The sequence below is a fragment of the Sminthopsis crassicaudata genome, chromosome 1 (genome assembly GCF_048593235.1).
Source record: "Sminthopsis crassicaudata isolate SCR6 chromosome 1, ASM4859323v1, whole genome shotgun sequence".
Classification (NCBI taxonomy): domain Eukaryota; kingdom Metazoa; phylum Chordata; class Mammalia; order Dasyuromorphia; family Dasyuridae; genus Sminthopsis; species Sminthopsis crassicaudata.
Window position 1 is genome coordinate 298535116 of NC_133617.1, and position 72089 is coordinate 298607204.

Here is a 72089-nt window from a genome sequence, read left to right on the forward strand (position 1 = left end):
GAGGTAACAAAGAGTCAGACATGACTGAAAAATGAATGAATGATATCAAGGTCTGATTTGATAATAAGTTTATATTAGAAATCAAGACCCATTTTATAAGACTGAGGCCCAGAAAGGCAAAAAATGTCCTTAAGTCACAAAGGTAGTAAGAGAAAGGCTTCTGACTCCACATGTCACTCTTTTTACTCTATAAGCATTCTTTAATCTTCTCCAGGTAAAATATCCCTACTGTAAGCAAATGCTTACATCTCAGATGTCAGCAGTTGGCCAAAAATCAAGGCTTGATTTGTTGGTTTATTAATAATGTAAACTTCAGGGATGTGTTATTTGTGCAGATTAAACCTAAAAACATATGCATAAACATTCCTCATCAGAACCTGGTTGTTAAACTTTTTCAGTGCTCATTCCTTGCTCAATAAACATTGTTTGAGGTTATCAAGAGTGCAATAGGAGAAGTGTCAGGGAATGAAGTCATCACCAGACTGAAACCTAGTAATAATAGTAACAATGAGCATTTGTATAGTACTTGAAGATTTACTTAGGGCTTCACTTCCATAATTTTTCCAGTCTCTGTCAAAGGTCTTACTAAAATGAAATACAAGAACAAAACAAGAAATATGGTCTGTTCAGCTCAGGTATAGAGTGATATTATCTCTCTTGTCTTAGACATTATGTTTTTATTCAAGCTGTGCAAGATTGTGTGTTTGGCAGCGATTTCAGATTGTTGACTCATGTTGATGAATCCATTCATATTGATGTAGTTCACTAAAACCTCTATGTTCTTTGGACATAAGTAACTGTCTAGACAGACATCCTTATTCTCTACTAATAAAATTAATTTTTAAATAAGTTTTTATTGATGTATTCCAGGTTTTTTTTACATCATCATGTTTTCTCCTACTGTTCCTCCTCCCCATCCCAGAAAGTCATCCAAAATAGAATAATGATTTGAAAAGAAGAAAAAAACCAGCATAATTAATCATTACATTGAAAAAACTCCGAAAATATGTTGATGTATCACATTTAAGAGCTCTCATCTTTGCAAATAGGTGGGAATGTCTTCTTAGATCTTTGGAACCATGCTTGTTTTTGTAATTTTGCAACATTCACTTTTGACTTGTTTTGGTTGTTCTTTTCATATATAGTGTTGTGGTTACTGTTCACATTGTGTCCTTGGTTCTGCTTACTTCACTATGCAGCAGATCTTGAAAGTCTTTCTATGTTTTTCTATATTCAAAATATAATATTCATCATTTTTCCAGCACAAATCTGAATTGATATTTTGGATCTGATAGTTTTTTGCTATATAGTCTTTAGCAAATCTTAATCTCTCTGAATCTCAGTTTCCTCATCTGTAAAATAGATAATATTTGAACTACTTTCTAAAATCACTATGAGAACATACTTTATAAACCACTGAGTCTCACATAAATCTCAGCTGTTAGCACTATATTGTCTGCTTTGAGCAATAAACATATTTCTTTCTTATTTATATTTTGATACCTAATATAATCTATTCATCTTTTGACATCTTCATATGACATAGGCTCATGATCTTTTCTCTGGATATTCTTGAGGTTATCTATATTTTTTTCCTAAAATGTGAGACCCCAGAATTGAAAACAGTAGTTCTAATTCACTCTGACCAGGTTAGAGTACATTGGGAACAAAACTTCATTATTATTGGAAATTATGCTTCTCTTAATGTAGATTATATATCTTTTCCTCTCTTCTTCCCTCCTTCCTTCTCTCCTTCCTACCTTCCTTCCTTCCTTCCTTCCTTCCATTCATTTCTTTCTTCTTTCCTTTTTCCCTGCCTTTTCCTCCTTTCTTCTTTTTTTTTCTTCTTTCCTATTGTATTTTTCTTTCTTTTGGCTGCCATATTTCACTAACAATTCATATTGAGTTTGAACACAACTAAACCTGCCAGAATTTTTTCAAACAAACTAATTCTAAACATACCCTCCTCAATTTTTACTTGTAAAGATGATTTCTGAAACTCAAATATAACACTTTCCATTGATTTCTATGACAATTCCTATTATTAGGTTGAACTCAATCTTATAGTGACTGAACAGCATTTTTTTTTCTTTAGGAGTTTTTTTTTTTTTAATTTTATAATTATAAAAAATTTTTTTGACAGTATATATGCATGAGTAATTTTTTTATAACATTATCCCTTGTATTCATTTTTCCAAATTTTCCCCTCCCTCCCTCCACTCCCTCCCCTAGATGACAGGCAATCCCATACATTTTACATATGTTACAATATAACCCAGATACAATATATGTGTGTAAATACCCTTTTCTTTTTGCATGTTAAGTATTAGATTCCAAAGGTATAAGTAACCTGGGTAGATAGACAGTAGTGCTAACAATTTACATTCACTTCCCAGTGTTCCTTCTCTGGGTGTAGTTGTTTCTGTCCATCATTGATCAACTGGAAGTTAGTTGGATCTTCTTTATGTTGAAGATATTCACTTCCATCAGAATACATCTTCATACAACATTGAAGTGTACAGCCATCTTCTGGTTCTATTCATTTCACTCAACATAAGTTCATGTAAGTCTCTCCAAACCTTTCTGTTTTCCTCCTGTTGGTCATTTCTTACAGAGCAATAATATTCCATAACCTTCATATACCATAATTTACCCAACCATTCTCCATTTGATGGACATCCATTCATCTTCCAGTTTCCAGCCACTACAAAAAGAGCTGCCACAAACATTTTGGCACATACAGGTCCCTTTCCCCTTTTTAATATTTCTTTGGGATATAAGCCCAATAGCAGCAATGCTGGAACAAAGGGCATGCACAGTTTGATAACTTTTTGGGCATAGCTAAACAGCATTTTATACTATTGTATTACATTGTAAGTTTAGAACCCAAAGGTACTTTATAAGGCATCTTGTTCAGATCTTTTATTTTATTGGTAAGAAAACAAAATGAGAGAGTTTATGACTTGCCTAGCTTTATCCACATAAGTAGTGACAGAATCAGAATCTGAATTCTATTCTTCTGACTGTAGTCAGAGTTTTTCCCTTGTACCAGAAGTTTTTCTTTGAGCAGTATCTTTCCAGTCTGGTAACTGAAACTCTCTATCATACCTATATTTAGTTTTATGATTTCATTTATCCATTTCATTTTAGGATGTTATTTAACCATTTTATTCATTGTGTTGGGCACTCTATAGTATGCTTCCACAGCAATGTCACTCTATTTCTCTCATTTTTGTTCACACCTACAAACTATTCTATTACGCTTCTTTCCTTTGGTTTATATCAATTGGAAAAATGAACTGGACTTCCTCTCGTAATGAGTGCCACTGACTCTACTTAAGAGAATTTTAAAGAAAATCTACTACACTAGGGCCTTCATGTTATTTCATCAAGTTCTATTCTAAAAATAGAAATCCTTTATGCAATGTACTCATTAGTTTCTACTACTTCGTGATACTCTAGTAGCCTCATTTTAATACTGAGACCTAATATTTTGCTCAGACACTGTATAATATTTCGGTCCTCACTCACACATATTCTTTTGCCTATCAGTTTTTATCACTCATTTTAAATTTTTTTTTGTGGAAATTTTTTTATTTAAAGATGAAATGATGAAAATTGTAAGTAGAAGGAAGTTCATTGATGTTACATATTGGAATTTTGTGGCAGATAATACCTCCTTTCCAATCTTTTTCCTACCTTTCCAATCATTTTGTACCTGACTTACTCCCTACCACTATATTACACCTCTAAATCTGCAGTCCCATGATTATATTTAAATGGTTCTGTTTTTTAAAGAGCATCTACTCCTATTTTTTGTTTTATAGATGAAGAAACAAATTGAGAAAGATTGAGTTAAAATAAGTATGCTATGTGAGTCAGGATTTGACTAGAGGGAAAAATGATGTTTTTGGAGATTGTTATCTAATATTAGCTTATATATTAAATGCCTTATTATAAAATCTCATAGTCTTTACTGTGGCAATATTCTATAGTAAGAATGACATTGTATAACATGACTTAGATTTTTATTTTGAGACATTAAAAACTCCAAGATATAGTGGAGAGGAAAAATTATATTAATAAAGACTGAAGACAGGGCTATATTGTGAGGTGGAGTATATACCAGGAGAAGTCCATTTTTTAGAATCAAAGGGAACAAAGAAGGTCTTAATGGTCCTAATAATTTCTTTTTTAAATTCAAAATTATTTCAAGAGAATAATTTTATTTTTCCTGGAACTAATATCCTGACTTAGTATTGTTGGCTTTGTTTCTATATACCTAGATTGTCACTTTTAGACAGTATTTGCATAAACCCAGAAATTTAAATAGCATATGTGACTAAGGGACTTTTTTGTTAACTTTGACATTTTTCACTTAGTTATGCAATTATTGAGTGTTTATCATGTTCCAGGGATTTACAAAGAGGATATAAAAATGAATAATGTATAATTCCTGTCTTTTAGAAATTTCTCTTCTATATACAATTTTAAACAAATCCCAGTGTTAGAGCATTATTTCTTATGTAGCTTCTTTTCTGGATTCACTTTTTCAGTTTCTACTTGGACTAATAAGTTGGTTCCTCAGAGGCCAACTAATTACTGTTCTTCTCTCAAATTGAGGAGTAACCTGTGAATCTGGGGAGTTTATTATTGTCATTTATACACATATAACTTGTATGTTCCCCTGTATCAAGCAATCAGAATACATAAGTAAACCTTTTTTTAAAAATTATTTTTAAAGGGCTATTTACTGAGAAGGTATAGGAAAGACAGCTATTACAAAAGCATTCCTTCAATATTCAGTCCCTTCATTCTCCTCTTGTACTCACATATTCCCTAGGAGAATGGGCTCAAACTTATACAGCACATATGGCTAGAGGTTAAACTAACAACTCCAAATTAGTCAATTTTTTTTTTTCCTTTTATGGAGTCTTCATGAGATTCTTCTTAGGTTAAGAACCTCTGTTGGGTTCAAAAGTTGGTATCCTTGAAGAGTTCTAAAACTTCCTTCTCCCTGCTTCCAGTATGTCTAGTTTGACCTTATTGTGACTCTTAGTACCTGGTTGGATTTGGTTGAAAACATTATTTGTTACTGGTCCAATCTCTGAAGACATGGATGGTAAAGGTAATCGGGGAGTATAATACTCAGTCTGCTGCCAGAAGGCATTTTTGAGCTTGAAAGCTCCTGAAGCTGGATAACTACTGGACCTAATAATGATTCCACACTAATTTGTTCAGAGGTGTATCTACTCCTCTTCATCAAATAACAACTATTTTTTGTGTGTGACATTATTGGCTTTCATACAATAACCAAAACACTTCATTCTGCCAAAATTGATTATGCATTTATTTGTTCCTAGTTTATGCCTTTGCTTGATTAATTAATTTGAAAGGATGAGCCCTCTGTGTTTAATTGAGGTTGTGTAGATCCCTAACCTTATACTTTATAGCAAAAACAGTTTATGTCAGTCTTTGTACTAGCTATATGAATTCCAACATGTTTTTGTCTTTCCCTTAATCTCTACTTCCTTAAAACATTTAACAAAGAAATGAAATTTGGACAACTTTTTATTTTAAACTTAGGGGCTAAGGAAAATATCAGCGTATGAAATTTAATTCAAGGAATTCCAACCCTGGTAGAAGCAACTAAAGGTATAGTAGATAGAGCTCTGGGTCTTAAGTCAGGAAACCTTGAGTTTAAATCCTGTCTCTGATACTTAGCTATGTGACCCTGGAAACTATACTTAAAAAATAAACTATTTACTTTAGTTCCCCCAAACATAAAATGAAAAAATAGCATCTTCCTCTAAGGGTTATGAAGATAAAGTAAGGTAATATGTGAAAAACACCTAGCACATAGCAACCACTTAATAGTTATTCTTCCCAACCTGGGGTACACATATCTCTAGGGAAGAATAAGTCAACAGAGAATACAGGGAAAAACTAAATGATCCTTTTGAAATATTTCAAAAGTATAGTGGTGAAAGGATGTGGTATAGTATATCTGAAACTTGTAAAAAAGAGGATTGAAGGAATAATAGTTTAGAGATGAGACCTTTTTCATATTGAAGTAAAAAAAAAAAATCTGCAACAATAACTTAGGGAAAGGTGAGCAAAGAACTAATGTCCAATCCATGAAGTTGTAAAATTGTAAATGTATCCTTCTCACTAAATCCTGTTTGTAAGGCTTTAATTCTATTTGTAACAGCTCATCTCTGTGAGTAAGGATTCTCAGTTCTGTTCTCAAAGAAGTCCAAAAGAAGAAACAAAATAGCATCTAAACATGTTATGTGGGTATCTTTTCAAAAAGTATACCAAGAATAAAACTGCTAGTTGAATGAGACACAGAATTAAGACACTACTTTTTTTTTTTTTTTACTGTTCTGATAAACATTTAGCAGTATCATGGTGCTGAAATGTCGTGTACCTAAAAAAGCCTTCAAAATTTCTTTTTATATAAAAAAAGTAATCTCTATATTATGTGAATAGTCATGGTAAACTCTTGAATTTTGCTTTCCTAATAATAGGAAATGTCATAGGAATCAATGGAAAGTGTTATACTTGAATTCCAGAAATTATCTTTGCAAGTAACAATTGAGGAGGGTGTGTTTAGAATTAGTCTGTTTGAAAAAATTCTAGCAGGTTTAGTTGTGTTCAAACTCAATATGAATTGTTGGCAAGATATGGCAGCCAAAAGAAAGAAAAATATAGTAGGAAAGAGAAAGATCCATGTAAAGCCACAAGGTATGGGGGACCCAGGAAGGTAAAAAGTTCTTAACATCATTCACTGCCATAAACAGAATGATACTGTGAGACCCAATTTCACTCATTTCAACAGCTTCTGGGACTATCCATGGAGATTTTGAAGCAACTATATATTCAAAGGAGGTAGGTGCTCTTTTCTCACTTAGTTTCATGAGAAAACTGCAGGAGTATGTCTATGTATTTTAAAGATATTCTGAAGCTTTATTTCTACAAATGGATATTATTTTATCAGTAGGAGGTAGCTATGTTTAAAAACTTATTCTAATTAATATACAAACTTGGAAGTTGTTTTGTTCTGTACTAGCAACCAGATGTTTGAATAAGAAACATTGATATGAAAACATTTCAAATATAATGACAATGTTTTATTTAATGAGTCTTCATTAATTAATCTCTCTAAATTATTTCAGTCCAATAGCACATAGATATACAATTTCCAGTTGTTATTTTCTTTTTATGTTCTAAGAGTTCAGAGATTAGAATCAATATATAGAACCAAAACTGTGTAAGCACATTTACAAGTGAATAAATCCATATGCTCATCATTGGTTAGAAAACTCAGTGGTACATCCCAATCATACAGTCCATAATATCCAGGGGCCTATGAAACTATATTTATTAACTGTTCATAAAACTGCCCAGCCTGAGTAAATGCTTAAATAAAAATATGGTGAAGAGACAAAGTCTTTGTTGTATCTACAAGAGTAGACATTCCAAATTTCATAGTTCACTGTAAATATCCTGCATCCCAAATTCAAATTATGCCTTTCAAAAAATGCAAATTGCTCAATCTCAACACAGATCATTAATGCTGGAGGATTCCTTAAAGCTTATTTAGTCTAATTAGTCACATGGTACAGATGAGGAAACAGAAACTAGAGTTTAATTTCCCAGAGTTAAATAACTTTTCAAGGTCATACAGGAAAACAATAGTAAAATTTAGACCAGAACACAAATTGACTGACTCTCAGACCTGTGAGTTTTCTACTATGCCAAAATAGTTTTACATTTATCTAGCACTTTTACAAGGCTACCAGATACCGGATGCACTACCCCAGACAGACCACTTAGTAATTACCCACTTTTGAAACAAGCTTGACTCTGTGGAAGCAAGCCTACATTCATGATTTCTGTAAGACAAATATTTGGTCCTCAGGATGGGAACACAGGAACCAACTTTGGCCTTAATGAAATCCTAGACCTAGGCTTGTTTAAAAAGTGGTTGGTGACTGAGTAGTCTTTCTCACAAACATTAAGCAGTTTGTCCAGGGCAGTGTATGGGACAGGGGCTGAAGGGGCTTAGGCATTCTCTATACCATAACAAGCCCAGAACACTTTGGAAGCTAGAGTGACACAGGTGGTTCAGACTAGTGTGTAATTGGTACTTATCAACCTTGGGAGTCCTAGTAACAGATGCACTCAGCCTTTCTCCTTCCAGCTAAACTCCAGTCAGCCCTATAATAATTTTTTATGGGTGTGATGCATTGTTTTATTTGTTTTTTGTGTTAAATAAATATGATGAGATTTACTAAAAATAAAAATTTGGGGTGGGGCTAGAGTTATTCATAGGAAATCCTGTTGTCCTAACCCCTACAAATGTCAAACAACTGGATACAAGATACATATGAAGGAGACACCATGCAAGGTGATTATATAGAAGGCAGAAATAGGAAACACCTCTTTCAGAAGGTGGCCCTCTGAGCTGAATCTTGAAGGAAGCATGGAATTTCAACAGAGGAAATAGCCAGGGCAAAGGCATGGAAATAGGACATGGAGTATCATGTATGAAAACAAAAAGCAGATTTGGACCTGAGCTCCAAGATATGATCAATGTACAGTCAATCCTCAACTTTCATGGAAGTAGCATCCTAAAAAACTGGGAGAAAATTACAATTACTAATATTAATATGCTGAACCTATGGGAAATAGGTCATTAGGTTCCTGGCCACCAAAAACTATAATATTTCAATAGAGGTCACTGAAAATTCACTTTCTGCATATAATTCTTTATCACAAAATATTAATTCTGATAATATACCACTTTCCTAACAATAACCAGGAAATAATCCATAAAATACAGTACACAAAATAAAATTAGTAAAATACAAAACCATTTTTCTCAGTAATAATTCCCTAGAATTGTGTGACTTTTTTTTGTGCTAGCATACCCCTCAAATCCAACCCAAAATATTTATTTTAAACAGTTTTCACTTTTATAGTATGAAATCTACAGAACTATAAATACTGTACAGTAAATAAAATTCTCAAAACAAAAACATTTAAAATTGAATCTTCTCTTTCACTGTGCCCTCTCAAAACCAAGGGAAAGATTTCTGGGACTTAGTCAATACTGTTGGAAAATAGCACGACTGGCAAGATCTTGACCTCATCTCCTACACTCTCCTTCATGGTTGGTAAATGGCATTGGAGATAATGACGGATGTGCTAACTCTAAGTAATCTAACAACCACATTGTCTTCCTGTGATATTTGAGATCTTAAAGATCTCTTAAAGATCAGGAGCATATCAGAAATGAGTTAGGGTTTAATATTTAGACTGTGATAAATGATGGGATCAGTGACCTGAACATCTCTTGCCAGCTGGTCAATTAGGCTGACGGTGGCAGCAGACATTTCAGCACAAAGTTTATCTAAGTTTTATTTTCTCATTAAGTCACATCATTGACTTGGCATGCTTACACTATGCTTTGGGGGCATAATTGCATCAGAAAACTGGAGTTTTAAAGGCAATAAAATTATGCAATGAATTCACTGGGAGCTCTTTACAACATTGGGGGAACAAGATCAGTAAAGTGCATTTTTTATCTACTGTGCATATCTTTGAATATGTAGTTGCCAAAGTGCAAGTGAAAATGAAATTACTAATAAAATCACATGAATAAACATGAATCTGAGAATTGATTGTATAACAAAACTAAAATGATAGGAAGGGCTAACCTAAGAGAGAACTTCATAGGGCATACAGAGAGACATTGGAGTCTTTAAGGCAAGTATGTGTCCTTTAGTGTTTTTCCCCCTAGCTCATATTATGCTTTGCTGACCTCCCATAGCTTCAATAATTGTCAACAATTGTTTAATTGAATGGTGCAGAAAATGATTGATCTCCTTCTGCCTTGTCTGCCTGTTCTTGAAAGCCTACACCTCTCCTCTTAACCATCTGTTGCACTTAGCATTTAAAATTTGAGAAGTTTAAGAGACCAGAATTGTATAGTATTTAAAATAGTTTTTAGAATAGTACCAGCTCAGTGGAAAGAGTGCTAGAGGTTGTGTCTAAATTGAAGCTTTGCCATTTGCTACTTGGGTGACTTTGGACAAAACATTTCTCTATGGGTCTCAGTTTTCCCATTTTATAAAGTTTGGTAGATTGGACTGGATGCCTTATAAGGTCTCTTGATATTTTTGTAGCTGTTGTTATAGAGGACAAGCTCATGACAATGAGATTGCTACCTGCATTAAAGTGGCTATGTTCCCGTCATGATGAATCCTGATGAGATCAATGAAAAATTGTATGAAGAATTAAAGATCCTCATCATCAATGTGCTGAAAGAGGACAAGCCTATAATTATTACGGGTGACTTTAATGCTAGAGTAGACTTTGTGGATGTACCCTTGTAGCAAACACTGGCATTTTATAGACTATATCATTGTAAGGAGAAGAGACATATAGAATGTGAAAGTGATGAGGGTCATATGGGATATAGATTATTGAAATGATCATAGATTTATCCTCTTTAAGCCAAGTATTTTCATTCAAATAAAGCAGCAGCCTAAGGCTTAATGTCAACAGATTAGGTACTTTTCTGATCATGAAGAGTTTAATTGCTAACACACAGTTCAACAGTGGACAGAAAAGGAGTAGATAGCTTTAATAGATATGGTGGATAGCAATGCATTTACTCATCTGAATAAGAAAGCTTGCAAATATCAAGACTGGTTTGATGAAAATGATGGGAAAATACAGAAGCTGCTAAATGAAAAATGAAAACTTCACAGGATATAACAGAAGAATAGTTCATCCATCTCTAAAAAGACAGGGTTTAACTCCATCAAAAGTAAAGTGAAAGAGGAGCTTAGACAGGAAATTCTTGGCTCAGTAAGAAGACTAATGAAATTCAGTTTTATGCTGGTAGTAACAATCTAAAGCACTTTTATGATGTCCAGAAGGCTATTTATGGGCCAAAGACATATAATGTATATCAATTACTCAGTGTTGACAGAGCCACATTAATTAGTGATAAGGACATGAATCTGGAGAGATGGTCTTCTCCACAGTCTGTTATCAATCAATTTATTTCAGGTTGAAGTTAATTTCTCTCTAGCCAAATTTCCAACTAAAAAAGAGATTTTGAATACCATTTGGCTCCTCTTGTGTGGCAAAATGCCTGGTGTTAATTCTATTCCAAATGATGTTTACAAGTTGTTGTTGATGGTGGAGTCTATTGCTCATATGAAAGCTGACTGAAATTTTTAGTTATATGGCAAGAGGAGCTCAAGGGTATCTCTATTGTCCATCTCTATATCAGTAAAGGAAATAGGTTGTCCAATGACAATCATGGGGCTCGCTCTCTTGGTCAGAGCTGGCAAGATTCTTGCTAGAGTCCTCCTTAGATTGATCCTTCACGTGGAAGATGGTCCATCCCTCTGAGAGCAAATATGGCTTCATAAAGCCCATAGAACAATTGATAGGGTGTTTCTTCCCTCAACTCCAAGAAAAATGCCAGAAGCAGAACAGAGGTTTGTACACAATGTTCATTGATCTAGCCAACACCTTTCATACTATAAGTTATAAGGACTTATGGAAAATTTGGATGCCCAGAGAAGTTTGCCAGCATCCTATTTCTATTTCATGATGGCATGCTTGTTCATGTTCCGGATAATGGATGATGTGCTCAAGCTTTTCCAGTTGCCAGTGAAGTGAAACAGGGCTGTGTTCTTTTTATCATGATATTTTAAGCAATGTTGTCAGATGCCTTCACTCAGGATGAATGTGGCATCACAGTCAGCTACTACAATGACGGTAAATTATTTTACTTGAAAAGGCTACAAGCCAAGATTAAAGAAAGTTGGTGCATGAGTTTTTGTTTGCAGATCCTTGTGCACTCTGTGCAGCCTCTGAAGTGAGATGAAACAAAGTATATATTGATTTTGCTAACTTGGCAAGTAAATACAAGTAATTCACTAGCCAAGACCACACTATCCATCTGTTCAATCATTGAATACAATGGACAAATTTTAAATGTCATGGATAAATTCACTTACCTTGGCAGCATACTTCCCAGGGATATCTGGAGTCAGGAAGATCTGAGTTTAGACACTCACTAGCTGTGTGACCCTGGGCAAGTTGCTAAATACTGTTTGCCTCAGTTTCTTCCCCTATAAAATGATCTGAAGAAGGAAATGGAAGACTACTCCAATATCTTTGCCAACCAATCCCCAAATGAGGTCATGGAGAATTGGGACATGATTAAAAAGGACAGAACAATGAATGACAATAGCAGCTGCATGAGGACATTTGTGTGCTCACAGGATGGTAACGAGAAAAATACATTCTATAAACTAGTAGGTGCAATACAAATGTCAACTATTAATAATACTAACTTTGACAATGTTTTATCTCATTTTTAAATACATATCTCTTTTGATCTGTACAACAACTCTGTGAGGTAAGGGCTGCTATAAACTCCATTTTATAGATGAAGAAACTGAGACTTAAAGAAATTAGGTGATGTTCACAGGATTATGCATCAAGTAAATGTCTAAGGTGAGTTAGACATGTCTTTCTGGATCCAAATCCGATGCTTTATCCACTATACCAAACTGCCTTAAAATTAAAAGGAAAATTTAGAAATTATGTCCCTACCTCACTCTCTATTATCTACTCCATCTCTAACTCTTACTTCTCCCCTTCCTCAAGATTCATGGCTTTTCCCTTTCCAGATTTTTGACCAGGAAGCTGACAGATGAGTCCCTTTTAGTCCCAATAGCTAAGAATCATCTCTACAGTGAAGATGACTCCATTGTCTTATATACCTGTTGAAAGATCCAAACCAAGAGAACTCTATATAGGAAGAAGTATGGAGTAGATCTTGTCAGAGATGTATACTCATGCTGTAAATATTGCCATATGCATCTCCAACAAAAGAGATGACACCATCTGTTACCTGTCCTTGCAATACAATAAATATTTCTAATACTTTTCAGGACATAAGAGAATAGGGGCCTTATCTATGTCACTAGTTGATGAAAAATGTATCTACATGTTTAGATAAATCCATTTGACTCTGGAATCCTCAAGTCTTCAACTTTCAGGACCTACTATATTATCAGGGATGATATGTGCTTTTTTACCCAGAAAGAATCATTTTTGTTGTTGGGATAAATTCTGAGATTGTGAAACTTTATGACCTTAGAATTTTTCATAAGGGGTCACTTTCAAACTTCAAGATGCAGGAGGACAAGACCTGTGAATAAATAGGTCTAAAGTTCAGAAGTCATGGCAAACATATCCTCAAAGCTATGAATGGCAGTTTTATCTATCTTACTGATTCATTTAAAGGAGTAGTGATATATTCCTTCAGAAGATATGACGACAGCAAATCTGTCATTTTGGAGGCTCTCTAGGTTCTCAGTTTATCATGACTAGCTCTGACAATAGCAAGGGTCATGTCTGAAATGAAGAAAATGGAATAAATGTGGTTAGGTTAAAAAGGGAACATAATGGCCCCATAGCCTGTTTGCAATTCAACCCAATGTTCATGACCTTTGCCAATACTTGTTCCAACATGGTGTTCTGGCTGCCCACTATAAATGACTCATAATGACTCTTAGACATTAGTGGTGCTTGCAAGTTAAAAAGCAACAATGAACAAGTAAAGGAATTGAGATTTTTGTTCTGGTCTAAAGATCCTTCCATATAGCCCTTTTAAAATGAACATATATGTAAACTTTTTAAAAATTCCTTTGCTGCATTCCTTCAAAAGTACTACTGGTGCTGTAGAGATAAAATGTGACCTAAACACTCTGACCATGAGTTCCTCAAGCTTCTTCTTTAGGGCAAAGCTATTTTAGATTCATCAGTATATTGGTCTCTCTTTCCTGCTTGATAACTTAAAAAAGCTTTATATATTCTTGTTCTCACCTCATGAATGCATAAAAATGTATGGTTCTGTTTAAGGTGCCAGTGCATATGATTACTGAATGTCCCCACTACTGTGGCTTTTTTCTATAGCCATCATGTTTCTTCTGTGCCAATTTTTTTCTCAATAGCATTTTATTTTTCTAAACATATTTAGAAAACATTTTCTAAACATATCTAAATATATATATATATAGATCTAAAGATATTGGAATAGTTTCCAATATTCACTTTTGTAAGACTTTGTGTTACACATTTTTCTCTCTCCTTTCCTTCCCTTCCCTTTCTCTAAGACAACAACAATCAGATATAGGATAAATATATATAATCCTTTTAAACATTGTTCTATATTTGTCATATTGTGCAAGGAAAATCAGATTAAAAGGGGAAAAAACCATGAGAAATAAGACAAACAAAAAAGGTGAAAATACTATGGCTTGATCCACATTCAGTCTTCATGGTTCTCTTTCTGGATGTGGATAACATTTTAGATTCCAAATCTATTGGAATTGCCTTGAATCACCACATTGTTGAGAAGAGCCAAATCCATCATTTTTTTCATCTTCACATAATCTTGTTGTCACTGTGATGTTGTGTTCTGTCTTTTAATCTTTGTGTATATATTTTATGGGATAGGATACAAATATATTTGTTTTAAATATAGAAGTTGCTAACTCATTCCACTATTGGAAAATGAGACCACTCTTCCTTCTTCCCACTCTATCACCCAAAATTTTATACATAGGGTATATATAATACTACCTATTTCTTTTTTAATAATAGAGTTCTATTTTCAAAATACATGCCAAGATAGTTTTCAACATTTACTCTGGCAAAACCTTGTGTTTTTCTCCCTTCCTTTCCTCCAGCCCCTTCCCTAGGCAGAAAATAATCCAATATGTGTTAAATGTGTGTAATTCTTCTATATATATTTCCACACTTATCATGCTGCACAAGAAAAATCAGATCAAAAAAGGGAAAAAGGAGAAAGAAAATAAAGTAAACATACAACAACAAAAAAGATGAAAATACTATGTTGTGATCCACATTCAATCCCTACAATCCTCTTTCTGGATGCAGATGGTTCTCTCCAACATAAGTCTATTGGAATTGGCCTGAATCACCTCATTATTTTTTTTTTTTAATATTTGATCTCAGAAACGATTTTTTTAATTTTTAAATTTTATTAATGTTATAATTATAACATTTTTTGACAGTACATATGCATAGGTAATTTTTTACAACATTATCCCTTGTACTCCCTTCTGTTCCGAATTTTTCCCCTCCTTCCCTCCACCCCCTCCCCTAGATGGCAGGCATTCCCATACATATTAAATATGTTATAGTATATCCTAGGTACAATATATATGTGCAGAAATGAATTTTGTTGTTGTTGTTGTTGTTGCAAAGGAAGAATTGGATTCGGAAGGTAAAAATAACCTGGGGAGAAAAACAAAAAATGCTAATGAGTGTAAACTCATTTCCCAGGGTTCCTTCTCTGGGTGTAGCTGATTCTGTCCATCACTGATCAATTGGAATTGGGTTAGCTCTTCTATATGTTGAAGATATCCACTTCCATCAGAATACATCCTCATATAGTATTGTTGTTGAAGTGTATAATGATCTCCTAGTTCTGGTCATTTCACTCAGCATCAGTTGATGTAAGTCTCTCCAAGCCTCTCTGTATTCATCCTGTTGATCATTTCTTACATTCCATAACATTCATATATACTAAAATACACTAAAATTTACCCAACCATTCTCCAGTTGATGGACAGCCATTCATTTTCCAGTTTCTAGCCACTACAAAAAGGGCTGCCACAAACATTTTGGCACATACAGGTCCCTTTCCCTTCTTTAGTATTTCTTTGGAATATAAGCCCAGTAGAAACACTGCTGGATCAAAGGGTATGCACAGTTTGATAACTTTTGGGGCATAATTCCAGATTGCTCTCCAGAATGGTTGGATTCTTTCACAGCTCCACCAGCAATGCATCAGTGTCCCAATTTTCCCACATCCCCTCCAACATTCTTCATTATTTTTCCTGTCATCTTAGCCAATCTGACAGGTGTGTAGTGGTATCTCAGAGTTGTTTTAATTTGCATTTCTCTGATCAATAATGATTTGGAACACTCTTTCATATGAGTGGAAATAGTCTCAATTTCATCATCTGAAAATTGTCTGTTCATATCCTTTGACCATTTATCAATTGGAGAATGGCTTGTGAAATCACCTCATTGTTGAAAAGAGCTCACGTCCTTCACAGTTGATTATCTTATAATATTCTTGTTTCTGTGTACAATGCTCTCTTAGTTCTACTCATTTCATTCAGCATCAGTTCATGTAAGTCTCTCCAGGCCCTTCTGAAATCAACCTTCTGATCATTTCTTATAGAACGATAATATTCCATAACATATGGAATATCATAAGTTATTCAGCCATTTTCCAGCTGATGGGCAGTTTTCAGTTTCTTGCCACTACAAAAAAGACTGTACTTATGAGTCCTTTTCTCTTTTTTTATAATCTCTTTGGGATACTGATGGAGACACTTCTGAACCAAAAGTTATGCACAGTTTGATAGCCCTTTGGGTCATAGTTCCAAATTGCTCTCCAGAATGATTGGATCTGTTCACAACAACAATACATTAGTATCCCAGTTTTCTCACATTCCCTCCAATATTTATCATCTTTTCCTTTCATTTTAGCTAATCTGAGAAGTGTGTAGTTGTACCTCAGAGCTGTCTTATTTTGCTTTTCTCTAATCAATGATGATTTAAAGTATTTTTATGACTAGAAATGGTTTATTTTATATCCTGCAATTTTGCTAAAGTTGTTAATTTCTAGTAGTTTTTTAGTTGAATCTCTAGAATTTTCTAAGTATACCATCATATCATCTGCGAAGAGTGATAATTTGGTTTCCTCATTACCTATTCTAATTCTTTTAATTTGTTTTTCTTTTCTTATTGCTAAAGCTAACATTTCTAATACAATATTGAATAGTGATAGTGAGCAACCTTGTTTCATCCCTGATCTTATAGGAAATGCTTCTGGTTTATCCTTATTATATAACATGTTTGCTGATGGTTTTAGATAGATGCTACTGATCATTTTAAGGGGAATTCCCTTAATTCCTATGCTCTCTGATTTTTTAATAGAAATGGGTATTAGATTTTGTCAAATGCTTTTTTTGCATCTATTGAATATTAGTTTGGTGATTGATATATACTATCTTTTTCTAATCACTAAAATACACAAAGATGAATCTATTTTTATCATTCTCCTCTTTTTTATTTCTGTTTTGTATTTCAATATGATGTAAACCATTTCATTTTTTCTTTTGATATTTTTATTGATATATTTTGGCATGATATTACCACTTTTCTATAAATATTGCCAATAATATGAAAAAAGAAAGAAAAACATGGACTGACATAAATGACTGGCATAAATCATCCAAATTTACCTATGGATCTATTCCCATAATTTCTTTGCATTTATATTTATTTTAGTCAACAATAACTATTTTATGTAAAAAGATTCAGTATTTGGCCCTCACTTTAAAAAAATCTTTTGTTTTGATATCATATTTATATATTTTGATTCTACTCTTTTGAATTCTTTGAATGCTAACTGCTTAGTATAGTGCCTGGCACAGAATAGTAGTATAATGAATTGTTATTAATTTACTTATAGTTTAAATATTATTGGTTGAGTGATTGCTTAGTTTGAACTTAATCAATAGGCTATCTCTTGTAACAGAAAATAAAAAATAGTGGGGAGGGAAATGCCACAAATTTAACTAATGTATCAAACAAGTCTGCCAGTAATTATAATATTCTATATCCATAATCTCCCATCTCTGACAAGAAGGGAGAGAGCTCTATCTTATCTCTTCTCTGGAGACAAAGTTGTTCACTTCAATTACTACAGTCAGTTTGTTACTGTTGTTGTTGTTGATACAATTTTTGTGAGTTGCTTTAATATCTGTGAATATTGTTTTTCTGTTCTGCTTACTATATAAATCCATATAAAACTTTCCAAGCTACTCAAAATTCTTCACATCTATCATATGAAACAATAACATTCTATTGTATTCAGATATTAGAATTGATTTAGCCATGTTCCAATTGATTGGCAGCCCACATCTCCAGTTCTTTGCTATTACAAAAAATGCTGTCTCAATTATTTTGGGAGTAGATAGGCACTTTCTTTTAAAGACAGAAAACCTATCATATAACTTTTCAGCATTAGATGTGATTGTATTCTAGAGCCCTCCTTTAAGCCTATCTCTTTTAAAACTTCACATTTCTATTTTCTAAACATTCTCACATTGTTTTTAGCAAGATTTTAAAAACCTGGCAGTGTGATATAGTGAATAGGGCAGAGTCAGTGGACTTGTGTTAAAAACTTTGCATATAAAATTGACATAATAACACTAATTCCTACCTCATGGATTATTAAGTGGAGAGGAATGCTCTGTGAAATTCAGCTAACTCTATCAATGTTAATGAATGACATGAAAGAAGATGTAGAGTCAATGGCACTACAATGACTGGGACTCATTTGCCATATATAGGATTATTCTCTCAGAGTTACAACTCACCAACATGGCGTTTGTTGCTTGGTACTCATAAGACCTTGCATCAGCTTGGGAAAGTGTTGTCATGGTTGTTAATAAAATAAGGTGATGGAATATAGAATTGGAAAGAACCTTTCTACTCCTGAGGGGAAAAAATCTCTTTTCTTCCTTTTTACATTGAAAAGGTACTGCTTCATGCTATTGTTATCCAATTGTTTCAGTAATGTCTGATTCTTTGTGCCCCCATTTGGGGTTTTCTTGGCAAAGATACTGGAATGATTTATCATTTCCTTCTTCAGCTCATTTTAGATATAAAAAACTGAGGCAGACAGGGTTAAGTGATTTGCCCAGAGTCTCACAGCTAATAAATATCTATAACCTGATTTTACTCATGAAAATAAGCCTTCCTGACTCCAGGTCTAGTGCTCTATCCATTCCACTACCTAACTGCCCACTGCTTTTAATACAATTACAAATATGAAATCACATGCATGCATATGTAGTCAAGATTTGGAATCAGAGGACCTCTAACCTTAGACAATGTGAATCTCTGGATCTCAGTTTCTTCAGTCATAAATGGTTTTAAAGGTCCTCCTAGCTATAAGTTTTATAATCACATTCATCTTATTTATTTTCAAAGGATAATTGAATCACATTTAATAGCAAGGTCATTATCAACGTGGTGTCTTCCTCCATATTAAGCAAATATATATTCAGATAAAAATATAAATTTAATTTTGATTCTGTATCCCATTTGTATGAAGTGGGGCTAATGTCCTATGTATGAAAACTCCATTTAGATCCTCTGTCTTTTAAAATTTTACTTCAACAAACATTTAAGTGACTACTTTGCATTGAGCACTTATATATTCTTAAAGCCTTTCTTGGAAATGATCCAAATCTTAAAAATTCAATGGTCAGTAAAATCTCCAGTCTAACATTACCAAGATTAGCATAGCCATGATGACTTAATCTGGAGCTTCAGGGAATTAATTCACTATTATCAAGGCTGTAAAACATAACTCTAATTGACTCCTAACAATGTGTCATTTTTTTTATTTTTATATTTGGTACAAGTAAGTATATTACTTAACCACTTGGTATAGTAAAATACTTGCACTTTAGCTAGACTGGCAGGCAAGGAAGACAAAGACTTAAGACAGAAATGATGGGTGATAGCCTCAGGAGAAATTGAACTGTCTGAAGACATGAAGACCTGTGGGACTTAGATATTGTCATGTATAGTACCAGGCAGGTCTACCTGGGACAAAACTGTGATGGAGGGAAAGTTGTTCTTGCCATTCTCTCCTATTTCCTATCCCCTTATATGAATCTATGGAGAAATGATCTAAGATGACCTTAAAATTGAGTCTGACAGTCTGACTGAAAGTCTCTGATTTATAAAGATTTCTGTTTGATCCGGAAGAATCAGAAATGTTCTTATGTGACTGAGGGAGTGAGGAGGAGAAGCAGATTTTGGATTCTGTCCCTATCTTTTAGAAGATCAAAAGTGGTCTGGCTCCTAAGGTGGGGGCATGTAGGACCACAATACTTTTAAACTTGTAAATTAATCCCTTAGACCTGTCAGTTTTCCTGCTGGTAGTTACTTTAATCTTTATGTGTTCACCTGTGATGCTTAAAAATCATTAAAAAAATTGCAGAAGACATGGGAACAAGTCAAATCATTGATCATTTTTAAGAGCTTCCTATGGACCAAGCATGGTGCAATTGTTTAGTTGCCTTTAGAAAAAAAAAAAAAAAGTGATCAGTTCGCTTCCAAAGAAAAAATGGATCAATCAATCAACCATTTATTAAGCACCTGGTATGTTCCAGGTACTATTCTGGACATAAAGGATTTTAGGACAGAAATAAAACACTCTCTGTTTTTAAGAATCTTACATTCTTTTAGGGAAAATGGCATGTATGTGTGTAAGTAGATATAAAAATATGAGGTAATTTCTGAGGGAAAGATATTAATGAATGACAGAAACCAGTCTGGAGAGTGGTAGCCATAGAAAACTAGAAGAGAATCTCATAGATCTAAGGACATTGGAGCTTTTTTGTGAGGGAGAAAAGTGAGATCAGGAAATACAGTGGGTCTTGGCTTCCATGCATGGTATGATCTTCTGCTCTCCCCTGGCTTTCTTTCACTTTTTGCTGCTTAGACTTGCTTAGGAAGAACTTCAAAAGATTTGGTCTTTGGTGAAATTAATATCAGTGATATTTGTCAGAAGCTAGAATTTTTATTATGATTTAAAGGATGTGAAGATTTTTTAAAAATGAATGATTTGGGACAAATACTGATGGAAAAAATTTATAAGGATTTATGTTTTAGAATACCAAAGTATTTTCTTCTATAATCATTCTCTGATCTATATTCTCTCTCATCTGATTGATATTAAAAATATTGATGAAATGACACAATCTTGGGATATATCATCCCTGAAGGAAAGAAGAGTCTTGCTTTCTACTTCATGCTGCAACAGTTCATGTAAGTTTTCACACATCTCTTGGAATTTTACCTTTTATCTTTTCTGATATTATTTCAGCTAATCTTCAATTCATGGTTACTACCAATTTTCAGTTACTCATTATAAAAATGTGCTACCATGACTATTTTTGTGCATATTGGTCCTTTCCTTCTTTTTTGCTCTTTATTGGTAATATGTGTGTATGTATATCTGAGCATGAACATGTGTTTTATCTTTATTGATAATATACTATATATTGTTATTCAAAGAACAAATTGAGATAAAGTGATTTTTAAAAATAAATTCCAATTGCTTTCCAGAAGAGTTAGACTAATTCAGAGCCCCTCCCAAAGTACATTAGAATACTTTTACTCCCACATCCTTTTCTTTGTTTTGCTTTCCTTTGCTAATGTATTCTTGGATTCTGCTTTTTGACTCTTCCTGCCAATCTCCTTCTTTTTGTGGATTAAGTTATCTCATTCATGACTGACTAATTACTTTGTCTTCCCGATGCTTCTTCTACCTCTCTCTTTACAAAGAGGAATAGATGAAAGAGAAAGAATGTGATCTAGAGTAGCAATATGTAACTGATAAAATCTACTTCCACTCAACTTTTTTTTCTTTCATTTTAAGCCACACTTTATGAACCACATTCTGAAGTTTAAATATATATTGCTTGTTACTGTTCCTTCTTGAACTCTCCCTTCTCTCCCTTTTCTCTTTCCTTGTTCAGTTTGAAGTATTACTACATAAAATCTCTGTATGAACTTTTATGTGTTCAACCTTCATTTCATATTCAGATAAGTATGAGTATATTCCACCTGCTTCTTCCCTTAATTTTCCCCTAGTGCATTAATTTTTTTAAAAACTGTAACAAAACTTTTTTTTAATTCTTCTGATTGTCTTATTGAATTACCTCAAACTTTGAAGACATTAAGATTCTGAAAGGACACTTATCTCATTTTTATCAAAATGGAAATATTCTCTCATTTTTAGCTTCTTGTAATTGCTTAAATATATTGATCTTTTTAGGTTTCCCTTACATCCTATCTTTTCAATTCACTGTTTATATTCTGCTCTATCTTTTCATCAGGAATGGTTGAAAGATCATTATTCTGTTAAAGATTTGATGGGGGTTGAGGTCCCTTTAAGATTCCTTTCTAATTGCCCAACCCATGGCTGACCTTGATTCACAAATCCTGGTCAAAGGCACTCTTTGAATATCCGGGCCCAGCCCCACTATCAGCTCAGCTTCCCCCAGCCCTCACCTAATCTGAGCTAACTGAAAAGCCTGCCAAGAATTTAGGGGTACCACCCATCATCTTCTAGGTATAAAAGAAATAAGCCAGAGCTCTCTCTTTGCAGGAGCCCTCCCAGCCAACACATGGTATCCTTCCAGCCATGTAAGGGTTCCTGCCCGCCCAGCGGCCACCTCTGGCCCTGACGTCTTTCTAACTTAACTTTACTTCCAAATTCCTACAATAAACCTTTTATTTGTCAATCCAGGTTTTTGGGCCTGTAAATTCATTTACAAGGGACACTGTGCCTCATGGGATTATTTTACTATCTATGTGCTGAGAAATGGGGTTTCCCCCTTTCCTTTCCCTCATTAGATTCACTCTCCAGTCCCCCTCCTCTTACCTTCCCCCAACTTTAGGACTACATTCAGACTTGCAGGATAAACCATTCTTGTTTATATGCCTTCATCTTTCCTGCCAAGTCTTGTTTTACCTTTTTTTTTTTTTTTTTTTTCTGGTTGTTTGCATCATTTTTCTTTGATCTGAAAGCTCTAGATTTTGACTATGTTACTTTCAGGAGTTTTCATTTGACAATTTCTTTCAGTAGTTGAGGGTTTACTATTTACTGTCTGAAAATGTTCATTTATAATTTACTGAATGATGCCTCCTAGAGTTTTTGGTTTGTTTGTTTGTTTTTAGGAGATGGTTGCAGAGGAAGCCTTAGATTTAATAAAATGTGATGTTTTTGAAATTTCACAATTATTTTTCATTGGTTTATTTTCCAAGTCAGTTGCTTTTGATAGTAGATAGCTTACATTTTTTTTTAAAAATCTGATTTTTCTTTAACATTTTTCATTGCCTCTTGTAGTTATTAATTTCTATTAAATTCTAAAGATTTCTTTATCTCTTGTTCTAACCTTTTTATTCCTTCCATATTATTCCCTTCAGCTTTTTATTTCTTTATGGCCTGTTTCATTTTTTCTATGTACTTAGAACTATGTACTAAGTACCTCTTGTACAAGGAATATTCCTTGTAACAAGGCCATATCCTCCATTGAGATTCTGCTAGTACTCTTTATGATGCTACTCTTTTCTTAATTATTGCTTCATTGTGCTTGGTGCTTCTTTTGTTTATTTATATCTTTAGCTTCACTTTCTGCATAGACTTTGTTCTTCTATTCCCTCCTTCAATCTTAGATAGGGAGAGGGATTTGGGGAGGGGTGATCAGCCTATATTTGTTCTTGATTTTTAATACTCCTGCTGCAATTTTTCTTACCTTCTGATATTTCTGTGCTCATAAGTACTAGACTTTCATGTCCCCTTCTAGAGCTTTGTGGACAGCATTCTCAGATAAGATTGCTGCAGTAGTCTCTCATCGGATCCTTGGGCATCCCTATTTAAGGTTTTGTTTTAGGTGCCAAGACTCATCATTTGAGAGCATGTGGTTTTTCCTCCTTCCAGTATCAGTGGCTTTTGTTGTCTTTTTGTACAATCCTAGGTTGATTTGACAAAGCTAACTTATTTTCTTTTTTGTATTTATTATTCTTTTTTTTTTTTTTATCTGATGCTCTTTTTGGACTATTGCTGGAATATATGTGGGAGGACTAGGCTTATCTGTGACTTTTCATTATTTCTTCTGAAACAGAAGTTCTCCAATGCTTGTTCATAACCTAAACAATAAGATATGACAGTCTGAGGTAAGCACTAAACAATATAGCATTATCAATTTTGTTTGCCAACATGATTTTTTGTTAGCATCTTTTTTTTTTTAAACCTGGTTGGAAATATTAGGATCATCCTATAACTACTAAATACTAGCTATGAGATCACCAGTGAGTCAGTTAACCCCTCAGTGCTCCAGGAAATTCTCTAAGATTTTACAGTACACACATAAATTGCTGATCTGCATCAGTGGAGTAAATTTTCACTCTAAGCTTTCCCAGCACTAATAAAGTCACAGTTCAATGAAATACTCATAAAAAGGGGAAATAAAAGAAAAGAAAATCAGACTAGATAATCTCAAAGGTCCCATCCAGCTTTGACATTCTAAATACTGTGAAATAAATATTTTCCATTTTGGTGTTTTCTCCCCCTCTTTACCCAAACTGCTAAATAAGTGTGATAGCCATTCTGTATTCCCTAAGCCTATCTCTATAACTAGATTTGAATATGAGAATTTAGGGTTAAAGATAAAATTGTTTCAATTTTTTCAAGAATTATCTTTAGAATAGGATCTATAATAGGTATGAGATCTTTATACTAAAATATACTTATGTACATTATATATATAAAAGATTTTAGTGTATGCAAGTCCCTTATTCTTATGCCATTTTAAAATAGCTGAGTTGCTATAGAAGAGGTAATGAATGAAATAAAACGGAATCAATGAAAACACCAGACACTTCACTTCAAATTTTTTTTTAATGATTAAGATCACATGTAATATTTAGAATTTCTATAAATTGACCATTTCCTTTTCAGTGTGAATTATTTATTGATTTATACATATGTTCAAATCTAATCTCTTAGTATTATTATTATTAGTGAAAAATTCCTCATTTGAAAAGATTATTTTCAGATTTATTAAATTTTCTTTTTTTCTACCAAGGAAAAAATCAAAGAAATTATTATTGCTTATTCTATGTTGAAACTTTTCAGGTGATATATCTTTGTAATTTATGAATAATTCTTTTGGAGCTATTTTCACTTGTTGAATACCCTGGAGCCACTTCATTTCTTACTGTGTGATGGATGATCTATGTAGTGCAATGGACAATAGGCCAGCCAAGTAGTCAGAAAGAATGGGGTTAAAGTTGCTCTTCTGTGAGATATTGACTGTGTTGTCATGGGTAAAGTCTTTCAACACCTTGGATTCCTCACATCACTCTGAAATAATCAACTGTCCAACTGTATAAGTGAAAGGTGTTTAATCCATTGTGAATATTAAAAACATTGATGCAGGGGCAGCTAGGTGGTGCAGTGGATAGAGCACCAGCCCTAAATTCAGGAGGACTCGAGTTCAAATCTGGTCTCAGACACTTAACACTTCCTAGCTGTGTGACCCTGGGCAAGTCACTTAACCCCAGCCTCAGGGGGGGGGAAAAAACCAACAACATTGATACAAATGTAAGTCTAAAAAAGAAAAACGAAGATAACGAGTCAGATACGCTATTTCTTAGCAGAAACCTAATTAGTCAATTAAGACTTTTTCAAAGTATTTTTCCTCTCTCTTTTGGTCCTGTAGATCAAAGCTCTTTAAACTGTGAGTGATGACCCCATGTAGGGGTAGCATAATTGAATGTGAGGGCCACAAAAAAATTGGCAACAGTAAAAGGTTTCTGAACACAAGGATCAAAAATTAATTGAGGCCATATTTGAACTCTAGGCACCATACTATCACCTAGGCTTCTAATCCCCAGATGCCTATTCCACTGCTTTGTTCTCAAAGAATTGAATTGGGTTCGTTAGTGTGTATGTACAAGTGTCTGTGTGTATGTGTCTTGGGGTGGAAGTGGGCACAGTGGATAGAGATGGTGTCGTTAGCTGTGCCATTGGAACTAGGGCCACTGACTTCTATCTCAACTGGACCTGGATGGGGTTAACTGTGTAGCCTCTTCTCCAAATGAGTTTATCCCAAGGCCAGATTTATATTACTTATTGACATAGTAAAGATCGTCAAATACTTATTCTCAATGCTCTGTTTAGTAGAAAGGGAATAAACTATCCTGGATTTTAGTGGCTGTCAGATTTATATTGAGAACATTCTCGGATCTCACATTCTTGTGTTAGCTGCTTTAGACACAGATGTCATGTGATATATATATATATATATATATATATATATATATATATATATATATATATATATATATATATATATATATATATATATATATACATATATATATATATATGTATATATATATATATATATATATATATATAGAGAGAGAGAGAGAGAGAGAGAGAGAGAGAGAGAGAGAGAGAGCGAGCGCACAGTTTATTGGGAGATTTGATAATATAGCAAAGCATTTCTTTTTCAAGGTTCTTCAAGGAATAACAAAAGAGATGCATCTTCATAGCTATAAGAGAAGTTGGGAATATTCTGTTCCTTCTCAGGAAGAAATAAAGATTTCTGAGAGGCAGCACAGCATAGTAGTAAAAAAAAAATAAACAAAAAATAAGTTTGGATCCAAATCTTGTCTCTGATGCTTATTATCATCAGTGACTTTAAGTAAAACCTTAACTTATTTGTGAGTCAACTTTGGCACCTTTAAAATGAGGGTTAGTAGTTATTAGTATTTATATTAATTTTCTCAAAGACTTTAACTTGATTTTGAAAAATTGTAAAATCAACTGTTATCATATGGAGTGTTGATCAATCAAAAAATATTTTTAAAGCATCTCCTAGGTGTCAAGCATTTGCTAAGCACTGGGGATTCAAAAGAAAGACAAAAGACATTCCCTGTTCTCAGTCTAATTGAGAACAAAATGTGGAATAATATACATTTCTGGGAATGATAGAGGAAGGACTGAGGCTCAAAAGAAGGGGAGAGTGAGAATAGGGAAAGAAAAGTATATACTATACATTATATAAAGAAAAGGAGGAAGCACAGAACAAACTGAAAGATGGAGGGGAAAGATTCAGAGGAGGGGCAGTGAATCCTTCCCATATAAATATGGTAGAGCATGAGTTTATTATAGGATTTGGGTGATTCAGTAGCTAGAGCATTTTGACTTGGAATTAGGAAGATGAGTTTAAATCTGACCTCAGACACTTACTAGCTGTGTGACCCTTAAAAAATCATTTATCCTGATTTTACTTTGGTTTCTATAAAGTGGGGATAATGATAGTACCCACTTCACAGGGTTGTTGTGAAGATCAAATGTGATAATAGTTTTAAGTGCTTTGTAAACCTTAAAGTCTTTTATAAATGCTAGCTATTATTAATAATAAGTAACATTTTCATAATATTAAGACTATGGAAATAATATAAGATTTACAAAGAAAAGTATTCTTGCATAGTGAATGTAGAATCTAAAAATCTGAAGCACTGGGATTCAAGTCTCACTTTTGACAGATAGTGACTTTGTGAACCTTAGAGGTTAGTCTGCATTGGTAGAAGAAATTTCCTTACTCTGAGTGCTTAAATGAATGAAATCACAGGTTTCTCTTGGTTACACCACAACAATCCCAAAGTTTCCCTTGAAACAATCCCATGAGACAAGTAGTACTAGTGTTATCATTTCCGTTTTAGAGATGAGGAAGCTGAGGTTCAAAAGAGTTCACTAACATATTTAGTTACATAGGAAACTAGAAGAAAAAGCTCAGGTCTTACAACTCAAAAGTCAGTTCTCTTCTTTCATGTTAATTTTGTAGGAAGCTTAAAGGTAAATGTTTTTGTAGAGGTTGTTAATGTGTTTAAAACTAAACCTGGCAGATAAAGCCTTTTCTCTAAATGGGGGGCCTATATTTTATTCTTTAAGTATCTTGTGTAAATTGTTTTTAGTGTTCCAACACCAGAACCATGGTACCTACCTGATTTATGCCTTTCTCTTTGAACCAAAATGGAAATGAATATAAGCTGTGCAGCTGCTTTACATTGATGGATCAAGGCTGAGGGGCTACTATTTCTATAGTAGCTCCTTGACAGCTTTTGAAGAATTTGTCAGACTTTGATCAACATGGCCTTTTTGATTTGGGTTGAAATATTCTGAAGTGAAGCAAGATGGCAGGAAACCTAGTATTTTCCTCAGGACTTACAAACCACAAAATGAACATATATAAGGGATTCTGCTTGACCACACTCATAGTTTGGATTTGAATGATACATTTGGTTCTGAGCTTTGAAAGAAAGAAAGAAGGTAGGAAAGAGAGAGACAGAGAGAGATAAAGACAGAAAGAGAGAGCAGAGAGAAAGAAAATGAAAGAAAGAGAAAAAGAATGAAAGAAAGAAAAAGGAAAGAAGGAAGGAAAAAAAGAAAATCTCAAAGTCTCAGAGGAAATGTAAAAGCCTAAATAAAAAATGTTGCTAACCATATTCACTTATTTAAATGTTTTCTGTTGAGTTGTCCATAGAGTTGACACTTCCTGTAGATTTTAATGTTGGGCTAATCTTGACTGCTTAACAGTTGTGAATAAGGAGTAAGGATAACAATGCGGGGGGGGGGGGGGGGGGGAGGGGTGCAAGAATGAATGTAATCAGAATCTAACTGGTGTGTGGAAGAGGAAGGAGATGTTTCTTAAACAATCCACTGGAAAAACTACTGAGAAAGATGTTTTGGCAGATACTGGTGGTGTCTACCATACATTAAATAGAGAGAACATTTTTAGATTTATTTTGATTCCTGTATTGTTACAGGAGCAACCTGCTAGTGGCTGCTGGGGATCTAATTCTGATCAGCAGAATAGATCCCTTCATGTAAGAGGATGATAACAAAAAAGGAGACTGAGAGGCAGGTGTATTCTTTGACTTCTCTCTCCTCTTCCATCTTGCCTCCAATTTATTTAATTCCCAAATCACAAATAACATCTGTGTCAATAAAGGCTGATTTACAGTTCCTTCAAGTGTGTTATGATTCACAGCTGTGGGGGCTTTCAGAGAATTAACCTGCCCCTTCACACTTAGGCATGGTCCTTAATACTGTATAGTTGGAGTTGTTGTTGTTGTTGCTTTTTTTTTTTGATCTTGAAGATAACCATGACATCAGGGAGGTAATGCCATAACAGGCAAGTGAATTACATTTAAGTGAGGAAGAGCTGTGTAAAGTCACCTGCCTCATTCTGTAGAGAACCATCTGGGTCCAATAGCAAGATATAGATCAAGATGACTGGAGATGGCCCTTGATGCAAGAGGAGACCCTGACCTTTTAAATTTAAGGTCTTCAACAGGTCTCAGTTTGATAGAAGTAATGCCCATTCGGTGATTAAGGCTAAGCAAGAAAGAAAAGACAGAATTTGTTCTACTGTGTAATTCATATGTCTAAAAAAGGATTACAATATCATATGTTTATGGAATCTGGGCCTAAGCTCTGTTTCAAACAACCCCGTACTGCCTTCTTAAACCACTTCAATAGCAGAAAGAACACCAGATTTGGTAACAGAGGGCTTAGGGTTGAATACTGCCTCTGCCTCACATTACCTGTACAATTGTAGAAAATCATCTTTCTCATCTGGGTTTGTTTCCTCAACCATAAAATTAGGGGTTTTAACCAGATCCAAGATCATCTAAGATTTACTTTGAAATATCTAGAAGAAATATAAATAAATGTTAGTCTGTTTATTTGCTAATATAAAGATAATTGAAAAATTAGAAGTGGATTTTGCAGTATATGGTGAAGTTTTTAAAGAGTTGAATATCTTAATATAATTCTAATTCATCTGTAGTCATTTAGTAAGCATCTCTGAGGATATCTTAGGATGCCATCAAAAGAAATAGTTCTGATGTCGTTTGAAAGCATTTAGGGAGGTATGTGTATATAATTTGGGATTTAATAGCCTCTAGGGGTTTGTTTTAGCTACAGATCAAGATCAATTTAATTGCCTAAGGAGATGATTAATTAATTAATTTATTTATTGCTAAGGCAGTTAAGTGACTTTCCCAGGGTCAGTACAGCTAGGATGTATTTTAATTGTCTGAGGCCTTCCTGACTTCAGGGCTGGTGCTCTAAACACTCTATCCATCTAGCTTCCCTGAGGAATTTTTTTTAAATGATAGTTTTTATTTACCAGATATATGCATGGGTAATTTTACCACATTAAGAATTGCCAAACCTTTTGTTCTAATTTTTCCCTTCCTTCCTCCTCCCCCCCCTCAGATGGCAGGTTGACTAATACATGTTAAATATGGTAAAGTATAAGTTAAATACAATATATGTATACTTGTCCATACAGTTATTTTGCTGTACAAAAAGAATCAGACTTTGAAATAGTGTACAATTAACCTGTGAAGGAAATCAAAAATGCAGGTGGACAAATATAGAGGGATTGGGAATTCTATGTAGTGGTTCATAGTCATCCCCAGAGTTCTTTCTCTGGGCGTAGCTGGTTCAATTCATTACGTCTCTATTGGAACTGATTTGGTTCATCTCATTGTTGAAGATGGCCACATCCACCAGAATTGATCATCATATAGTATTGTTGATGAAGTATACAACGATCTCCTGGTCCTACTCATTTTACTCAACATCAGTTCATGTAAGTCTCTCTAGACCTTTCTGAAATCATCCTGTTGGTCATTTCTTACAGAACAGTAATATTCCATAATATTCATATACCACAATTTATTCAGCCAATCTCCAATTGATAGGTATCCACTCAGTTTCCAGTTTTTGGCCTCCACAAAGAGGACTGCCACAAACATTCTTGTACATACAGGTCCCCTTCCCTTTTTTTAAGATCTCTTTGGGATATAAGCCTGATAGTAACACTGCTGGGTCAAAGAGTATTTACAATTTGATAACCTCTTGAGCATAGTTCCAAATCACTCTCCAGAATGGCCAGATGTATTCACAATTTGAGGAATTATTTTTAATAGTCTATTGATATTATTATTTATCCATGGTATATTATTGTTGTTGTTTATTCATGCTTATAATTTTATATCCAGTGGATGTAGAACCAAGGATGGTCCCTGATCTATAATACTAGACTTATATGATTTATAATATAATATATTAAATATATAAAAATTAATATAATATATTAATATATTATAATATATGTAATATAATATAATAGAGTTGGGGAGTATTGAGAGTTTGAGTGACATGTCCAGAGTCACACAGACAGTAAATGTCTGAAGCAGGAATTAAACCCAGGTTTTCTTTTTCTTTTTTTTTTCCCCCTGAGGCTGAGGTTAAGTGACTTGCCCAGGGTCACACAGCTAGGAAATGTCAAGTGTCTGAGATCAGATTTAAACTCCGGTCCTCCTTAATTCAAGGCTGGTGCTCTATCCACTGCACCACCTAGCTGCCCCCAACCCAGGTTTTCTTAATTCTGAATTAGCCCTCTTCTCACTATACCTTGCTACCTCTTTCATGATAAGTTTAAAAGGACTATCTTAATCATAAAATATAACGCTTAGTCTGATATAAATTTGAGATTTGTGCAGGTTTATGTAAATTAAGTCTATCCTCAATTTTCATGGAGCTAACATCCCTAGAAGTTGGCTCAAAAGTAAGAAACCAAATATTGATACATTGAACCTATGGGAAATAGGGGGTTGGATTCAGGAGACCACCAAAAACTATAGACTTTCACTTGACATTGCTGAAAACACACTTTTCTGCATATAATTCTTTATAACAAAATATTAATTTTGACAATTTATATTTTTCCTCACACAATGACCATGAAATAATCCATAAAATAAAGTACAAACCATAAAACTGGTAACATGCAAAACATTTTTTCATTAGTAATTCCCTAGAATTCTGTGACCTTTTGTCCTGACATCTCATTTAAAAAACATTGATTTCAGACAATATTTACTTTTCATAATATATGAACTCAACAGTACCATAAATATTGTACAGCAAATAAAGTTCTTAGAACTACATTTTTTTTAAACCTGACCCTTACCTTCTACTGTGCCAGATGGCAGTGTGAGGACACTGTACTGTGCACTATATTGCTGTAAACCTCCCTGCCTTGGCTGCCTCTGAAAACCAAGGGAGAGTTTTTTGGGATCTTTATTCACTGCTTGTGGAAGATGCCTAGACCAGTGAGATCTTGACATCATTTCTGACACTCTTTTCTTCATGGCTGGTGGATGGCATTGGAGATCATGAAGGACACACCAGCTTGAAAGAATCTATCAGAGACATCTGTTTTGTGCATCATTTTGAGATTCTTTAGGTTCTACCAGCTGACAGCAACTGTAAACATTCCAGCACAAAATTTATCTAGTGCCTTTATTTCTCTCTAAGCTGCATCACCTACTTGGCATACTTGGATTTAGAGCCCAGAGAATTTGAATTATGCTTTGGGGGCATAGTTGTAACATAAACTTGGGTTTTAAAGATAAATGATGGAAATATACAATGATTAAAAACTATTGCTCTCCCAAATCTATTTCATATTTAATACTTCTGATGTCTAGTTTACCTCTTCATTTTGTCTGTATGTTCTTCTCCTTAAATGTACCTTTTGCCTAAGGGGAAAAAAATATGCAATGAATGTACAAGCTTTTTACCATAATAGGGTGAAAAAGACCAGTAAAGGTACCTAGGAGGATACTGGTTTCCTACAGAAATTTGCCTACATCCCACTCTCATTTTTTTCTCTACTGTGCATAGCCAGGAATGTGTGTGGTTGCTGACAACATGAAAATGACAATGAGGTTATTAATAAAATCATAGGAATGCTTGATGTTGGGAAAGTTAAAATGTTGAAGTTTCACCTTATGTTGAGAGGAAAGAATCAAGAATATTTTGTTATTTCCTGTCATGTTCTCCATGAAGCTTTTCCTATGCTCCAAAAGGAGAAACTAGAAATAATGACTCCTTTTTTGTATTCCTATAAGCCCTGGAGAGCACCTATGTCAAGTGGTAGTTGTCTGCAGTATCTCTGCAGTTATCCTGAGTGATCTAAATGCTGATTAGCACTTGTGATTTTATATCCCTCCCTCCTTTTACTTACTGGGATTAGGTTTAAGAAAGGCAACTCCTTTATAGTTATCTTCCTGTATAGATCGATATCAAAGAAACCCACTTAAAAAGAAACAAATAAAATCACAAACAAAAGATTTTGCAAAATGTGCCACATTTTATTAAGGTTAAGATATTATTAATATGACAGGGTTGCTCTGCCTGCTGCAAACCCAGAACGTCACTAGCTCAATCTATGTCTCTTTATAACTGAGTTTGATGTGCCTCTGGAGTGCTGGAAGTTTTCAGGGAAGTCCCAGCACGTGCTCCCTAGAGTGCAATCTCTAATTCAACCTCTGCAACATTAACATGACTTCTGTAAATAAATATTGCAAGGAAAGAACTGCAGATTCATTAACTAGACTAACTGATTAGTGAATGGGAATTTGTGAACATGTCAGGAATAGGGGATTGCCTAGAACTGTTTTGGGTGCTGTTGAAAAAGCTGGGCAACCAGCTACAAAGTATGGATGTCCTTCATCCTTCATCTGTTTCTGGATTGTACCTCCTCTAATTGATTAAATAATACCACTATTCCTAAGTCTTTTAACATTTATGGATTATTTAAACTACAGTAGAAAATCTTAAAATTTTTCTTTGAAATCGAAAAACCAATGATTATATGATGTTGAGTTCTATAACTCCTTAATGTACCTTTTGCCTTTTTGTAAAGGTTTTTGTAAAAAAAGTTTTTGCCAAACTGGAGTACTCATGCTGCATGTAGTTAAAATAATAAATGGCATTAGTAACAGAATACAGCTTTTGTATGAATTATAAAAAAGATTAACATTCAAATAATTAAAAAGATCCATATTTCATTAGTGTGGATGGTCTTTTCTTTTGATGCAAATCTGAACATTTTCTGGACTTACTAGATAGTGCATTAAGTTCAAACTTCTTTTATAAACTATTACTATCAACTACTGATTTCTCTAACTTCCTTTAAGTTTCAACCTAAAAATTGACTTTTATAGAAAACCTTTCTCAACCTCTCAAAATTTTAGTGTCCTCCCTGTCAATTATTGCCTACACATCCCATATATATATATATATATATATATATATATATATATATATATATATATATATATATATATATATATATATATATATAATTTTGTATATATTTGTTTATATGTTGTCTCCCTATTAAATTGTAAGTCCTTTGAGGTAAGGAACTGTCTTTTGCCTCTTTTTTGTATCACCAATGCTTATAGCAGTACCTGGCACATAGAGGGTTCTTAATAAATATTGGTTGATTGATTTATAAAGTGATATTCAGCTTAGTTGGGATAAAAAAAAATAAAATTAAGGTTATTTACTTATATAATACTCTTTTGCAACAATCGTTTGTTTTATGAAATTTGATATTAGTTCACAAAATTTTATGATGTATTGTTTAAATTTTCATCAAATTTAAATTTGATATTAAGCATTATTTTTGACAAAGCCATTTCTCCACAGCTTCATTATAACCCACAGGTTTGCAATGACATTTAAATCAAATGAGTTGCTAAAATATTAAAGCATGTTTATTTCCATTTTAGATAATTTTTTTTAACCTTTTAGGACATGTATTCTTATAGAAAGTCATATTACAACATTTCATCTTGATCCAGAAATTTCTGTAATTTTGGAATAATTCTACTTCGTGGCATAGCAATATGTTAATATGGATTCATAGACAAGTTCATGATTATTCAGTGAGGATAAGGCATATTGGAAGTAAAAAAATTCCTTAAATATTTTGAGGGATTAGTGGTTTTTGATCTTATTAAAATGCCCAGATTTTTAAAAATTAAATTAATATTTAAAATCTGAATTTTAAAAATACAAAAAAAGAAAAAGATTCCCATTACAAAGTACAATAGGAAAAGAAACTTGATTATATATGAAGTCATGAATCTTTATTATGAAGTTACTTGCTTTTTAAAAAGTACGTATAAATGTATCATATTACTTTCAAATTTGTTCTGCTTGTCTATTTCCTTCTGAATTTTCTTCTGTTCTCTTGTGCATAATCTTAAAACTTCATTGACTCTCTTTTCTTTCCTTTTTTTCTATATCTTTTACAATAGCATTGTTAACTCTTTCCTCCCTCTAAAAAGTCCTATGTCAAAAAAAAAAAAAAAGAAAAGAAAATCCAGTTTGTATAGCCAATAAACACAGTTAAGAAAAACATTTACATATTTGTCATCTTAAAAGTTGTATCTCATTCTGAACTTCTAGTAGATGCTAAGTCTTATAAGTCCACCTACATTTCTTGTGAGCATGTTTTTAAAAAGCTTTTGAATGAAAAAGTTTGATAATAACAAATATAAATGATAACAGTGATAATGATGATGATAATAATAATTATTATTCCTAATCTTCAGGACTCCAATATTTATATTGTCATACTCATAACAGGTTGTTTTTGTTTCCTTCTGTAGCAATGCATAGCCACTATTTTGTTTTACTTTTCTTGCTATCTTTGCAACTTCAAGAAGTTAGTGATACACTTTAGAGGAAACATTAGAGAATTAGATAATCCTATGTAGCTGACACATCCCCATGAAAGTATCGGTTTTCTGAAGATTAATTAGCAGCAATAGTTTGCATAGTTTTGGTATTGTTTTTCATTTTCTATTGCATTCTTTGTGTGTGTGTGTGTGTGTGTGTGTGTGTGTGTGTGTGTGTGTGCTAATTCTATCAAAAGGTGGGTTTAAGTGATACTTGAAATGTTTGACTTTCCCATACTAATAACTGTTTCATTTTCTCTATTATTATTGTATCACTGTGATCTTTTAGAGCTACAATTTTGGCATATTTTCTTACAGCAATATTCATTCTTAAAAATCACTGAATTAAAAACACCAAAAAAAAAAAAAAAAAAAAAAAAAAAAAAAGGGCAAGAAGAACAGCAGTCAAATGACAAAATAAACCATCTTAATCCTATATCATCTTGTCAAGGTCAGATATTCTGAGTCAACCAAGCATCAATAAAAGTACACAAGAATAACCAGTGCTGTCCCTCCTTCCAGAAAGATGCCAACTGCAGAAAACCGAACAGACTAGAAAGACAGACTTTAAATAGCTGAAATAGAATAATAAATATTTTCAGCAAATCAAGTTGGAATATCATTACCATTGAAATCTAGCTGTAACAAGGGATGTTTAAGTCACCCAGGTACAAAACCAGAAACAATTATTTTAATTACAACTGGCCCAATATAGTCCCATTTCATTGCTATAAGCCAGCAAGGATGTAAAGCTATCAAATGTGAGTCATGCATGGTTTGGCCAGGGAGCTGATCTGAAATGGCAAGGAGAATGCAAATGAGAAACTCAGAGGGTGGAAAAGAGTGGAATATTTGTCAAGCCTAAACCCAAGCTATAGATCAGAGCTTGAATGCAAAGTGCTAAGAAAGGATCAGGCTGGGAGCACCAACCAATTATCCAAATAAGATCTGGAAATGGAAAATTCAAAGGCAGTCAGTATATATAAGTGCAGCCTTAGCACAGTGAATAGAGCATTGAACCCCATCTTCCTAAGTTGTAATCTAATCAGATATTTACTAGCTGTGTGACCTTAAGCAAGTCACTTAGCCCTGTTTGGCTCAATTTCCTCATTTGTAAAATGATCTGGAGAAAGAAAGAATAGATCAATGCCAAGAAAACTCCAAATGAGGTCACAGAGAGTCAGACAAGAATGAAATAACTACACAGTAACAGGATGTATCTTGTGGACCATGAAACAAGCCAAGTGCTACTTTTTTTTTAAAGTTTATTTTTAATTTATGAAATAACACAAGAAATTCCATAACATAACAAAAAAAAAAGATGATTACACATTAAACTGCAAATCTATTATGTACAACTTGCTATTCCCTTAAATATACAATAAAGTTATCATGTAAATTTTTTAAAATTTCCTTCATTTTCTTCCCTATCCCTACCCTAGGGATAGTGTAAAATCATCATACACATACATATATTTATTAGTTCTTTCTCTAAACACATTTTAAACACAAGGACTGATAGAAGATGGATGTTTTTTAAACTCATGGCTTAGGAAACACTACCTAGTCATGATCAGTATCATATTTGAATGTTGGCATGTTTATTTGCATATCTGAGATTAGCTAAAAAATATAAAATCTAATGCTTTATTTTTATTATAAATACTGCATAAATTAAGCTCATGTTTCAAAAGAAACTTAAATAAGTGATTATAAAAATATCAATTTTGAAGAGTCAAAATCATATGATGATAGCTTGGTGGCTTCATCCAAATGACCTTTGCTAATATTCCAAAGAATTAGGGCTAAGTGCTCTTCCTCCTTCCCTCCCCTTCCCTCCCCTTCCCCCTTTTCTGTCTTTGTCTCTCTCTGTCTCTCTGTTTGTTTCTCTCTGTGTATCTCTTCTCTGTCTGTCTTCTCTCTGGACTCTCTCTGTGTCTCTATCTCTTTTTGTACCTGTATTGCTCAAATACCTACCCACATGCACAAATTTAAGAAAGAAAGACAAAGAGAAATAGAGTTAAAAAGTCTTTAGTGAGAATAAGACTCTTTTATTAGTCACTTACCTTTTGATTTAAGGGGCTTAATCTCCTCTCATCTCCCTTCTTGCCAATTTCTTCTCTCCCCTTCTTTTATTTCTCCCCCAAACTGCAGATCCACTGATATGAGCTTTGTGGTCAAGATTCATTTTGCAGATATCTTTGCTTCCTTGAATTCAAGAAGGCAATTCAGGTCCTTCCTTCTCTCCCCATCCCTTGACCAAATGGAGTTATCTCCAATCAGGGAATTTCTCAGGAAAAGCAGAGCTTTGCAGAAAGAGAGAGATTGTAAACTTTATCAGTAAGAGGAGCAATTTATTTTTAAAGAAATATCTCATACATATTTGTTGAGGAGAGCAAATGTCTTGTTAGAAGGTAAGAGAAAACATTAAGGGATACATCTAATGAATGGGAACAAATGACAAGGGGCTAATGGATGGGATCTGGGTACCAATCCTCAGGGACTTAAAATAAGGAATTCCAAGAGATAGATGAAGAGGAATGTGGGAAATGAGATTTCCTTGGGCAATCTGGTCTTAGAAAAAGTTACAAAATGATAGTGTCAAGTTTAGTTTTGCTGCCCTCATGAGAACCTCTTTTTCACTTCTTCATACATATCACCTGTGCGCTCTCTCTCTCTCTCTCTCTCTCTCTCTCTCTCTCTCTCTCTCTCTCTCTCTCTCTCTCTCTCTCTCTCTCTCTCTCTCTCTCTCTCTCTCTCTCTCTCTCTCCCTCTCTCTCCCTCTCTCTCCTCTTTCTCTCTTCTCTCTCTCTCTTCCCATTCTCCCTTCCTCCCCACTCTCTCTCCTTTCCTTCCCTCTTTCTCATTGTCCCTTTTCTTTCTCTTTTAGATATTCTCAGCCTAAGTCTTCTACTCTCTTAGCTATCAAGTAAAATATTGGTTAATGACTTTAATAAGCAACTCTCAAAAGTAAAAACCCTAAGCCAAAAAACAAGTTAAAACAAAAATAGAACATTACAATCTGTTATGGGCCAGAACTCTGTACTTGAAACAAGGATTCTTACAAGGTGCTATCTAAGTGGAATTGATAAAAACAATGGTTATCTAGTTTAGCATGGTGATTAATAGTTCAGTATGATTGATTTAATCTTACAACAAATAATGGTTCCCTAGTGATAACAATGATTGGTTTATACTCAGTATACTGTAAATGATCTAATTATAATAGAGCATATAAACTGGGACAAACTCAGCCAGGACTCAGAGACACATTCGTTCCATTTCCCATCTTTGTGGTGGCTAGAGGCTGGAGCACAAGCCCTCAGACTCAAGAGACAGATCCATCTCACACCACCATGGTGGCTGGTCTGTCCTCCTGCATTTCTTACCCTGAGACCAAGCTAGCATAGGCCCCAGGCAGGTAACCCATCTGGTCCCTTCCAAAAACCATTAATTAATTAATAATAATGCCATAATGGATAATTGATATTTGTCCTTTATGAGGAATAGTTTGCTTCTTGAATCTCATATTTATAAAGAGGCATTTTAAGCCATTTAATTTAAACCCCATTTTATTTATTGGTTGAGGAAACTAAGGACCTGAAATCACATAGGGAGTTAAGTTCCAGAGTTAGGATTTGAATCCAGTTCCTGACTCCAAAACCAGCACTCTTTACATAATTCCACATTGTTCCTATTTGAACTCCCAGATTGGAGCAAGATATTTCCTTATCAGACCAGCCTTATTCCTAGGATCTGAGTGAGTGTACCCAAGTTGTCTTCTCAGATGAAAAAGAGCATTTGTTAGATGATATTAACTAGAAAATAGAAGAAGAAATTCCTCAAATACAGCAATTTTACCAAAACATTTCTTGGCTCTTGGTGGAAGACTAGAGAGAGGAGGGAGGGAAGTAAGGAGGAAAATGCTGCACACAAGATAGGGGGATCTAGCACATGATGAGATTAAAAATAGAGAAAACAGTTGGGAACAAGTGGAGAACAGACTGTAACTAATTAAAGGAACAAACAGGTGCACACAGCTTAGAAAATAACTTCTGGGCCAGTCAAAGGACTTGACCTTGCTAGAAAAGTGAACAGTTCTCCCTTAGGTCCACAAGATGATTATGGCAATTCTAACTCTCCCATGGCAACATAGGGGCCGCATAACAGAGAACAGTCCAAATCATGTCCTTTTGCCAACTGAAATATTCTGGGCCTCTGTCCTCAGGCCAGATGATCATTTCCTTTTACTTCATAAGAGCTGTGGGACAGTGCCTAATTTCATAAGATCTGCTTTTCCTAGAGTCTCAGAATAATGATTTTTACTGGACCCTTATTGAGGCAAGGCCATCCTTTTCTACCTCCCTAATTGATCCACCATCACTTTTACCATAGTAATTTCCCAAATCTTTTAATTTCTCCTCAAATTTTCCAAAGCTATACCACCTCCCACCCTCTCAATGGAAAACCTTGATTCATATTTCATTTTTTAAAAATGGAGGCCATTCCCTGAGATCTCTTTCTTATCCTCTCCTCCTCATTTCATATCTTTTAGATGTTTCTTCCCCCACTATCTCCTTCTTTACTCGTGTCTCAACTGAAGAAGAGGCCTTCTTCATCAAAGACAAGCCCTAAAATCTGTACAAGTAATATGAGACATCTCCTCTTCTCCAGTACATTGTTCCTTCTATCATCCCCAGGCTCACTAATTTTTAATCTCTTTCCCTGTCTGCTAGCTATTTCCTTGCTTCTCTGAAACATGTCCATGTTTCCTCCATCCTCAAAAAGCTCTTACCTGTTCTATCAGCCCTAGTTATCAACCCATCTGTCTCCTCCCCTTCAAAGCTAACCTCCTTGAGAAGTCGCTTTATTCCTAAGTGCCTCTTATTCCTTTCTTCTCACCCTCTGTCAAATATTGTTATCAATATACAAGCATATGATTTTAATTGCACTAAAAAGAAAATATTTCCTCTGGACACATTTCTTTGGCTCTTTCGATCAACTTAATTAACCAACCATTGGTAATGACTTTTCTTTCTGGTCCAGCTTATGAACCTTTTAGAAACATTCTTTGGTTGTAGCCTCATTTTCATTTTTTATTTTTATCAGAAAATTCTGACATGATGAGATATTCCATTTTAAATTTTCTAATCTTTCTGACTATTGATTTTCTGTGAGCTAGGAGTGTTGTTACATATGTTTAGTCTAGGGAGTCAACATATATTGTGTTATTTTGGAATAGCTATAGTATCACTATATTATATAAATATGTTGCTTTGACATTTCAATAGCAAATAATACACAATCTACTGTTCCTTAAAAACACAGCATTAGAATCCCCCTTTTCTCTTCTTTTATTGTTTTGGCCTGATGGGTATGTACTGATAAAAATGGCATGGCATAGAGATATGTTATACACTAGTTATACTGTGACTGCTATATTGTGATTTGTAATATGCTCAAGCACCACATCTGGTCTCTGTTGTCATTACTCAACTCTGTCATTGAAGCATGAACAAAGCCATAGACAGTGAATGAGTTTAGCTATATTCTAATAAAGACATTATTTTGGTCACTAAAATTTAAATTTCATATAATTTTCATGTGTTATGAAATACTTTTTTATTTTTTTCTGACCTACATATACATATATATATAATCTGTACACACATAAATATGCATATATGTATGTGTGTATGAGTATATAAATACTTTGGGGTCATATAAAAACAGGTAGTGGGGCTAGATCTGGTCAGTATGCCTTAGTTTGTTGACCTCTGCCTTAAATGATGAATCTATGTGACTCCAGAGGCTTCTTATTATCCATTGGCTTAAAATAGAAATAAATCCACCAAAATATAATATTAACTCTAATGGCTTTCTATTTGTCTCTGGTATAAAATGTATGCATTCATATTTGTCTCAGAAAGTTGTATGCAATTGAGTCCCAACTCATTTTTCCAGACCTAGATATAATTTCTTCTCCTTCATTCTGTGATCCAGTCAAAATGGCCTCTCTGTATCTCATACATAATATCTTTCCCTCAGTGACTTTCCACTGATCTTCTCTCCTACTCAAAATGCAGTCTGACCTTACTTTCACCTTGTAAAGTCTCTCTCATTTTCCCTGGTTCTCCTAAATGTTAATAACCTCTTTACCAAACTATCTTGTTTTTAAATATTTTGTATATCTTTGAATTTATTCACTATATTTATATGTGTTTTTCTTGTCTCCCTGACTAGAATATAAGGTCCTTTTGAATAGGGATTATTTATAATAATAATACTTTTGGGTATTTTTTATTATTATTACTTGTATCTGCAGTACCTGACACCTACTAAGTGTTTAAGTAAATTTAATATAAGTGTTTAAGTAAATACATTTTTTCTAATTAATAAATGCATGGAAGAAATCTTGTCTTGTTGGAGATGAGTTTTTAAGATTTGTTTTGTTTTTTGGAATCACATGCTTTTTTTCTTTATTAATCAGCAAATAGTAATAATAATCAAATTTTTTTTTTTTTTTTTTTTTTAGTATTTCAGTCAATTGCATGGCTGAAGATGTGGTCTTCTGTAGCAAATTATCAATGAAAGTTTGTCAGTTCCTCCCTCACATTTTCATCAAGAATGTATGCATATAGAACACAGGAACATAGAATCATAGGTTAGAGTTAGAAGGTAAGTAAAAAGTCATATAATCCATCTCCTTTCTTTTACAGACAGGGAAACTGAAAAGTGATATGGTTTATCTAAGTTCACAAGGAAAAGTATCAGAAATTGGGTTTTAACACAAGGCCTCTCACTCCAAAGTCAGTCCTTTTCCCATGGCATATGATTCTTATACAAATTTTATAGGGTTGAAAAAAGTAGGTATATGGGTCAAGAGTTTGCTGAATAACTTATTTTAGTCAGTGACATTCATGATATAATATTTTGCTTTGTTTTCTGAATGTACTGGATTTCATTCTGAAATTTATCTTGATTTAATATTCTTGAATTCCAAGTGAATATCCTTAAATAGCACAGTCTTACCTGCTATTTGTGTGTGTGACTTTCCTCCCACATGATTATAGAGAGGGTCTTTGAATGGAGTATTTAAATATGTTCCCTCTATCCTCGTGTCCCGAGGGATTTGAATATATATATCAATTACCTTAGCATCTTCTGTACTCAGAAGGCCTTAATGTCTGTTGAATTAAATTGAGTAGTATCTATTTGCAAAATGACCCTGGCAATTTTCAAGGTTTAAGAGAATGCTGTTATACAGATCTGTTGTTAGGATCACTGAAAATAGCTTCTGTTGTTAAAGCTTTTCTTCTTTTGCCTTAAAAGAATACATCATCCTGTTGCCCTGTTTTATGAAAGTGAGAGACCATGAGTCATATTAAATAAATAAGGAAAGTTAAACTTTAAATGGGAGTTCTGGTTTAAATAATCTATTATTTGGGGTAATTTGGAATGATTCTTCTTAAATATGATCAGAACAGCTATAATGGGGAAATTTCATTAAACTGAGAATGTGTTTGTTAGATTATCTCTTAGGGTCCTTCACAGCTCCATGAGTCTGTAAAATATGAAGGATTATCATTTGATCAGTATTCAGATCAAAGGGGTGGATATTGAAACCTTATCCTGTAGATCTGAAAAAAAGAAAAGCCCAGAATGGGCTGATGAGAAAAAAAGAAAAGCCCAGAATGGGCTGATGAGTTGTATATGCCATATTCCTGGTTTATTGACATTTTTATCCATTTCTCTTTATACTGATGGGAAAATGGTGATAAGACTGGCATGATAAATAGGTAGCTAGATTTGGAGTAAAAAAGAATTGACTTCAACTTTCACTTCTGACACATATTGGCTGAGTCACCCCTGGGAAAATCACCCCTGAACAAGTTTACTTCTCAGTATTTTAAAATAACTTTGTAAAACCATAAGTTGAAGAGATGATGTCAACTTGTTTTCATAAAGAGTTTCCTCATGTGAGATTTACTGAAACTAATAAAATCATAGGTTTAGTCCATATTCTTATCAGGGAAATACAAGAACTGAATTATAAAAAATCTTAAACCCTGGAAATTCTTTTAAACTGCATGAGACACCTGGATGGGAAAATAACTTTGAGAGGACCTTTTCTTTGGGATCATAGATCTGCCAAGTAAAGAGACCTTTGTGCAGAGCTAATTATCATCAACTATAGTTCATCTGGCTGGGGTAGCTACACAAACTAGCAGATGGAGGGGATAGAACATCATTTGGAAATGCCAGCTACTGGTCTATTTTGACAGAAATAAAGAATTGTGATTCTTTGTAGTTCTTGCTTTACTTTCCCCAAAATGGCTTTTTTAAGATATAGCAGAGATTTTGTACTAATCATCATAATAGCTACCATTGAAATAGTGCTTTCAAGTTTGGAAAGCATGTTATGTTAATCTCACAATGTTCTTGTGATCCTATAATTCTTATTACTTCTGTTTTAGAAAAGAGAAAACTGCTGAAAGTCAAAGAAGTTAAAAGTGCTATCCAAGGTCAAACAGTAAATGCCAAAGACAAAGTTTGAACCCAAATCTTTATTTTATTTTATACATACATAGATAATTTTTCAGCATTGACAATTGCCAAGCCTTTTGTTCCAATTTTTCCCCTCCTCCCCCAGATGGCAGGTAGACCAATACATGTTAAATATGTTAAAATATATGTTAAATACAACATATGTATACTTGTTATTTTGCTGCACAAGAAGAATTGGACTTTGAAATAGTGTATAATTCATCTGTGAAAGAAATAAAAAATGAAGGCAGACAAAAAAAAGAGGGATTGGGAATTCTATGCAGTGGTTCATAGTCATTTCTGTGAGTTCTTTTGCTGGGTATATCTGATTCTATTCATTACTGCACTATTGGAACTGATTTGTGAACCCAGAGCTTAATCTCAAATTCAACACTCTATACTTCCTCTCTTAAGTACAAAAGTCTTTTTGTTCTTGTTGTTAATTAAATTGAGGCCCCACAAATCAATGTCATAAATGAACTGATTCATTCTTCTGAATTCTCCCCTTTGAATTTGGAAAGGGAGAATTCAGGCAAGGGGGGAATCATGGCATCTCTATCTGTAGGTAGGATATGATTCTTAAAAGCACCCACAAGGTCTTCCCCTACCAGAATAATTAATGTATTTAGTCTTTTTTTTTTTTTTTTTTTTGCTAGGTACAAGACATTTTTTGCTTCAATTGCTACCTAGACAATCCCTGAATGGGTACAATCTCAATGAAATTGAGACTTGTTGAAGACCTTGGCTTAAAAAAGGCCAAGGTCTCCCATTTTATCCAGGATCATCTCCAGTCAGATGGATATATCTTATCATTGGACTCAGATGGCAACTTAGAAGCTCAGAAGAAAAGGTAGGAAGGAGTCTTGTGTACAGCCCTGGACCCAGCCCCAGCCCCAGCCCCAGCCCAGCCTGAGTTCTGAATCAGTGGAAGTACTGGTGACTTCTACACCTCTCAGCTCAGAGACACCAAAGAGGAACTGGAAGATCAGCAGAAAAGCTCTGTGGAACCAGAATAGGAGCCCAGCATGTAATCCCAGGGCAGGCCCAGTCTTGGCCTGGACCACAGCATAAATGAGGTGGGACATTTTAATCAGCAGCAGTGCTGGAGGCTTCTGGATTTCTCAGCCCAGAGACACCAGGGAAGACTTAGAAGGTCAGTGGAGAAGGTTTGTGGCAATGGGGTGGAAGTCTGGTGTGCAGTCCCCCAGGTCTGGTGGTCAGTGATCAGTGGCGCTCCTGCCCGGGGCCAGCCTATTAAATCTTATAGCTATTGTGAAACAGAGACATCTAACAGCTTCAGGGAAGAAAAAAGTGTTTGTGATAGATTCCTAGGATTTCTGAAAACAGCAGCACAAAACCCCTGAAACTTGGGACAGTGCACCCTCCACCTTGGAAATAGAGCCCTACTTTAACAAACAGTTAAAAGAAGAATAATAGGCTAGAAAAATTTACAGAAAATATAAAAAATGTCTGACTATTGAAAGTTATTATGGTAAAAAAGAGGATTGAAACACACACACAGAAGATGATAACAAAATTGAAGCTCCTATATCCAAAGCTTCCAAGAAAAATAAGAATTGGGCTCTAGCCATGGAAGAACTCAAATGGAACTTTGAAAATCAAAAAAGAGAGATAGAGGGAAAGTAGGGAAACAATTGAGAGAAGTACAAAAGGAAATATAAAAAACTAATAAGGAAAAAAATGCCTTAAAAAGCAAAAATGGCCAAAATTCACTGAGGAAAATAATACCTTAAAAATAATACCTTAAAAAGCAGAATTGAGCAAATGGAAAATAATGAATTTATGAGAAAACAAGCTACAATAAAGCAAAACCAAAAAAAAGTGAAAAATAGAAAAAAATATGAAATAACTTGTTGGAAAAACAACTGATCTGGAAAATAGATCCAGGAGAAATAATTTAAAAATTATTGGTCTTCCTGAAAGTCATGATGAAAAAAGGGCCTAGACATCATCTTTCAAGAAATGATCAAGGAAAGCTGTTCTGATATTTTAGAACCAGAGGGTAAAATAGAAATCAAAAGAATCCACCAATCATCTCCAAAAGAGATCAAAAATTAAAATTCCCAGGTATTTTAGCCAAATTCCAGAACTCCTAGGTAAAGAGAAAATTTTGCAAGCATCTAGAAAGAAACAATTCAAGTATAGAGGTACCAGGATAACACAAGATCTAGCAGCTTTTACTTTAAAGGACAGGAAGGTTTGGACTATAATATTTTGAAGAGCAATGAAGTTAGGATTGCAGCAAAAAAATCACCTACTCAGCCAAACTGAGTATAATCCTTTAGAGGAAAAAGTGGTCATTCAATGAAACAGAGGATTTTCAAACATTAATGATGAAAAAATCAGAACTGAGTAGAACATTTGATTTTTAAATATATGACTCTGGAGAAGTATAAGGAGATAAACAGGAAAGTGATATCATAAATGACTTAATAAGATTTATCTGTTTATATTCCTACATAGGAGGATGATTCTTACAACTTATTTTAATGTTTTCATTATTATGGCAGTTAGGAGTATATATATATATAGAGAGAGAGAGAGAGGCCATGGGTATGAGTTGAATATGAAGAAATAATATCTTTTTTTTTTTTTTAAATAATGAAATTAAGGAATGTACTGGCAGAAAGGGAGAAGTGAAATGAGACAAATTATCTGCCATAAAAAAAGAGGAAAGAAAAAGCTTTTACAGTGGAGGGGATCAAGGGGAGGAATGGGTGTGAGTAACCTTTACTCTCATCAGAACTGGCTTAAATAGGAAATAACATGCATACTCAATAGAAGTATAGAAATCTATCTTATCTTGCCTGAAAATAGAAGGGGAATGGGATATGGGAAGGGGAGGGTGAGTGATAAAAGAGAGTGCATATTGGGGGAGGGAGTGGTCAGTAGCAAAACACTTTTGGGAAAGGACAGAGTGAAAAGAAAGAGAATAAATGGGGGGAAATAAAATTAGCAATAGTAATTATAAAAAAAAAAATTTAAAGCAAGTTTCTCTGATGAAATATTATTTTTCTTTGGGAAATGAGCAGAAAAGTCTCAGGAAAACAACAACAACCTGGAAAGTCCTCCATGAACAAAGTGAAATATACTGTATACAAAGAATAACAAAGTTCTGGGATGACCAGTTCTAAATGACAATGGTTTTCTCTGTAGTACAATCATCCACAACTACTCTGAAGGACTTATGATAACAAAAATCTACTCCTTACCCAGAGAAGGAATTGAAAACAGATTAAAGCATTCTATTTCTCTCTCCATCTCTCTCTTTATTTTAACCTTTTTTTTTTTTTACTCAAAAATCATCAAAACAAATGAAAAACAATTTTTGAATGTAACTGGGGAAATATTAAATAAATAAAATTAGAATTACTGCACAAAAATTTTTTCTCTCTTGTTATAGTTACACTTATCCATTGTTCCATTGTGAAACAGCATGGCACTCAGATATAGGGTGAGGAAGAGAGTGGGTTTGAAAGGAGGAATTGGGAGAAAAGCGCCCCACAGGGTGAGATGTAAGAGACTTGGAAGAACGTCGCTGACTTGATTATATGAGAAGGAACTCTTCTCTCTTTCACACTTCCTTGTTTTACTATATGGAAGGCAGTTTGACAGAGTAACAAGAGTGCTGTATTTGGAGATATGATGGACTTGGTTTCAAATCTTACATCTCACATTTCTTAGCCTTGTAGCCATTGGCAAACTTTTTATCCCTCTGAGGCTTAAGCTTTGTATTTATACGACATTTTGGAGATTAAAGAGAAAATACATTTAAAGCTCTTTCTTCAAATCTGATGCAATAGTTGTGAGACAATGCAAATATCACTTCCGAGGGGGAGGAGACCTCAATAGCCAGCTAGTCCAACTCATACTTGGAAGGAAACTCCACTGCACCATAGCACACACATAGATATCAATTAATGACCATTTGCCTCAAGTTGAAATCAATCATTCCCTAGTTGAAGTTCCAATTGAAGAAGAGGTTTTGAATGCCATTAGGCTAGTTTAATGTGGTTAAACCTCTGGGTGCTGATTCTATGGAGATTTACAAGGTCAGGGATCCATTGTTCATACAAAAGTTGGCTGAAATTTTCCAGATTATTTGATAAGAAAAAGTTATGCCCCGGAGTTCAAGGCTGCCTCCTATGTCCCTCTTTATAAAGGTAAAGAAAGGGAATAGATTGTCCTGTGACAATCACAGGAGGGTCTCTCTCTTAGGCATTGCTGGCAAGATTCTTGCCAGAGTTCTTTTAGATAGATTGACTCCTCATTGGGAAAAAAGTCATCTACGTGACAGCCAAAGTGTCTTCACAAGGGCAGAGGAAAAGTCTATATGTTGTTCACTGCTCCAGGAAAAAATATCAGGAGCAGAACAGAGATCAAACAATACTGCAGGCTGATGAGTCCGGTAAGCTATCCCCTCCCCATTCCTGGAAGACGCATCCTTCTTCATGTGGCTTAAGTTCAAATGAGCTTTTTTGGCTTCCATATCACATGAGTCAGCAGACTTATATTGAGTTTATAGTCCAGTAAAATCGCTACATCTTTTTCAGAGCAGCTACTGTCTACTAGTCCTCCACCCATCCTATAGAGTTCAATGACTCAGGGAAGAGAGAGTGAGACTGACAACTTTGCACAAATTGCTTCACTTTAAATCCAATTCAGGTACAAGTCAAGACATCACCTGGTGATATCATTGATCCTCTTAGAAAATGAAAGATGAACAACTTGCAAAATTTATTTTTTTGTATCCAAGTGCAAGATTTACATTCATCTCTATTATTTTTTTTACATTTAGATTCAGCCTCCTTTTGGAGCCTGATTCAATGATTTAATGTGTAGACTATTCTCAGTTTTGCGTCAAGTGTAGATTTACTGAGCATACTTTTATTTCTTTATCTTTATCTTATTTCTTTATGTATATCATTGATAAAAATATTAAACAACATAGGGCCAAGTGGAGATTCCTAAAGATGTGTTGATGTTGAACAATATAAGTAATATTTAAATCCATCTGATTGCAGTATCATCTAATAGATATTAATAAATGTTTATTGAAGGGCTGACTAACCACATTTCTTCATCTTCTCCATAAGAATAATATGAGAAACCTTATCAAAAGCTTAGCTAAAAATTTAACTAACCACAGTCACAGCATTGCTCTCAATATCAACTTTAGTAATCCCATTAAAAAGAGGGAGGGGAAATGAGAATAGTTTGGCATGTATGACCTGTTCTTGATGAAGCCATGCTGGCTCTTCCTAATCACCACTTCCCCTTTTTAGATGTTTGCTAAGCATATCTTTAATGATCTGTTTTAGAATTTTCCCAGGAATTAAAGACAAGATCACTGACCTTTAGTTTGCTGTTTTTCAGCCTGAGAATTAAAAAAAAAAAAAAAAAAAAAAAAAAAAGTTAATACTCCATCCACTGGAGTATCAGCCCTCGAATTCAAAGGATCTGAGTTCAAATTTGACCTCAAACAATTGACTACACCCAACACTAGTTGGGTGACCTTGGATAAACCACTTAATCCTGATTGCCTCACACTTCTCCTTCCTCTCCTTTTCTCTCCTCCCAAATTTAACATTGTACTAAGTGATTTATTTGTAGTTATTCAGCTACAAGTGAAATCCTTTATTTCTTTTTCCATTTTAAGGTAAGTTCCGAAGGTCCTTGTCTTTCATTTTTCTCTAGGCTTCATTGCTGACTTTCTGGACTTTCTCTATCATGCCTCTGTATGGCATGCCTTTGTACCATATTTCCTTCTCCGTTTCCTGGTTTTCACCTTTTTATGTGCTATTTTCCCTCAATAAAACGTAAGCTCTTTGAGGGCAGAGACTGCCTTTTTTTCCCCCTGAGGCAATTGAGGTTAAGTGACTTGCCCAGGGTCACACAGCTAGGAGGTATTAAGCGTCTGAGATAAAATTTGAACTCAGGTCCTTCTGACTTCAGGACTAGTGCTCTATCCACTTTGCCACTTAGCTGCCCCGGGACTGCCTTTCTTTCTTTTTAAATTTGTATTTATAGTATATGGCATAGTGTCTGGCATATAGCAAGTGCTTAATAAATGCTTGTTGAATTGGCTTTTGAATAACAAAAAAATTTTATAGGCTCTTGTAAAATGTGACTTTATCACCACTTTGATTTTTTAAAATTTTAAATAAAAAAGATAAAAATGTAATTTTCTCTTTTTTTTTTTTCCAGTGGCAAGAAAAAACTACTTTGTATAAAACTTTGGAAGACTCAGAGCAAAAAACAGCTTCCTTTTATGGTACTAATGCATTTCCTTGAAAAGTAATGTAATAATGATAGCTGACTTTTACATTAGTTTCAGAATTTTCAATTGCTTTGTAAAATGTGTTACATAAACCATTTCATTTAGTTCTCTCAAAACTTTCCAAAAAAGTAGGTTGTTTTTTCCTTTAAAAACAATTCAGACATTTGCTCCTCCACAATTTTGTAGTACCTTTTCTGTTTTCTGTAATGTTCAAATACCAATGACAGTAGCTCAGTAATCATATCTGCCAGTTCTTTCAGAAACCAAGGATGTAGCTTAGCTGTAGCAGGTGACTTGGATTTATCAAGGGGAGGGGCATGGAGTTCTCTCTCACTTAACATGGGCACAAGGTTTCCAACTGTTCATTTTTACTGTCATTCCCATTACAGAAGTCATTTTTCTTTTCAGAGAAAACAGAAACAAAATAAGAACTAAACGCCTTTCTTTTTGTTAGTTATTATAATCTCATATATCTCAAAGGTCTAATCCCATACCTCTTTTTTTTTACAGTATGGTTTTAAAAAACAGTAATAATTTCTGAGCTTTTTGTTGTGCTTAGATTTCCTTCCCAGATCCTGTTCAATCTGAGTTTTAGCATTTCCGACATTATTTTTAGACCATGCCATAATATATTAATTTTTAAAATGTGGTCTTCCTTTTATCTTCTAGCATTCAAGAATCTAAGCACAACAAAAAGCTCAGAAATTATTAAGATCAAATAAGAAGGAAAGGGAAGAAACAGATATGGATGCATAGAGAAACTGCCAATGAATTTAGATTGCTTGGCAGTTCCTTTATATCAATAAAAACACAAGCAGTCCATTTCCCTATCTGACCATCTACGATGGAGGGGATGGAGTAATCATTTCCCCTATATCTAGAAACTAGTTTCTTCATCTCTGTTAGTAAAAATCAGATCCAGAGTATAATTTCTTCTTTTTTGTTTCCTCTGTTGTAAAGAATGAAATTTTCACTAGGAAAAGTAAAGAAGTTATTAGTTGCTCTATTTTTAAAAGAGTAATAGTTTAAAGCTGTGCCTATGATTATAGTAAAATCTGTCATCTATAGTGTATCATATTTGTGCCAAGTTTATGATTTATTTCCCAAATTCCTTCTCTGTTTCTTTTGTCTAAGTGGTCTATAAAGTATTATAATCACGAAAACATAGTTCTCCTTCCTTTAACCTTTACCCAAATACTCTTCACCATGTTTTTTCCCTCTGATTTTCTTTATATAGGTATACTATCTTAATATATAATTCTATTACCCCTCCCACTCCCCATCCCTTACCTATGCCATAACTTTAAAATATATATATATATATGCCATCCAAAATCTGTTCCACAATCTGAGTCCCAGTAATATCTTTAAGATAAAATTTATTTGCCTTCTTGCATTAAGATTTCTAGTTTGCTTGTTTGTTTCCTAACCTTTGGGCTTTTGTGTAGAGACATTTGAGGCCAAGAATTTTGCTACTGGCTTCTCTATTGAATTTTGTTTCCTTTCCCTATCCATTTTAGTTCCAAGTTCTTGTGGTTTGATTGGCAAAATACATGGCATATAAGTGTATTTCATCTTTAGCTAAGATTCAGTTACTCCTTTTTTGTAAGCTGTAGTCCAGAAATCCAATGATTATAATAGCAATAGCTAGCTCTTATATAGCATTTTAAGGTTTACATGTGTTATCTAATTTAATCAGCTCAACAATCTTGTTATATCCATGCTATGCATTTTGCAAATGAGGGAACTGAAGAAATGAGAATAAATGACATCTCATTCTCATACATTATTATCTTAATTAGCTGTTCATTTTTGGAATTATTTTGTTTTTCCTTCTGCATCTTTTTTCCCTTCAGTTGGTAAACCTGAGGAAAATACAACCTGCACCCCTCTAGTATGAAACTTTTTGTCCATTAATTCATACTTATTGACAGTATTTTGCAGTATCTTTCTAGGAGTGTCTTTGGCTGTGTGAGTTACCATAAATAGAGTAATTGCCATTTATTTTGAGAAGTTTTGGAATGTTCTCCTAGGTTTTAGTTATATTCACCAAGGAATAGATTTCTCTATTGTTGATATCAGAGCAATAAACAAAGATATGCCCATGTACTCTAGAGAGAGTAATCAATAAATCAATACTGTTTTTCCTCTGACCATTACTGAATGGTTTCTCCCCTAAACTCTTCCTTAAAGAGTTCTATCATAAGGACAAGGAACTTCTTCCTCTTCTTCAGTATATTCATCTCTTTACTCTTTAGAAAGAGACTTAAATTGGTTTTTAAATTCTAATTATACAAATGTCCTTTCCCTTGTTCTTCATGTTTCATCTGTTATTTTGACAAAAGCTATCTAATCTACTCTTCCAAATTCTTCTAGGAACACTGCATTCTTCCTCTTAGCCTGCAAGGTGGAGAGAGAAACATTATTTGAATCATTTCTCTTTCTTTTCTAGTCCTGAGATTAGCCTGAGATTAGTAATTTGACTGTGACAGAAATACAAACATTATATACTCAATTCAGCTAGGTAGTACAGTACCTAAGTGTTGGGTCTGGAAAAAGGAATATTTGAGTTCAAATTCAACCTCAGACACTTACTATCTGTATGATTTTAGGCAAGTCACTTGACCTCTGTTTGCTGCAGTTTCTTCATTTATAAAATTGGGATAATAATAGCATTTGCCTCACAGGACTGTTGTGAAGATTGATTGAGTTAATAATTGTAAAGCACTTAGAACAGTGACCAGTAGAGAACAAATACTAACTAAATGTAAGTTATTATTTTATTATTATTATTTTCCATCTTGGTTGAGTTTTTCAGTCTAATTTCTTTGAACTCTTTGTGAGTATTTACACTTGTACATTCATTAACCTTCTCTTTATAATTAACAGCTCCACTCAAATTCCTTGTCTTTTTATAAACAAGAGAACTGGGGCTTATCAATGTTGAGCTACTTGTTCAAAATAACACAACTAAGAAAGGCTGATCCAGGATTCAAAGTCAGGTTTTCTTTAATTCAAATTAAAGCTGTGTTTTTCCCCGGCTATATTCCAGAAATAGATCATAATTAGGACTTGAATTTGTAGCTTTTTAAAAGTGTCCAAAGTATCTCTTATAGTCTTATTTGGTCTTTTCATTGATCTAAGGTTAGGCTAACCTATTTGTATTTATTTAACTAGAGTCACACTAGTCTTTTTAACATTCATTCTGGCCTTATGCATTTTCTATATTTATCAACCCTAATTTTAAAGTGACAATACATTTCTACATTCCAAACAGAGAGCCCATTGTTCCATTTTTCAGTAGCAATGCTAATGTTAGCAGTCTTTGGGGCCAGTTCCATGCTACATTTGTTTACTGTTTGGCTGCCAAGTTGTGGAAAAGTGAACACTACCAGTGATTCATCCTAGTTGAATACCACCTGCAGAAAAGCAAGGGAAATTTCCATTATGGAAGAAGAGTTTTAATAGAAATTCTTTTGTTCAATACATGTGATCCTCTTATGGTCAGCTACTAGAATAACATAGGGTGGGCTTTTTGTTGTTGTTGTTCCTTGCTCATTGAAGATAAAGGAATGAATTCATCCTGATTCAATAGGCTGAGCCAAAATTTTGGTACCAATCTTCATGAGATAATGAAACTGATTTTTATGAAAATATAGTCTAAATTCCAACAAGGGCGACACAAAAGCACAAATATTATTTAACCTATCAAAATGACTAAAAGTCACCAATAGTTCATAAAAGTGACCTGATATCAAACACCACAAAACTAAATCTACATATAGGTAGGATTCTTGGGAACAACATTCATTATTTTTTTTTTCCTGGTTAGTTACACAGGTTCTAGGGCAAGAGTAGGAACTAGTAGATATTCTCAATTTGAAGTTCATTTATTTCAGCTCCAAGGATGTCCTAACAATATTATAACTATAGAGATAAATTTATTATTTGCTTTACTGGCCTAGTTACCTAATGTAGCATATTGACTTGAACCAAATATAAAAAATAAGTATTTTCTTCCACATAGATGCTATATTCAAAAATCTATATTCTCATTTTATTTTAAGAAAAAAACAATAACTTGTGATTCTTGATAAATACTTATGATAATCTAAATAGCCATGACAATCCGGGCTCTCTAGGAATTTATGCAGCAATGAGCATGAAACACATGTCTTTTTTTTTTTTCCTGGTGAGAAAAATGTAGAATTCCTCTTCTCTAGATGCTCCTAAATACTATATATTTTCATACTGTTGAGGGGTGAAGATACCCTAATAACAATGGGGTCCCCAGGCAGGTGTCTTAGGGTTTGCAAGAATTCGCAGAAATCTTTGGCAGAAATGGGTTTATTTTCACTGAGCAGCTCTCTCTGTGTACTAGTTCCTGATTAGGAATTAGCAAAGATTGGGATACGGAGCCTTGATTATATTTAGGTCTATGGCCTGGGGCTAGGGAGCATCTTCCGATGAATTGAGGGACTAATTTCCTGGTCAATAATGAGTGGTAATTATGGCCCAGTCCAAGATCTCCAAAAGAATTGCAGGTGAGGATTATTGTGAGAGTTTCCCCAGGGAATCAAGTAGGAGGGTGGGGATGCTCCCAAAGGCTGGGAGGGGTTGGTTTTTCTAATCCAGGTCCACCCCCACAAAAATCAGGGAAACACAGTTCTATTATATTACATCAATACCATCCAATAAGACTCCTAAATTCTTAAAGGCTTGAAGAAATTTTGAATGTTCTAGACTTGAAGATGGAATTTGCTTAAAGTTTATTAAGTTTCTTTCCTTAGTCCTTTTGACATCTTTGAATCTTAGAAAAGTATTTTCTCCCAACTTTGACTATGGTTAAAACTACAGAGACTTGAGTCCAGAGAAGTCAGAACCTAGTTTCTATCTTTGTCTTATCAGGATGGGAAACATTTCAAAATAATGGTGGAAATATGTAGAATATGTTAGGAGCCATTCCTAATAGATGACAGCCTATCAAGATGATAGAAAGACCATAGTAATGATTTTCTTGAAATGCTACTTCTATTGGTGGTAAAATAGAATGTATAATTTTTGAACAAATTTATAACCCAGCTCTGCTGTTTATTATCATATAATATTGAGAAAATCATTTTCTCTCTCTGATCTCCTGAATAGATGACAACCACAATCCCTCCCAACAATAATTTATTATTTCTCAAGTAAAATTTGAGATGTGTTGATTCTATTTTCTAATGGCCCCAATGATTTAAGGCCTACCTATCTTGGATTTATCTTCCCTCTACCTTTATGACTAATGAAAGTAGATTACAAAATGTAGAATTTAGGGAGGAAGCTGTAGAGCCCAAGGGCTGATTGACTGAGTGGGAGATATGCTTGAACAATACTTATCACTGAAAAAAGACAGTTTCTTTGAGCACACAAAAGAAAAGAAAACTTTTCTCTCCTCTATCACCATTAAAAGGTTTTTGAGTATAGAGTGTAGGCAGCAACTATCATTATTCAGTGAATCCTATGCTGCAGAGAAGTCCTATCTTCTCCCCTTATCTTTTTTAGGGAAATAGATGGCAATTGTATCTTTTTAAAGATTTTTAAAGTTCTTTAGAGTCTGATTATAAATCCTTTAATCCAATCTTTTTTTACTCCCTTTAAATTCTGATTTGTTTGCAGAAATTCAAATTTTATTCTGAATAATAAACATCCCCAGAGATGAGGAAAGTCTTAGAAAGAAAGCATGACTGAACTGGTAATAAATTTTTTTTTGTGAAGAAAGCTTACTTTTAATTCAGGAAAATTTATCAAAAATCTTTTTAAAAAACATTAAAAATGTTTACATTAAAAAATTTCTTCATCAGAAATTATTTTATCTTTTCCTTGTGATAAAAATTTCACTTGAAGCAGGATTTGAGGCCTTTGACATAAACTCTGACATAGCAAAGTTTTTTTAAAAAGTTTTTTTGTAATTACATGTAAAGTTAATTTTTGACATTCATTTTTTTTTAAATTTGTAGTTCCAAATTTTCTCACTCATCTACCTTCTCCCTAAGATGGTAAACAATTTGATATAGGTTATATATGTGCAATCAGGAAAAACATGTTTCTATACTAGTCATGTTGTACAAGAAGAAACAGCCTAAAAAACAGAACCATGTTATGTTTGAGTGATTGTACACTTATGGCCTATATTAGATTGCTTGCTCTCTCAGGGAGGGAGAAAAGGAAAGGAGAAAGAGGGAAAAATTTGGAACTCAAAAATCTTATAAAAATGAATGTTAAAGAGCAGCTAGGTAGTGCAGTGGATAGAGCACCAGCCCTGAATTCAGGAGGACCTGAAGTTCAAATCTGGTATCACTTAACACTTCCTAGTTATGTGACCCTGGGCTTAACCCCAATTGCCTCATTTAAACAAAAATGTTAAAAACTACCTTTATATATAAGTAGGAAAAAAAAAAAAAAAGAATCTCATACACACAAAAAAAAGTGAAAATAGTATGCTTCCATTTGGACTCAAACACTATCGATTCATTCTTTGGATGGGAATAGCATTTTCCATCTTGAGTTCTTTGAAATTATCTTGGATTATTGTATTGCTGAGATGAGTTAACATATTCATAGTTAATATAGTGTTTTCCTGATTCTGCTCACTTAAAGCAAAATTCTCTCTTTGGGTTGCTAAAAATAATTTCTTTTCCTTCACTTTTTTTTTTTTTTTTTTTTTTTTTTTGCTGAGACAATTAGAGCTAAGTGACTCACCCAAGGTCATATAGCTAGGAAGTGTTAAGTGTCTGAGGCCAAATTTGAACTCAGGTCCTCCTGAATTCAGGGCAGGTGCTCTATCCACTGAGCCACCTAGCTGCCCCTACCTTCACTTTTTAAATGATAGTTTGAAATAACAACTAACATTTATATAACACTTTAAAGTTTTCGAAGAACTAGACACTGTCTCACTGGAGTCCAGCAATAACCCTATACATAGGTTTAATAGGTATGTTTCACTTACTAGATGGGGAAACTCAGTGTCAGGAAAATTATAAAAATGAGAATACAACTAGTATATATATGTGTCAGAGACAGAATCTGAATCTTCTTCTTCCTGACTTCAATACTCATCCTCCATCCACTTTGCTTTGCTGCTTCAAAAGATTATGAATCTTATACATGAGTAATTTGCCTCAATTATATCTCATATAACTATCAAATCTTACAATATCTCTTGTCAGTGTAGGTGATTCCTAATTAACATGTAGGCCATTATAAATAACATCAAAAGAACAGACCACAAAATCAAAGGTAAAAAACAAGAAACAACAAATAGCTTCCTTCAGTCTTGGTATAATAGATTTGAAGCTGGCTTTGGAGCAAGGAAGAGCTAAACTTGGCTTATACATATTGGGTCACCCCAGGCAGCTCATTTTTATCATTCTGTTCTTTAATTTCCACATCTCAAAAAAGGAAGAGGTTGAATTTGATAATCTCTGAAGAACCTGCAACTTTAAATCTATATTTCATAAGTACAAAATTACCAGCAGATTTCTATGAGTTTTCAATCTCATGAATCATGAAAATGTATGGAAAATTCCTCCTTTCAGCTTCAGTAAATTTTACACACTTGTCTTAACAAGTTTGGTGTGAGACCAATCTTAGAATATTAGGGTTTCACTGGGTTGAAAGACCATGCCAAGTACATGTTTTATAGTTCAAGTTAATGATTTCATAAAAGCAGTGAACCCGTGACTCAGCATTTGCTTTTCTCAGTATTTGTTGTGCTCTATTTACACAGATAAATCTAAGAATTGTATTCATTAGGTTATGGCTGGAATAAATCATCTTTTAAAGGGGGAACAAATGTCTAAGGCTGACATTGGCTATCAGCTAAAGGACATTTGAAGATTAAAGGCTCAGTGAATTCCATGAACCAGAAAGCATGAAGAGTCATATTACTTCATAAGGAAAGATGCTAAAGGAGTCTTAGCTTCAAAACATGTTCAACCTTGTAAAAAGAAACCAGATCTATAGCACCAGCCATATGAATCAGGAAATTAATGCTCATATTTTTGAATGTGCCAAAAAACAAGGTTGCACTTTAAAAATAAAAATCACTCTACACAGCAATAATGACTAACTGATGAGCTAAAGACAAATTTAGTACAGGAAAGAGGAAAATACAACAGCAGAGAAAGAGAGAGGTCAATGGTCTGACAGAATAGACAAGTCCAATAGATATAAATGGAGGAGTTGAATAAGGAAATAGGGAAGAACTGACCATGGAATTTAAATAAAGAGGATAGAAAATGGATAGTTTCCTGAAAACAGCAGGGAAAAGCCAAATTACTGATAATTTTCTTTTTTAAGGAAGGAAAATATACAAAGAGTAGAACCCAGGATAGTGATGATGATGTTATAAGAGTATAAACTTTGCCCAGAGGATAGAAAATAAAAGTACACATGACGTCTGTTTTTACATATTGGAGATGTCATAGAGATGAGGGATCTCACTTGTTCTTGATCTTAGAGAGCAGAACGAGGAGTAATAGGTAAAAGTTGTACAATGGCAAATGTGGGGTTTGAAATAAGGGGGAAAAACTTTTTAATGATTAAAATTATCCCTAATTTGGCTGACTTGGGAAGAATTGGGTTTCCTTTACTGTAAGTCTTCAAGTAAAAGTTGAATATTCTCTGGTCAGTTATGTGTGCCTGTGTGTGTGTGTGTGTGTGTGTATGTGTATGTGTATATGAAAGAGGTGGGGGAGAGATGGATAAAGAGAGACAGAGACAGAGATAGAGACACAGAGAAAGGCACAGAGGCAGTATAGAGGAAAGAACACTGAGTCCAGAATCAAAGGATCTGTGTTCAAATCTCACTTCTGACAATACCTGTTTATGATCTTGAGAAAGTCAATTAATTCCTCTGGGTCTTAGTTTCCTCATTTGTAAAATTAGAAGGTTGAACTATTAGACTTTTCATATATTTTCTACCTTTAGTTGTCTGATCCTATGGATCTTTTTCAGATATAGTTTGGACTAGCCATTCTGAGGTTCCTTCCATCCCTGAGTTTCTATGATGAAAAAAGTTATGGAAATTATGGAAGAAATGAGATTTTTGGTGGTTAAACACAAATAGGAAGAAAATTTCTTATGTTTTGGAAAAGACTTTTTTCTTAAATTGCTATATTTTTTTCTAAATTTTCTTTTCTAAAGGAATAAGAAGTTGAATATAATATTTAATTTTAAGATGGAGAAAACCTTTTCTGTCTACTTCAGCCTGTATACAATGTTGTCAATAGAAAACTCTAGAAAGAAGTTCTCTTTGAATGTTTTAGCAATGTAACATGAAGACAAATACTGTGGTATGGCAATTCATCAACAGTAAACCAAAATTCTCTTCCAGACACATTATTGAGACTACTTAGAGCTTGGTCCAGAAGCAAAACTTGAATTTCTTTATCTAAATTAATTAGCCAAAAATATTTAGTTATTATAGTTACCTAGATACTCTGGGTACAGAAGAAAACAATAAGTATACAAGGGCATCCCCAGAGTCTATCATATAGTAAGCACTCAATTTTAAATGCTTATTGTCTGAGTGCAAGGATTTATAATAAAGTGATGCTTCTTTTTTTGTCTTACTCCACCCCCTAATCCCTCCTACTGAATACACCAAAAGATCAAGCCAGCACAGAATAGTGAGAAGGGCCATTTTTCTAAGCATATGCTAATAGAGTTATTGTCAAGTAGGTAATTAGCCTTAAGTGCTACGTGGTCTGATTCCAGCACACCTATTCAGAGTTTCAGCCCTTTGCACATTATCTATACAGTTATTTTGCTGCACAAGAAAAATCGGACTTAGAAATAAAGTAAAAATTAACCTGAGAAGGAAATAAAAAATGCAAGTTGACAAAAATAGAGGGATTGGAAATACAATGTAGTGGTTCACACTCATTTCCTATAGTTCTTTTGCTGGGTGTAGCTGGTTCTATTCATTATTGAACAAATGGAACTGATTTGGTTCATCTCATTGCTGAAGAGAGCCACGTCTAATGGGATGCTTTTTAAGGAAACTTAAACCAAATTACTTTAGCAAAAAAAAAAAACCCAAAGCAACAAACAAACAAAAAAACCCAATCTTTCCAAAACAAAAGCAACTTTCTTTTTCAAGTTGCTTAAATGTTATTTAATATTTTGTAAAAAGCACTTTGAAGGAGGGAGTTAGGAAAGCAAGGCATACTCTAGAAAAGGCCTTAAGCATACAGTTCAACAAATATTTATTGTGTATTTACTACTGTGTGTAAAGCACTGTGTGAGGCACTTCAGGGATGTACACAAAATTTTGTTTTGGACAGTCTGTTATTTCATCTGAAAGGAGATCAGAGTGAGAAGTATGTACAACTAATGCAAATTCATACTGTTCCTATAATTTATCACCTTAGAGAGCTGTCTGGTGCACAGAGAGGTTAATAATGATTTGCTCTGATTCATACATTCAGTGTGGATTAGAAGGAAAATTTGAATCTGGAACTTTCTGACTATGTAGCTACTTCTCTGATCACTTTACTACATTGCCTCTACAAAGATGATTCAAACTCATGATCCCATGGGATGAGGGAGAATAAAATTAGTGTTATAATGTCATGAATACTTCCTTCAATCATGTAGTTATTAGCCTATCATATAGAACTTCAGTATCATGTATGTCAGAGACAGAATCATCTCTCTCTGTCTCTCTCTCTCTCTCTGTCTCTGTCTCTCTCTCTCTCTCTCTCTCTCTCTCTCTCTCTCTCTCTCTCTCTCTCTCTTTCTCCCTTTCTCTCTGTTTCTTTCTTTGTCTGTGTCTCTCTGTTTCTGTCCCTGTCTCTCTCTTTTTTCTATCTTTCTTTGCTCCCTATCTCTCTCTTCATCTGCATCTCTGTCATTCTGTGTCTCTCTGTCTGTGTCTCTTCTGTCTCCATCTCTCACCTCTCTCTGAATCTCTCTTTCTGAAGGAAGTGAAGATTTTCAAACAGGAAAATACTATGAACAAAACTGTGTTTTAGGAATATAGAAAGAGGATATGGTCAGAGTCATGAGAATTTAGTTCAAGTTCTGACATAACATAAATATTTCCAAATAATGTGATTCAGGGCAAATTACTTAGTCTCTTTGTGTTTCAGTTTCCTCATGTGTAGAATGCAAGTGTCAGGAAGGGAAGAGGAAAGAGATTATAGGATCTCTCCCGTCTAAAGCCTGGGATCCTAAGATAAATCTGCCAGCTATGTATAATTTTGAAGGGGGAGAAATTAAAGAGGAGAATATTAGTTGAAAAGCTCTTGTAACAGTTTAAGTAAGAGATAGATGGAAACAATATCAACTCAACCCTGTGCAGTGGTGCATGGAATCTGCTTGTAGTGTCAAGAAAAGATTGCTAAATTTTCAGCATGAATATTTACTTTTCAGAAATGACTATATATTATATTAATAATTAATATATAATAAGACAAGTTATTTATTTTTAGGTGATTTCTTTTTTTTTTTCTTTTCTTTTTTTTTTTTGGAGGCTGAGGTTAAGTGACTTGCCCAGGGTCACACAGCTAGGATGTGTTAGGTGTCTGAGACCAGATTTGAACTTGGGCCCTCCTGAATTCAGGGCTGGTGCTCTATCCACTGCGCCACCTAGCTGCCCCTTATTTTTAGGTGATTTCTAGACATAAGAATATGATAGATAAATTCTTTAAAATGCAGATTAAAGTATGTCATGTATGCATTTTCCACCTAGAGAGTTATTTTTTAAACATTTACTGGCACATCCTTGCCTGTATCCCATCATTAAATTACACAATTTCTAAACAACCCACTCCTTAGACAAGCAATGAACATGATTCAGATGAAAGTGAAAGGATTCAGACATCAACTGTAAGCACTCTGAAAATGAAAGTCTTCAGTGACTTGAAAAAATCAGTCCTCAGCATGAGAGACTTCCTTTTCTACCCACTAAATTTTTTTTTTCTTTAACAAATAGGGTATGAATTGAGATTGTTGCAAAAGGAATAGAAAGTAAACAAAAGATAGAAGAGGCATAAAATCAATAATATTTGGCAGATAATTGAGTAGGGTGAAGAGGAACAAAGGGTCAAAGTTGGCTCCAAGGTTCTGTGACTGGGAAGATGATAAGAAAATCAGGAGAAACAACTGAGGTGAGATGGGGGTAAAAGTTGGAAAGAAGAAATGATGAGTTCAATTTAGATGTGTTGAGCTTTGAAATGTGAGGAGGACATACTAATTGAGTTGTTTGTAGACAGGTAGAAATTAGAACTAGTATATGGACTGGAGCTTGGACTTGGAAATAGATATTTCAGAATCATTTCAATGGAGGTGATAGTATAATTCATTAGAATTATTGAGATCATCAGGGAAGTAATTATAGAGAAGAGGCTGTAGGAGTGCAGTCATCAATGAGCATTTATTAAACAATCATGAAAGAAACAAATAAAGGGCAGGGAACATTCCCTGCTCTCAAGGCGCTTATGTTGATTTAGTGTTTCTCTCTTTGTTAAATCAAAAATCCCTAATTTGTATTTCTTTGTTTTACTTTTCAATAGAATTTTATAATTTTTTTCCTGATTACCATAAAATGTGAGGTGGAAGTTGTTTATCAGAGAGAGGGTATTCTAAGGAGTGGAGTATACTCTGTACCTTTCTCCAAACAAAAATACCTGAACATTAATTAATTTTATCTGACAGATTTTAATTAAAACTGATATATATTTTTTCTTTCATAGAGTAAACCATGAACACAATTGTCAGACTCATGTGTTCGGTCATATTAACTTAGGCTTCCCAAGATTAAATAGCCTCTCGAAGGGACTACTTGGCACACATTCTCTTGGAAAAAAAAAAATCCTCTAGTTCCTTCTTTGCCTGTGGCACTAGCCTCCTATTGGGCTATATTCTACTTTAGTTCCTTAATCAACTACCACGGGACCTCTGTGACGTCTCCTCTTTCTCCTCTGTTCTACTTTTGGAGATCTTTCATCACCCTAGCCATGTCCTTCCTGCTCCTGACCTCTCTTTGTCCCTGGATCCCAGCTCGGTTCACACTCAGATGTCATCCTATTTCCTGATTGCATCTCCCTCTTGATGATACAGCATACGTGTGCATTTTCAAAGCAATGTTTAACAGCTTTTACATTTAATTTGGATCTAGAAAAAATCTATACCTTGCTGACCCCTCCCTGGAGAAACTGTTTAGTGTTCTACCATTTACCCCTTGTTTGGGAAAGGGAAATGTATTGTTCTCACAACTGGTGAGATTATATAACTAACTACCATGCCATGAACCACCAAAGAAAACAAAAATGGACACCCATTAGCTTATGAAGTCTGGTTTCTTTTGTTAAATAAGGAGTTAGCATGTGTGCATGATTCCAGGTCCAAGGTTCACTTTGATCACTTTGAAGGTTTTGGACAACATGATATTCATTCTTAAAAACTGGCCTCCAATAGAGACCTTTAGGGAGAAAATCTCATTGAAATAACTTTTTAAAAAAACATATAAGTGAAAGAATATAAAACTATAAACATTGTAATATTATTTATTTATTATGTACATGACTGTTTCACAGTTATAATTGCTATTCAAATAGCTTGCAATTATAGATTAGTAAAGTATTCATCAGAGGCAGTGTGACGAAATGGAGAGGGAACTGACCTGACATTCAGAAAGATATGAATTCAGGTAGGATCTCTGAAATACACTGTTTGTGTAAATCTGGACATTAAAGCTGTGAGAGATGGATTTATTTGGTTTCCACAGTATAAAAATGAAATTGGAAAAAGGAAACTTAAGTTAGAAAATTGAAACCCACAAAGCTATTTGGAGTGGAAGCTATCTCCCCTCTCCCCAAAATAAAAATGGAAACTCCTTGTGGGGCAGGGATTGGGTTTGATAATCAGGAGTGGTAGCCTGAGATTTGAAGAGAAAGTTTTGTTCTTTGCTCTTAGCTTTTCACTGTTCTTTTCCTCTTCTAGAATGGAAGCTCTTTGGGGGAGGGGGGACTGGATTGAAAGCTCTGTTAGGCATTTGATAGCCTAAGACTTTTTAACCTCATTTTAAAAGAAACTGTGCTTTAGAAATCCCAGCCTACTGGGAAAGGAGTCTGGGAGTTGGGGTGGGGAACTTGCATCGGGGAATAAAAAAGGGAATGATCTTTGCCAGGGTGTGGGTCTGTTTCTAAAACCATGCTTTGTGTGTCAGAGACTGTTCACCCTTTCTCATGAGAAAGAAACTTTTTCTTACTCTCATATTCAAACTTCTGATTGTTTTAGTAGTCACAACTGTTTCACACAAAACCATCAGAAGTTCAAGTTACCAAACTGCAGAATAATTGTCAATTCAAATTGATAGAGGACCCGTTCTTTACCGGGCATTTCTTATATCAATGAAATCACTGATACAGTCTTATTCCCCACCAAAAAAAAAAAAACAGACAAACAAAAAAAATATATAAATAAAAACACATCCAGAAAATTCTCTGTTATGAGGAATGGTAGAAAAATAAGGTATTATGCATAATCAGAAATACTAGCAAATTGAGTTAGAAAATATAGGAAATTAATTTTTAAAGGATTGGGAGGATATTTAAATATATTTAACAGTATTCAATATAATTTGTTCTTTACTTAATGATTCAGAAAACACAATTAGATCTTCTGTGTTAGGAGTTATCACTATAAGCATGGATTACTATTCTGGCAAAGTAAAAAAGTTTTGGTTAATAGAGATTTCTGATGGCCTAATGCTAAAATGCTAAATTATAAATTGAGGAAAAGGACCTTGTTTTAATTTTTTAAGAATAGGGATATTTATTCTTTGGGAGTATTTTAAATGTATGGGTATGGTGCCATATAATGGTGTAATATAATTTCTTGAACATAGTAGGGTATTAATCACAAGACCATAGAATTTGGAATTTAGAAGGAACTCAGAGATGAGTTAGGAGAACCTCTTCATTTTATAGATGAGTAAACTGAAGTATGGAGAGGTTGTGATTTGGCTAATGTCCCACTGACAGTGAGTGAGGGAGCCAAGGTCCTTTGATGCTTGATTTAGAGTTTTTTCCATTTTATCATGGAGCTGCTCTCTGAAGTTGTTGAGGTAAGATGCATATAAAAAAGACATAAATCTCAATTTAACATGAAACATCAGAGACATCAGAATTTGTGCCTACTTTCAATTGTACCTCTTTTATATTTGCTGTGTGTTTATTCTAACTTTGAACTTCTTCTGACTTCTAAACTCAAAAGGATAACAGATATAAGACACACATAACCACAAGCTTTCAATTATGAACACAATAAACATACACAAACATACACACACACACACACACACACACACACATATATATATATATATACATACAGATATATATATATATATAATATATATATATATATATATATATATACACATCATAATGAAGAATTAAATCTTTTTTCCCCCCAAAGTTCTTCCTGGCATATGCATTTACAAAAGCTAAAATGAATTTCCATTCTTGCATTTTTTCTTTCTCATTTTTTCCCTTTTTTTATCTGATTGTGCACCATGATAATTTTGAAAAAATATATAGAAGAATTGTAAATGTTTAACATATTGGATTACTAGCCATCTAGGGGAGGGAGTGGGAGAAAGGGAATGAAAAAAAAATTGAACACAAGGTTTTGCAAAGGTGAATGTTGAAAATTATGTATGCATGTGTTTTGAAAATAAAAAGCTTTAATTAAAAAAAAGAGAGAAAATTTACAGTTTGCCCTCATCCCATCACTGTGGCCTTTTAGCTTTTATTTTTCCATGCTAATAGGCACTTAATTTATTTTTAATATGCACCTCCTCCCTACTATCAACAAAATTTTTGTCCTAACCTCTAAACTAAGGATGAAAGTCTCCTTCACCATCCATCAATTTCTCATTTCTAATCTGCATTAGTAGAGATTCCTTTTTCTGCCCACAGCTAAAGGCCATCCCAGGACTTGGGGCCCAAGGTTTAGCTTACTTCCTAAGCCTTTGAAATTCTTTAGATCTACCATGCAAAAGAAAGTTCTGAGAGAAGTCAGGAAACAAAATTTGAATTAGCATTACAACTGTAGACAATATCATTTCCTTCCTCTAAACTAAATTCCAAATTCTTCCCTTTATTATGTATATATAGCTGACCACAAGAGGCTTTCAGCTTCTCTACTTTAGCATGAAAAATAAAGGCCAAAGTGATTGGGAAGAGGTTGTTGATTCCAGTTAAAGTAAGAAAATGCAAGCATGAAAAAACTCAGAAAAAGTCTATGGTAGAGTCTTCCCCATATGGAGAGTACTTCCTGAAGGGCCTAAGTGCCTGGAGCTCCATCTGGGGACATAAGTAGAAGGTGTCAGAGATACTGTTATCTCAAAAACTTAAACTGCTGTTCATCCATGTGTTTGTCCATCCACAAGAGCACCCTGATCACATGGGTATGATAGGAATGTCCACTCTTCCAGCTGGCTGGAATGTACCACTTTTCTGTAGGAGAATGTGCTCCAGATTTCTTCGTGGTATGGCCTATTGCTACATCTTTTATTCCATTGTTGTGCCTTCTCTTTAACTAGTAAAAAGTTAAAAAAAAATGGTGAAATATTATTAACTATTTTTCTCTAGTGGCTATGAACCCACAACATATTTTGAACCTGGGATAATATTTTCAGGGAGTCCTCACATCTTGGTTAATCCTCTAAATACTTAGAAAACACTCAGAGAAAAATGTGTTTAACTGAATTTTATGGATAAATGGGGAGTCAAGTGGAATACTTTTTGTTTTCATCAACATTGTTGAAAATTTGAAAATGAACTGGCACGTTACTTGTCCCAGAAAGCACATAATTGGTACTTCCTTTTATGATATGAGTCAAAATTTTGCCATATTTCAAGGACATCAAAATGAAGGTTAATCACCATTTAATAATACTTTCAGATGTTAAACACACAAATATAATTGTAATCCCATTATTTTTAGACTTCTAGGAACCCTAGCAACTCTCTTTTAAGAGTATTCTTTTACTTCTTTTAAAAAGTAATATAGTTTATTAATGTAAACTTTCAAATAAAGTTTACAGAATTAACTGTATGCAACAGTAATCTATAGTATCATTAATATATCACATGTGAAAACTATGCTTCATAGACTCATGGGAGATATATTGGAAAGAGTGCTGAACTAGAAAGGATTTCTTTGTGATGTTGAATGAAAAATGAAATAGAAATACAAAATAGATCTTATTTTTTCTTGAGTAATGATTGCCCATAGGAAATAGTTTTCATTATGATATCAGAAAATCCTTCCCTAAAAGTTCTTATCTCCCTTTCCAAGTCACTACTGTGATCAAATTAATAAATAGTAAACATACTTCCTTACCTTTCATTACAACTAGAAGTTGGTTTAAATTCTCTTAATTCCCTCCCACATATTTATTGTTTCTATACTTATTTCTTTGTATTTCTACACATGGCTTATGTAGAGCCTTGCCCACAAAAGCTATGCCAGTATCTTTTTGGATCATTGAGAGGGAACCTGGTAGTGGATTAGAAAAAATAGCCTATGCCAAAGATAATTTCTTCTCTTTTTTCTCACTCTCCCCTACACAATTAATGTCTTGGGCATTTACTTAACTTGTTCTGAAGACAGAATTTTATGTACTTCTTCTTACATTCTTCTACCCTATTCCCAAATTGAGACAAAAGCCTATAAATAAAGGTGAATTTTGTGTTATGAGTTAATAATTCCTAACTATGTCTGCTGAGTTGTTGGAATTAATGGTGAGATGTTAGGTCTCAATTTATAATCAAACTATCTTTGCTTTGGCTTACCTTTGCCATAACAACTTAATATTTTTGCCAGGTAAGAACATTGTTGTCAAATCCCTAAGATAGCAGATATACAATGGAGATTATTTGTTGGCTAATTTATACTTTATTCACAAAAGAGAGGTATTTCAATTCCTTTTCTTGTAATGATGGGACAACTTAATTGGTAGAAAGTAAATCAATAAATAACAAAACTATGTATTTGTCTTGGAAACTTGAATCATACTTGTATGTGCTTCTTGTACTTCATAGGCACTGTTCCCCTAAACACAACATCTGTAGTAATTTTTCCTATTTTAATCCAAAGACAATCAATTAATCCATCAATCATCAAATATTTAAGTGCCCACTATGTTCCAGTCACTATGCTGAGTCCAGAGAATACAAGTACAAAAAATAAACACTCCTTATTACCAAAGACCTTACATTCTAATGAGGAAGGCAAAAAATACATATGAGAGAAATATATCTATCTATATATATAATGTCACAGAGAGAGAGGGAATTGTTAAATACATGGTAGTTTAGGAGCGAGGACACCAGCAGTTGGAATGACCAGGAAAGATTCTATGCAGAAATTGATGTTTGAGCTTCATCATAAAGATAGAGAGAAATTCTTTAACTATTATTGCTTTATTAGGTGGTTGTAAGTTTGGTTGATACCACCAATATACCACAAACTACTGAAAATCCTGTATTAGTTGTTCCAGATAGTGTTCAGCATGTCCCTTATTTTGTTCTCAGTCTCTCTTCCTTAATGAAAAATCTCCTTTTTTCTATTTCTTGAGCACTGTTATAGTTGGGAGAGAATGTTACTAATAATGTCCAAACGGTCCAATTAGCAGTTGTCTTTAGTTAGAAAAGTTAGAATACACTCCAGTTTCAGGCAGTGAACAATACACTATTGTTTCTCAGTTCCTGTATTTCTTAATTCACTTTTTATATATCTTCATGAGTTTTTGGTACATTGTAAATTAAAGACCATACAGTTTCAGTCAATAAAATCAAGATGTATTCCCAATAGCAATAATCCTTGGTTTTGGTCAGTTTCCAAAGAGCTCCAGGCTTTCCACATCAGAATACCAATGGTAGCTACTAAAAAGGATACTTAATTACAATTTATACCAACACTTCAATAATGGTGATAAACAAAACCCTTCAGTGTATTTTATATATATATATATATATATATAATTTGTTATATATGTAATTATTTTATAGTAGTTGATCTGATTTGTAAAACAACAAAAATAACACAATTACAACAAACACATACACTCATAGGCAAGAAATGTTGGAAAACCCTATTGCTCAATCATAATTTAAAAGACAAGATTTAAAATTTTTTTTATAAAAATCTGTATATTACCGCAGTAAATGCTAGGGTATCTACAAATGAAATCTAAAAATGAAAATGTAGTACCTAGAATAACCCATCATATATATAGATATATATCTATATATATATATATCTCACCCAGAAAGTCTGCCACAGGTTCAAATAACTCTATCTACCGAAAACTGTGACTTATGAAACCCTACCAAATTTTCAATTTTCTTAGAAGCCAGATAATACAACAACTCAAAGCAGAAGAATTTAACAATAAAGCATAGGAAAAAAAATAGGGCCATCCCTCTTGCCCTATTTTTCCAAATATGGACTATAAACTATACATTTGTCATCAGTAGGAAGAGTAGATATGTATTGGGATCATTCATGGGATACACACATAGAAAACAGGTAACCATGGCACACAAGTAGAGAAATATCTCATACTTCTGATGCTACATGGAGCAATCTCTTAGTGATGTCATCATGCTATTCTCTCTGGGTCAACCAAACTTCTGGGCTTCTTTGCTTCAGATGAGGGAGTGGGGAAGAAGAGCTGATCCTCACCTCAGCTCCTAGCTGTTAGGATGTATTGTTAGAAAATCTGTTAAGGGGAAGTTGCAGTTCTTTATATCTAACTATCCCAGGTAATAGGTTAGGGAACACAGTAATCAGAATAGGAAAGGGAAAACATTTTAGGTAGGGTTGACAGCCAGAAAAAATGAGGAGCTCAGAACAGCAACTGCTTTGCAATTTCTAGTCTTGGGGGGGGGGGGGGGTTGCTTGGTAGCAATGACAAATTAAAAGACTTGTGTCCTTAGAAGAAGGCCTTGAATTTGGGTATTATGACTTTCAAGGCTGGTTCTCTAATTTCTGTTGCATTGCCTCTCATAAGTTACCATAGCTAAACAAAATCATTAATTTGTAAACAAATTCTTCAAACTTAATCAGGCATGTTCTTGAGCAGAGGAGCACAGTCCACTTTATGGATTTCAAACTTGAACCTATTCCTGTTTGGTTACAGTTGCCAGAAAACAGTCTTTACTGGCATAGCTTTTGTGAATTCAAGATCACTATTTTGCTGGGATGAAGAACTGAAGTGGGATTTTAATGGGGTACATGAATCACACATTAAATTATCACTAGGGTTCATCTTGGAAAGTTTGACCCCAAGTGATTATTCCTTTTGGCCAAAGCAACTTAAGAAGCACATGTAACCTCTATGCCTTAATGAATTTTGAAGCATTGAAGATGAAGAAATACAAGTTAAACACAATAATATTATGACAGTGAAAGTAATACCTAGTCATTAGAATGTTTTTCACTATATAGGTGTAGCAAATGAATTGAAGTGGGAATTTAGACTTTCTTAAGTTATCCAATTCTAGATTTGTAGTCACAATAGATTTTTATAATAAATATAAAATGTTTAGGGGCAGCTAGATGACACACACGCACTAGCCCTGAAGTCAGACAGACTTGAGTCCAGATCTGATGTCATGCACTTAAAATTTCCTAACTGTATGACCCCTGGGCAAGTCACTTAACCTCAATTGCCTCAGCAAAATTAAAAAAAAAAAAAATTAAAAATAAATAAATATAAATAGAAAATATTTATAATGACTTTATAGTTCATCTCCAGTCTTCCTAATTTTTGTCTTGCCACTAGACTCCAATGACTAGAAGAGTCTGACTGCAAATTTGTGCAAGGCTATCTCATTCAAATGCAATTCACAAAGGAATCAGGAAATCAACTTGTTATTTCTCTGGTCCTTTTTGATATGAAAGACAAGAACAATAGTTCAAAATTTGCAAGGAACCAGTGAAAGTCTGCTTAATTAAGAGCTTCCACTTCTTCTATAGGTTTCTTGAACCTTGGTCTAACAAAACTTTAGAGAAGGTAGAAACTCTAAACTCACCAGAATATTTACATAGGCCCAAGCATTCCCCAAAACTTAAAATACACTCGAAAAGTTGGGTCATCATTCAAAGTGAGAGTTAATTAATTGCATTTACTTTTCCTCATTTACTTTTGAAAAACTAAATGCATAGTCCTTTTAAATTTTAACAGATAAAACAGAGTCCACAAAGCCATGAAATTGGAAAGCAATTTGAAAGAATTAATTGTATAATAATAGATTGTGGGCTTATTTTAAATTATAGTAGAAAATGTCCAGTACATTTAAGCCAATGTAGTTGAAATTTCTCCTTTCCCTATATTAGAGTTTCTTGCATAATTCTGTAAAGATTTATGTAAGATTAGAGTTTTCCCCATTTTTATTTTTTGGCAAAAAGGAAACTCATTTTTTTCATTGTATTTGAGGTTATTCAGGTGAACTTGTTAGGTGAAAGGGTGATCATGTTCAGAAATAGTGAAGCCTTTGAGAGAGGGCTTTTTAGATAGCTGATAGCAAATGTTTTTCCATCTTTTCAAGGGGGTGGGGGGCCTTTTTTCAAGACATTTTACCTTTCCATCCAGTTAGAAATTTTATAAACTTCATGGGCATCTAGAGTATAAATGAATCAAGTGATGGGAGTACAAACCAGCTTGGAGACCTACCATTTAAAATATAAACCTCTATCAGTATTTATAACTCTAAGCCAGCTTATTCTGTCCCTTTATCAAGAAATGCTAAGGTATCCCCTTGTCAGGAAATAAGTTGCTGTAGAATTCTCACCACTTACATAAGTCAGTTCC

General features: G+C 34.0%; 1 pseudogene; it reads left to right on the forward strand.

Moving 5' to 3' along the window:
- The first annotated feature begins 10265 nt into the window (after positions 1–10265).
- On the forward strand, positions 10266–13606 carry LOC141552213 (WD repeat-containing protein 82 pseudogene; annotated as a pseudogene).
- The last annotated feature ends 58483 nt before the right edge of the window (positions 13607–72089 follow it).